Raw genomic sequence first — 72089 nt, forward strand, 5'->3', positions numbered from 1 at the left:
ATTGTCTCCTGCTTAAAATCGATATGAAGCATTTTCTACACGCTATATATAGATGTCTGTAAGGCTCTACTTTAATTACGTGAATTACTGGTGTTCTAAAAATATAATTACATATTTGACTGCACAGAGGAACCTTTATCGGGGAAGTTGGCTGGAAAAATAATTATAGATAATGCAACTGCTGTAATTAGGTGCTCTTTTAATGAATGGTGTTTTAAAGCAGATCAGATTGTGGGAATCAGTCAGATATACAGTCGAGCACAATCACAGAGCTGACAGGGTTCATGCATTAATGTGTGTCCACCAGAAGGACCAGGAGGGACGTTTCCTCATGGGTGCATTTTCCAGTTTGATGAGATAAAGTGTTGCAATGTGCTATGTCAAATTAAAGTACTATTTTATTAACAAAAATATCAGTCATTGTAATAATTATAACAATTTAAGATCATTTGGACATATATGATTAAATCATAAATGGATTGACAGTATTTGAGTATAATCTAACATTACAAGCTTTATGCTCAATGTTATTAAATTACAAGGGCCTTCATAACATGATTATGCTGTTTTTTTTTTCTATTTTCTATTTTTGTTTCTGATTTATTTATTTTAATTGAATTTTATTGAAATTCAGATTGTTGTTTTTTTTTCAAATTATCAATGATTTTCAAATATGAACTTTTCAATTATCAGTTGTTTACTTTAGAATTACTGAAAGAATGTTGACAAAACTCAATTTTAAAAAATGGAAAAAGGATGGGGGGGGGGAAAAGGTTGAAGCGTTAACTGGAGACAAAATAAATATTTTCTTTAATATTCATTATGTCTTTTTAATAATGCATGATCATATACAGAGAGAATAAACACACATATTTATGTATTTTGTTATTCAAAGTCTCCAAAAAGGTATTTTTATAAAGAAATAAAATAAATATCATCATAAAAACATAAACATACATGCTGATTTGCATTTACATGCCGTAATTACCAAGAAAGGATATTACAGTTAAATGGGAAGAAATTCAATATAATGCTAATTGTATTGATATAAATGAATGAAATGCTCCAAGGGTTTTGTCCCGATGCCCTCATCGTTTACTCCAGCTACATGTATTAACAATGTTCCTGTAATTGTCTGCTACAGTACTGACCACCACCTCAGACCGCGAGCAAACAGGCATTCAGCAAAACCTGTCCGATAAGTGCTGTGCGTCTCGATTGTGATTCATATTCTCTCTGGCGACCTGATCCATCAGGACTGTCTGCCTGCTCTTTGCTCAATATCTGATTGACTGTGATGCATGTGACATTCCCCTCACCGGCCCCATCAAACAGCGCTTTCTGCATCGAGCGAGACCCCTCAGCATCTACCAGAACATTCACTATGACCTAGATTACAGAACTGAGAATCCTCAAGAAAAAAAGGAGAAGGCAAAATGTGATGATCAAAGTGAAAAAGATCTGATTTATTCCACCTAAAATTTACCAGCACACTGTTAGTTTAGCATTAGTTTCTATTGGGGTCAATTAGGTTGAGTTCCCTGTGTGCTTCTCTTAAAGAGTGATATGTGCATGATGCGATTTGATCAAATAAGATTGAAGTTCAACGTGAGAGGGCATACAGCAAAGATTAGAAAGTTATTTACTCTCGAATGGAATAATAACTTTACAGCTCTGCTAGGACAATCAAACTCATTTAGCTCAAATATGATGCATAATAATTCTGTCAGCGCGTACTGGTCAAATATGGATAGCTTCAGTGTGGCACAAAATGTCTGTCAAGCAAGGGAAAAGACTGCATAGACTGCAAGTTAGCACTTAAAAGCAGCAACTGAACCTTAGGAGGCACTTCTGAAGAATACAAAGCACTTGCTTCTGTTTGGATTAAAAATGCAATGGTGCCCCCTGTCTGTGACGTTTAGCACTACATGGTGCCACTGCCCAGTTCCAGTCGAGCAATGTTACACAAAAGGTTATTAAATGTATCTTTAACTGTATTTAGGATGACCACACTTACTGGAAGTGTAAAAATAAAAGTAGAAAAACAATGCAAGTGCTTTGTGGTCTCTAAGGTACATTTTCTTTTCTGCTTCAGGATAATGTTGCTTTTTGCATGAAGTCAAAATGAACCTTTTATACTTTAATATGCATTACTGTGCATGATTCATAAGTGCATGCTGTTCTAAAGAAAATATATATCGCTCATGAAAATGCTGTCCAAGGCAGCCTACATTTCAAAGAAACTCACATTTTTCAAGCCAATTATCAACTGATAAAATCAAGAAGCGCCCTACTTTTTCCTCACTGAATATTCTTTTACTCAGAAATATCTCATATCTCAAAACTAAAATTAGCTGCTAATATTGACTTTAAGCAAATTGATCAACTAATGAGGCCGTTTTTATCATAAATATTATGAAATACTGATAAAGTCTGATACAGTTGAACTATGAGGTCAAAAAGACTTTTACGTTGCCACCTCCTCAAACAGAATGTCAGCAAATGTAGTCATTATTAAGGGGTCATGGCATGCTTTTCTATTTTTATTTAATTGTGTATGTCTATTGAAGTTAATTTATGATTTTTGTAAGTTTTATGCACATGAACAGAATCACTATATTTGTAAAGCATTATTATTTTCTACTTCATTCTGAGCATCTGTCAGAAGGTTTTGGCAGCTGTTTTTGCAGCAAGGAGGTCTGAAACTTTTTATACTTCAACGACCAATGTATGTCAAAAGAAAATTTGAGTTTGCATGTTCTGACAATAAGCAATTGGATGAATATATAGATATTTTTCACTTTCCTGTCACTAGTCTTTTCTACCTGAATTACCATACTTTAGCTAAGAAACATTCATTTTGCAAGTATGCAGACTTGAAATGCTTGGCCAACACACTGCAACCACACTTACACTTTTAAAAAATAAAGGTCCAAAAAAGGGGTTTAAGCAACAATACCATAGAAGAGCTGTTTTCATTTTGCATACACCTGTCAGTTTTGAGATTTTGGGCTTTTTCGCTTTTCATAAAGGATGTTTTCAGACTAGCAGAAAGAAAACATCCAAAATACAATTTTAAGTGTTTCTTTTAAAGCACTTTATCTATTTGCATCTGTATATTTCAATTGCGATACATGTCTTTAAAGGGTTATTTATTTATTTATTTTTTCTCAAAATGAGATTCTTCCCCTGTAACACTTACATACAACAAATTTTAGTTTTATTCCTAACTATATTCTGAAGTTTTTTACTGAAGATTTGGTTCATATAATTTGCTTAATTTTATACATTAAAAAAAAAAAAAAAAAAAGTGGGGGAAAAAACTTTTTTTTTCTGGCTGTTGGCTGTATGGAGTGATAAGAAGAGAAATCTAAAAACCTTTGAAAAATGAAACAAGAATTTTTAACCTGACTTCACCCAGTGATAAGATTTTTGTTCTATAAATGCATGAAAAGTGCATAATTAATTAGATAATGCCTGTATATTTAAACATACTATGTCAGAAAACTTGCAATACATAAAAATGTTTGCATTTCTTAATGTAATCAATCAACTGGGGAAATATGGTGATATCTATTATTTTTTCATACTGTGTCTCACCTTGAAAAAACTATTTTAAGTTGTAAATTAAACAAAGATTATTAGAGTATATTTTACAAGGAAATAGTATATACATTTTTTTTTTAATCTCAAACACACCTCTCATTTATTCTATGTATTACTTGCCATTTCTTTGTAATTATTTGTGAACTATTCTAAGTTAAAATAATTCAAAGTAAATCCTGCACCAAAATTCTCTTCAAACTATTGCCTTGTAACTGATTTCCAAGACAAAACTGATGATGGAAGAAGGTACTTTAGCACTCCAAAATATTTGCAATGCATTTTGAATTATGATCGGACATGCAATATAAATTAATTTCAGCTTGTGTAGCTGGAATACACTTACTATTTATACTCTTTTCTCCATGAGAGTCTGTGACAAGAGTCTCAAAACTGAAATGCATTTCAGAGCCATGGAAATGGTGCATTGCTGCAGCTGGAGGAAGGAGGAGGGATGGGACACTGTTGCTAGGAAACACTTGTAGCATCTTTGCACACTCGCTTTGCCAATTCAAACAAACCAAGGAGCTTGAGTGAAATGCCATGTGACCCCATTCATGGGCTTCATCCAACATCTTCATGCTGCCATTTGCACAAATGTTTATCAAGGAGAGCCCTCAAATCGAGTTACTGTCTCTCTCGGACGGGTTAATCTGGGTTAACTAAAGTACCGTCTCTCTTCAGCACCCCCCGGTTGACTCTGTAGTCATTTTAGAACTATTAATTTAATTTTAGTTTCTGGAAATCGAGTCATGGAGTATCGATTTCATATTCGTATGATTAATGGATATTAATCAAAACGTCAAACTTATACCTTATTAACGATACCTCATTAACGACTTGTCCAGCAAGCACTTTACTATCTTTACTCTTAAAGATGAATGCAACCAGTTTCCAGCAGATTTATGAAGAATTATTTGATTACTTGCTCTGAGTTGAGTTTGACTGCTGGGTGTTTCCACTGATTGGCTGTTGATGTGTCGTCGTCTGACACGTTTCAAGGAATGCCCTTCGGTGGTTGGTTGGCTTCTCTGTGATGTGATGATGGTCAAAGTTTTTCCTTGAGTTCCTTTCGCGTAGCTTCAGACTTTCAAGGGTTTCTTCAGAAGTTTGACTAAGTATTGATAGTTGTTCAATGCTTGGCCAGATGTTAATGGCTGGGAGCACTTAACAGCGCGATCAGATGAGGAGCCGAAGTTTCAAACAGCGTGCGAGCAAGCAGCAAGCACTAAGCAAAGCTGGGCTTCTGTCTTTAACGGGCTGATTTCAGTCCTCCCCTTTTGCTGTTTGATCCAATCGCAAGTGTTTCTGTAGGGCGGACCCTCGCCCCGCACGGCTCAGTTTTCCGAAGAATATGTCCTAGCAGATCCCTATAAGTGTTTTAATCATGCATTATGATGAGAAAAGTCAACTTTCATCCACACCGAATTATTGCTGACGCAACTAGCTTTCATTCAAAATCAAACAACAGGTATTTAGCATACACAAAGTACATACCTTAATTCTATATACTACATGGGATAATGCATCGATTAACATGCTACCTTCTAAATAATCACACCACGTATATGAAAGACATAAGATACAACGTTAGTATGTATTGTCTATTGAGTATATTGTTTTAATAGAAATAGGAATAAAGGAATATCTGTGGGCAGAGAGTCAATAAAAGTTTGGTGTTCTTTGCACAAGAAAAAAAACGCATTCCTTTGGAATGCAGGGAGGACAAAAGCGGGAGCTGTCCGGGGGTCATGAGTGTCCCGTTGGGCATGTATCTGTGAGACTTCAACGCCCAGTCTCATCATAAAAACGTCTCTCCTGGTTGATACAATCATTGAATTACATGTTAACCAGTCAGGAGGTCGTGTCCAGATCCAGAGGTCTTTGTCCTGTTTCTGGTTGAATTATGTTTAAGTGATAAGAAAGCCACAGTAAAGTCCTGTTCTGGAATACGTCCAGATGCTCCCTCAAATTTATCCTGGTTTTAGAGGTCTCCTGAGATAAGGAGATTTAGGGCAGGAAATCGGCCAGCCAGTCAAATGCAGATGCTGGGAGTGGAAGTCTTAACTCATGCTAAGGAATGTGCTGTCTTGAAATTATTGTGTGTGTGTGTCCTGGTCTACTAGGCACTACAACTCCATAACCCCCTTCCAATTTCCTCGCTGGATGCCATATTGATTTTAGAGCACAACTTTCTGCAATAAACACCTGTGCTATCAAAGCCCACGCACCATAAAGACATTAAACTGTGCGGCAGAGGTATCTCTGTATTAAAATTCAGTTTGTGCAGCAGCAAAAGCCCCTAGAGTCCAACAGAAAGAAAATATCTTCCTCTTTGAATTAATATACCTAAAGCAAACCATTCCCAGAACCCCCTGCAGCAATAATTCTCCTCTTAAACACACACACGCACACAGACACACATATATTCTCTGAAGAAAAAAATATACTGACAAAGGGCAAAAAGTGGTAGAAAGGTTATTTGAAAGTTGATGCTAATGATGATGAGACGTATATATTGTGTAACAGGGTGCAATAGGCCTACTTTGAACGACAACTTACAGAAGCAAAATTATGACAGGAAGCTCATTACCTTGACTAAACGGATCAGATATGACACCAGAGATATATTTAAGGAAATAACCAATACATTTGAGTTTGGTTAAACCATGGACATAGAATTAGACATGTCCCTGCCAATAGCCAGCGACTAAATTGTCCCTAGCGATAATTTTGATCAAACAATTAAATATATGTAGCCTATATGAGTTTTTTTGTAATTTCGGACACATTTGAAGTATGTCATTTCATTGATATTACCTAAGAAATTAAAGGGATCATCGGATGGCCATTTTCCACAAGTTGATATGATTCTTTAGGGTCTTAAAGAAAAGTCTATAACATGCTTTAGTTAAAATTTCTCAATGGTAGTGTAAAAAACACCCTTTTTACCCTGTCAAAATCAGCTCTGTTTTCAGCAAGCCGTTCTGTTGCATGTCGCTTTAAATGCTAATGAGCTCTGCTGACCCCGCCCCTCTCTTCTGTGGGGTGACGAGCAGACTGTAAACTTCAGCCATATTTAGCTGCAAAACTAACTAGCACATTATTAGGAAAGGCGATTTGCAAAGATTCATTAAAAACCCCTTATACTCGCTTCTTCTGGAGGTGAAGCTGGCTCACGAATGATTCGTGCGAACATAGACGCATTTAGGCAGATCGGTGATTGAATTCCCATCAAAAGTGAAAGTAATTCACTGCTTCTTCAGTGGCTCAGATGTCAGGAGTAAATTGCTATGTACTCCAAAAAATGAAGGAGTAAATCAGGAGTAAACTGCTATGTTCATTATTACATCCAACAACAGAACACATCAATCGCTATGGAGCCATTCTTGTCTTCATCTGCTCCGGCGTCGAAACAATGGCGGACTGTTCACAGCACACTCAGGGCGGGTCTAAGGTAAGACGGCCATGTCAATCAACTATCGTGGGAGGGGCCTGGGTCTGTGTGACATCACACAGACAAGAAGCTGAGAATGGCCTGATTTGAAAAAGGGGATATTATTTTTAGGGATTAACTAAAAACCTCTGGGTGGATTTTTATCATTATAAGGTGGATGTGTACACACACTTCCAACACACATTTATGTTCAAACAACATGTAAAAGTGAATTTTGCATCCGAGATCCCCTTTAAAGTAAATACTTTGGAAAACTGTGCACTTTCAAGAACGCACAATTAAGGCATGGGCAGAGTAAGAATGTAAGGCATTCGCACACCAGATGAGAAGCACAGCGCCGTGTTTAGAACAACCCATTGCACCCAGTTCAAGACAGCAGTCCAAAACAGTTCCAAAAATAAAAAAATCACTTGTGTGTCGATGAGTTTGAAATACTGTGTTTGACAAAACATAGCAAACAGAAAAAGAAAGTGTGATCTATGGCTATTATTAGCTCTCTATAAAGCATACGGACAGAAAGACAAACACTGTCAATCAATACACAGTCTTCCAGCCTAGGATGAAGTCATTATGTACATAATGTGATTTTATGGAAAACTATGTGAGTGGCGCTCTGTGGTGCGGCAGGATTTGAAACAGCCTTATGAGTCGCCACAGACAAGTCTCTGACTTTAAATTTATTGATAAACTGAATGTACAAAGCAAACTGTTAGCTGAAATATCATCAAATAAAAACCAACTCCGAAATAAGAGCGTGCATATCTGTCAGTCAGGTGCACATCAAAGTTTCGTTACTACAGCAACAATAGTTTTCTTTCAGAATCGTCCTGGGTCCAATTAGTTAGGTGTGACTAAAACAAACAGCACTCTGATGCTGATGTAATTTTGTTGGTTCACAAAATCAAAATTGTGTAATTATCTTTAAAACATATCCTACAAAGTTGCAAAGAAAAAAAACTCTGCTTATGTATTCCGAAATGATGAATATGTAGGCTACCATAAGCTATAAATGAAGAGTTTAGATGACTGCTTTTATGTCCCCACCAAAAGCAAACCTACGCCCTTGGGTTAAACTAAAAACATGAATAGGTTCACTCCCTCAGTCAGCAAAAACATCCCTTGCTAACTTAAACGGGAAATATGTAAAAAAAAATGTACACGTTCTTATTGCCAGTGCTTGAACAGCTTGTAATGAAACTTAAAAAAGCAGACCTTACCCGATCTTCTAGGTTGTCTATGAAAGCCTGTAGCCTGATTTGAAGGACTCGGGATGTTTTTGCCGGGAAATCGAAAGGATGTGACGTTTAAGCATGCTCCCGATAGCCTCTCTTCCATTTTGTCACTTGAAATGAATGTTTAAACAATGAACAGGTATATGCTAAAAGAGCTATGCTGTACTGTAAATGTGTCATGCAAAAAAGGGATTCTTTCATGTTGTGTGTTTATTTTGATAATGAGAGGAAATCGTGCGGCACATATTCATCTAAACTTAGATCCCAGCAGCTTCTGGATGTTAGCTAACAGTATGTCACTGCAACGATGTTGCCAACTTCTTTTTACTTCTAAGCAAAGGACAAAAAAGAACATCCCTGTGAGTATATTGGGGCACTGAATCACATTCAGGATTAATCGCGATTAATTTCAGAAAAATGTGCGATTAATTTGTTTTTGTTTTTTTTTATTGATTGACAGCACTAATATCTGTGTATATATATATATATGTATATACAAATGTTGGTCCGTCTATGGGGAATTAACTGATTCTAGAGACGTTTGACTGAACAGTGAATGCAGAAGGTAGCTGCAACTTTAATATCAGTAACAGATCAGTTCTAATGAAGTACATCTCTGTATTAGTAATGACATCAGAAGCAAAGTTAATATGTCTCCCTCATATTTCAATTACTTTTCTAAAAGTGGTTCTCTCATATGAAGCAAAAGGAAATGTCTTTACAGGCCAGTATCAACATTGGCAGAGAGAGGCTCATCTTGTGACATAAGCTGATGTTTGCCTCTGACACACGGCTCATTCTCTTCTGCTCTGGGTTCTACACCAGAGGGTGAGCACTACTTTAATTGTAAACTGTGTGCTTATTTGTAAATATTTAGTTGAAATCAAATAAAGTTGAAATACTGATTCCATATTTTGTGATGTCATATTCGCTATAGCTATTCCTGTTTTTTTAGACGTTTGACCTCAAAAGATGCTGCTGAAATTCTCCTCGACTTTCCTTTTCCTGGCATGTTGTAAGTACACGGATTCTCAAGGCATCTGGATTTTTTTCCTTTTTTTTTCTTTTTACCTTTTAAATGCCTTTTATGTATTGATTTTATGTCCAGGAAAAAGAGTATGTATACAGGTGCTGGTCATAAAACTAGAATATCATGAAAAAGTTGATTTATTTCAGTAATACCATTCAAAAAGTGAAACTTGTATATTAGATTCATTGATTACACACAGACTGATATATTTCAAATGTTTATTTCCTTTAATTTTGATGATTATAACTGACAACTAATGAAAGTCCCAAATTCAGTATCTCAGAAAATTAGGATATTGTGAAAATGTTCAATATTGAAGACACCTGGTGCCACACTCTAATCAGCTAATTAACTCAGGACACCTGCAAAAGCCTTTAAATGCTCTCAGTTCTGTAGGCTACACAATCATGGGGAAGACTGCTGACTTGACAGTTGTCCAAAAGATGACCATTGACACCTTGTAAGGAGGGCAAGACACAAAATATTATTGCTAAAGAGGCTGGCTGTTCACAGAGCTCTGTGTCCAAGCACATTAATAGAGAGGCGAAGGGAAGGACACCACCATTGTCATTCAAATGGTCAGGGTGGAAAATTGGCATGCATGCATACTAAATAATGCTATATACTGCAATAATAAAATAAAACACATTTCTGACAGCATGCTATCCATACATGCATCATTTAAAATTTTGAGCTAATATGGAAAGTGATATGAAAAAAACAGATCATCATGATTTTTCAAAAAGCTTACAGAATTCATATGACATGCATGCACTGTATGTCCATTGTTGCATTTAGCATTAAAATAAATGATAAACTAGAGGAGTTCATAAAAATAGGGCCCGATATACTGTTTGATTTTCTGTACTGATTTTCACACGTGCTTTAGCTGAATTGCATTGTGTTGTGTTTTAGTGTTAATGCACAAAGTTTAGGCAGAAGTACCTTTTCCATTTTTCTACAGAAATTTGTCTTGAAATGTAGTGAAAAGTGTGTAAAATAGATCCCACTTTGAAGAAAGTGCCCGTAATTGAAGAAACACCCTTATATTAAATTGAAGCCAACTTCAGAGTCCTAAATGACCAAAAAGGGGACAATAATGACCCAACAGCATATTCAGCAAAGCACTCTGTGATGTATATGTGTACGCACTGATTTATTCTCGTGAGTGGACACATTTTATTGGAATCAAATGAATCTAAACGTTGACTGAGGAAGTAATGCAGCAATAACGCTGTGATTAATGAGTCTTTCCACTTACTGACTTCATAATTACACACATGCTGTTGAACAAGACCAAGAATAGATGTGTGTTATGGATCATTAAACAAAAGATTATTACAATTTGTCATGAACATTTTTCAAATCCTAACCTCTTGTAAAGAACACACAAATATTTATGATTTATTGCAGGAATAAATTCTAAGCAAGCTGATCATTGGTTAGTCAGTCATATGTTATTCCAAAACTTGAGATTTTATTTTATTTTTCACACAAGGCTACACAATGCTTATAAAACCTCTTTTTTATTATTATTATTTGGGCCAAAAAAGAAAGTGTCAGACAGCATGACTATTATGCAGATTTCCTTTAAAATGTTAGAAAATTGCTCTCTCAGCGGCACTAATACAAAAGTAAAGCTCATTTCAGTCTGAAAAACTGCCAGAACAAAGTGTGGCTTTGAATGCCAATTCATTATTTTCATGCCTGGGGAAAAGAAATGAACAACTAATCTGCCAGAAGACAATCAAACTTCGACCCCCTTTATAGCTGTATATTTTTATGTTATGTCATGTTTACAGATTATATTGAATCTTAACAGAAATGTGGTTTAAGATTTATAACTATGCATTTATTGTACTTTATAAAACAGACAGTTCCAGTTCTGAATGCTGACTGGTCAATAGAAGCTTCCAGCTGTGCTACAATATACAGTCAATCAGTTGCAGTTGGGTTCTACAGTAAAATTGCATAATTTTTTTTTCCGTAAAGACACAGATTTTTAATTATAATGTATAAAACCTTTCAAGACAGATCTACCATGAGCTCTGAGGTTGTTAAGTGATAGTATATGCTTCTCATTTATACAACACCCACAATCCTGAAGGCAGCATCACCAGTCACAGAAGGCACTGTTACCACGGAAACAAAAACTACAGCGAAAGAGTTCAGCAGTGATCGCCCACTTCCACAAAGCATTGCTAATAATGGTTCCCTACAGCAGGGGCTTCAAACCATTCCTGAAACCTCCACAGAACTGCATATTAACCTCCAAAACTGCTGATATTTGCACTGATTATTCACATAAATGTATATATTTTATAGTAAACTTCAAACTAAATTTCAAGTTTTTTTAAGCCATTCAATAGCTTTACATAATTTTTTTTTTATTTTATTTAAAAGGCAAACTACATGAAAAGAAAGAAACAAACAAAAATAACACATGAATACAAAAACAACAATGGACTGCATGATCGTACGAGGAGAAAAGAGCAAACAACTGAAGCAGAAACAACTGAATTATCAGTTAGGATCAGGGAGAATTACTTTTCATAAAGGGATGTACAGGCAGTTCTATCAGCATTATCACCATCACTGGTGCATTACTTTGGTCTCGCCGTGTTTCATGACGATCTTCAGAGTAGCTGGATACTGAAGAAAGGTCTGCAGACCTGCCTCTTTCAATTCGTTCTGTATTGCACTGAAGGAGCTCCGCTTCTTTGCCGTCGCGGGAGAGTAGTCGGGGAAGTAGCTCAACATCACACCGTCATTCGCTTCTACAGAACCGTGGCATCTTGCTTCATTAAGAATCAAATTCCTGTCGTTGTAGCGTAACAGATTGTAAAGAAACACTCGCGGTTTGGAGAGATCCATTGAAGCTCTGGAGTAAACTCGATGCGCGCGTTCGATCTCTATCTTTGCCCGCAAGTGATGGGATCCAGATCGGCAGTGACCGTTTCAGAAAGCCAATCGGGTCATCTTTCTCAGCCCCTTCAGGTAGTCCCAGCAGCTGGAGATTACTGTGTCTGCTGCGGTCCTGTAAATCAGTCACCTGCTGCTCGAGGGCATCCAGACGGCCAGTGTGTTCGCCGATCACTTTTTACTGCTCACTCTGTTCCCCGATTAAAAAAGTAAACTTTAGAGCATATATTCTGGATTGTAGTCATGTGAGAGGTGAATTCTAGCATTGCTGCTAATTCAGATTTCAAAATGTCCTCAAATCGCTTTATAGTGATCGCCATATTGTCTTCAATGTCGGCTCGGCCCCCTCGGCTATTGGTTTTGTTTTCTACTTAATTGGCGAGGATGATGGTGAGAGATAAGCGAGTTTGTGACTGTGTGACATCTCCAGACCAACGACAAACGAAAAAACTACCCCAAATGTAAAAAATGAAGACGAACAACAAGACGGTAATATATACAGAGCTCAGCTAATGTGCGACTTGGCTCATGAAAGTGTCACATGATCCCCCCAGCTTTACATAAATTATGATATCAGTGATGCCAAAAATAATTGGCTCCCATGAGTCATGTGACCAGACGATTTCGACATCATTGGCACCACTTTTGATTTAGAAGCTACAGCTGAGTTTTTTGCGAATATTGTATTAAATCTGTATTAAGTCTGTACCTTGTACAATATTGTATTTTCTTAATAGTTATATTAAGTGATAATCATTTTATAAAAGCAATAAGACACTGGTCAGACCGCACTTAAATGTATCATTTTGGTAGTAACTATATTTACAGTATAACACAGTTTTATTTTAAATACTCATAAAAAAAAATATCCGTATTGCTGCTTGCAGTGTTTCTCATGGGTATTTGCTTTGAAAATGACAAGAAAACAACAAAAAGAAAAGTTCAGGGGGAGGAAATGAAAACCGCCCAGTCTGATAAGAGACTGACCATGATTTGAAAAGGCAGAGAGATCATAAACTGGTCAAGAGGAGCCATGGGCTGCACCAGCATTGGAGGAATCTGTCAGAGTAATATCTGCATCTGTCAGGGCAGATACCTGAAGGATAAATGTCGGGGAGAGAAATCACGCCAGTGTTGTGTGCCAGGTCTGATTTTGCACTTTCTGACTAGATGCACTGTTCATTGGTTTCTTTGAACTAAATGAGACAGACTAACTCCTGTGGTCTTTTTCAGCTGCAGCGTGGAGTGCTCTGTGTGCTGGAAGTCATCATAACCGACTGAGAGCTTGTGACAGCTATGGCTGTGGTGGCTTTAACTCCAGGAGGTATTTTAGAAACAGCTTATCCTGAGACATCTTCCATTTATATCTTAAAAATAAATAAATAAAAACCTGAAATGCCACAAGTTACAAAGCATATCTTGGGATAACTGGTGACTTTGAACTTATTTTATTGCATAGCAATCATTTATGTAATGAGGTATGAGAAACTGTGCTATATTGTAAAAATTAACCACAACTAAAGGGCGTTAGGTAGTGCATGCCGTGGATATTCATAAACAACACAACCTTAAGTGCATTATTGCTTTTATAAAACAATCACTACCTATTTAAAAATATATAATTAAAGAGTTTCTCAAGCTACGGGCACTTTTGGTCCTGTAGACACTTCGGAAACACTTTATTTTAAGGTGCCCTTTTTACATGTTACATGTATTTACTATTATAATAACAATTAATTATACATAATTACATGTAAGTAACCCTAAACCAAATCCTAACCATATAGTTAATTCATGTAATTAATTCATATGAGTCAGTACTTAAACACTGTAACAAGGACACCTTAAAATAAAGTGTAACTGACATTTCTAGATGAATTCTCTTAAAATGGAATCGTAACCTTGATAAACAACGGTCATATATATATATAAATATATATAGGGGCAACATTTTTCAGTGTGGTGGCAATGAAGTCACAACAGAGGGACATGATAAACTGATTTTTGCTTCATATACCTGTTTTATTTTGTGAATTTTAGTGCAGCTGAAATGCTCTGATAACCAATCAGAAGTCAGGAACAGAACAATTTTATATTTGTTTTATGAAAGCAATAAGGCACTCAAGATAAACTGTCAATATAGTCACAAATGCAGAATTCTGGCATGAAATTCTAGATGGCGCAGTCTGATAGAGCTAACTCAGTATGACATAATGACATCATTATCACATGGCACAGCTGATTGGTTCTCTCCTGTATCAGTAGCCAAAGAGCTCGCTGCTCAACATTCAAGTACTTGGCTAATGCTTACTGTAGCAGTGCGCTCCAGAAACCCTTCCCCAGCTCCACCTGTATAGATCTGCTGCATGGTGATCATGTATGCTATGGGGGTTATTCATATGTGTTATATGTGCAGCAGCAGTATTTCTCACATGCTCACAGCAGCAGCGTTGCAGATCTATTCCACCAAGACCAAATATATTAACATTGCCATGTACACTACCATGCAAATCACTCCGAGAGTTGTCATGACAGAACTTCTTTTGTCACAACTATTGTCAAAGATTGTCAAAAATCGTGACTTCTGTGGAACACAAAAGATCTTTTTGTCCATACAATAGAAGTCATTGGTCACCACAAAATAAAAATTAAAATAAAACCATTCTACAAAATATCTTTTGTGTTCCAAAGAATAAAGAAGATCATACATAAATGATGGAATTTGTCATTTTTGAGTTAACAGCACTCTTTAGTGGTAACTATATTCACAGTATAACACAGTTTCTTCATTTAATTGCTCAAAAGTGATTTTGTTTTTACGATCATTTTGTATAAAGTTAAAATATATGCTTATATTGCTGTCAAAGTGCAGAGACAACTATAAGTAAGCCATTCATAGTTTTATTTCCATGAAAAGTGTAAACACTGTGCTCCTGTGGAGCTATCGAAACATTTCTCTGTTTAAGTGTTTTCCAGAACAGTAACTTATTCTTGCTTCGCCTTTGCTTTTTGAGCCAAATTATTTATCTTGTGTCCTCAGTGATGGGAGGATATTGTGTGTTCTGATTATGGCATTGTCAATGCTCCTTTATCGGGAAACATGGGGGTCCTGTTGGGAGAGCAGTGGGAGACTCCATTCAATATGATGGTGTCAAACTCTATAACAAAGGTATATAAGTATCTAGGCACATTACATGTTTAATGACTTGACACATGCATTTTACACTAGTATTAAACTAGAGATACTTATTTGTCTTTGACCCATAGTTATTAATTTATCTTTCCTCAGTGCATTGTGTGAAGATCTTCAACCTCCATCCGTATGTTTACTTTGGCTCTGTAGTTCAGGGAGAGACCTGTTACCCCTACAGGAGCGTTTCTCTGGCATCACCTCACACCTGGAGCTTCAGATGTGTGATTGCTCTGATCCCTCGCCCTTCATATGACACACGTTTATGCATTTAATCAGGGTTTAAATCAATGCATTCAATCAGTTAAACCAATTCTTAATGCTTTCATTAGGACTTATAGTGCATGGCATTAAAAAGCATGACAAATTGACTGTTTTTAAAGGCAATAAAATAATATATACTGTATGTAATCCTTTCATGAAGTAAATATTTCATGAAAATGAAGTACCACAAGATGGCAGCATGAATCTACAGGACAATAGGAAAATAACAATAAAATATTTTATTATTGTTGTTTTTGTTATTATTATCTTCAGAATTACAACACACCTTCTCATTCACGTCATTATTTTTTTTCATATCTGAATGATGTGAAAGTAGGCATCTCAGACTATGAACTACAAATAGATTTGAATTTAAATAGTTTATAGTAGTTTCAAATTAAGACATTTGTGTTTTGACATCCATGTTTGCAATTACATCTCAATTTTTTATTTTCCAAATGGTAACTACCACACAGAGAGACTGACAACATGACAGCATCCCACCATATGGCATTTACTAACGCTTCTAGCATCAGTTGTCTTCTCATGAACCGTTTTTATTTTTATTGGCTGACTATAGTTTTACTTGTAAGAGATATGTGCTCTCTCAATCTCAAAAATGTACAGTTTGTGTCACATTGCTTGTTAATTTGTTGTACAGATAAATATTTATAGGGCTTACCTTTGAAGTCAGCCCCCAAAAAATGTGTGCAATTGATTGTGAGTAAAGAATTTGAAATACAAAAAAAAATCATATTATGGTGTTTGGTATTCCTACTGTTACACAGCTAATATTTAATGCAAAAAAAATAAATAAATGTTTTTTTTGGCCACGAGCTCCATTACGGTGCCCAGGAGGGGTCGTCTTCGTTTTATTTAGTTTTGTCGTGGCCACGAGATATTAATATGTGGGAATGTAATATTAACTCATGGGAGCGTGATATTATGTCGTGGCCACAAGATCGTTTTGTTGAGGCAACGACATATTTTTCTCGTGGCCATGAGTTTAATGCATAAAAAACATACCTAAGTGACCATAGCAACCCGAAATTATCAGAGATGGATAAAACTTTTTTATTAACATTAAACATTTCATTTAATATTTGTATATTATTATTATTATGTTATATTAACTTGTTAGGGCTATATTTTTATATTTATTTCATATAAATATAACATTTTATTATTTCCCCTTTCAATTCGTGTATAGCTTTACCTAATTAATGTTCTGCATAATTATGTTATTTGCTACCATATATTTTACAAATACTGTAAACGCCTGACAATTATGCCAATACTTTATGATTGTAGGCTATTTATGCCTGCATGATGATAAATGAGCGTGTTGTGTTTTCATTTACAAATGAAACTATGTGCAACATTCATTCCTCTACGAAACACTAGGCAGTAGCTATAATATCAATAATTATTAATTAGCAGAAAAAAAAGAAATATATGTTAAATTCTGCATTTCCAATAGGCTATCAATTCTAGTCAGCTTAATCAAAGCTTTATGTCGCGCATTTACAGTAGTCTTATTTACAGAACGTTATGTAAAGAGATCGAATTGAAATAAAAATATATATTAATAGGCTAATAATAATGATGATAATGATAATAATAAAAACAGCTAATAATAATATACAGATATTAGAGAAAAAGACAGTCAGTTAATGGACACACACAGCTAGTAAGATTGTGGGATGGATAAAAATGTTTTCTTATAGGTCTATTTTATTTTATGTACTTTATGTAACATTTAGCCTATTCATGATACACTTCATTCGAATGCTGTGTACATCGCGTGCCATGCCTACAGTCCGGTAGCCTATGGTCAATATAATAATATTTTATAATAATTTAATATATTTTAATATTTCTATAATAATGTCTTAATTCAAAATAAAATATTAATGAATCCATCTCTGATAATTCCGGGTTGCTATGGTCACATAGGTTTGTTAATGCATTAAACTCGTGGCCACAAGAACAATATGTTGTTCCCATAACATAAGGATGTCATTACCTCGACAAAATGATCTCGTGGCCAAGACAAAACTAAGTGAACCGAAGACGTCCCCTCCCGGGCACCGTACTCTAAACTGCAATAATTGTGCGCTTCCCCTTTAAATCGTCCCGCTGGGTTGGTCTCAGAATCGTACTATGGCGAGGGGTTAACTCATGAATATTAATATAGTCTTCTGGCATTCCCAGTAATCGTCAAGTCACGTAGCCTAATTAATATTCATAAGATAATCACTCACCATATTTGGAATAATTAATTCGGCAGCTAGAAAACGCTAATTTACCAAAGTCCACCTTTGAGCCAATCAGTTAAGGTTATTCGCCGAACGTCGTATTTAATATTCATGAGCCACGCGTTCCCATAGTAAGATGCGCGACCGCGTTGGGCTTTAATTAAATAAGAGTCGGTGAGCTGGGATAGGCTGGGAGTTCTCTCGGTCCAGACTGCAGGAAACCCGACGTGGACTATAAACCCGCAGAAACAAGCGAATGACCAGAAGTCAATGCGGAGAACTTGATCAGATTGTCTGCCGTGGGTCTGAACGCTACATTGTATCAAAAACTCTGAGATTATTGCAACATGCCACGGCGGACTGTACTAGAAGTAACTGTTCAAGACGTGCAAAAGAGAAGAAACCCCAACAAACACTATGTAAGTTGACATCTGTAAAGATCTTTAATGAACTTTTCCTCCTAATGAAAGTGTTTAGTGCTGTATGTTTGAGGTTGTTTCGCTGGTTTGTCTGAACAAAGGCTGGAGATGCGATCAGGAGGATCAAGTTACACATGAACTCGCCAAAAGAGTATTTGTGTTCAACTATGATCGAGTATCAAACACCTGAAGTGTCCGACAGCTGTGGCTTATAAATCATCTATACTGCAGTATCAGGCTCAATCCAGATGTTTTCACATCTGCACCAGTGTAACAAAGACAGTCCATTAGTAGCTCAGCTTAGACACACACACAAGCATATGTGCTTATATCTGTGTATATATCATAAGTGAGATTTGTGTTAGTTTTGAGAGTGGTAGAGTGTTTACTAACTGCTGTACAAACTTATCTTGCGTACTTTGCTGAGCTGCTGTGTTTCTCAAGGCCTTTTGTCCTGTTCACCACACCCTTAAAGTTAAAACACCCTTCAACACCCGTAACCCCGCTCTGCAGCTCTCTACTGGCCTGGGATCTGTTATTAAACGCTGTTTTGGCCGCCGTAGCTTTAGTTTTTCCAGTCTTCAAAAAGCCAAAGTTTTGTGTTTTTGATTTAATCTTTATTTTTTTTTAAGTTTTTGAAACTTTAGAAGGTTTTCTAGACGTGCTTTTTTGTTTCTAGTTATCTTTTTGGACGTGCTTATGCTTTATAGAAACTGGTTCATTCATATGAGCATTACACAGGAATGTGAAGAGAATTATTATTTGAGATGCAGCGATGCCGATATTGATAGTTGATGAACTGCTTGTTTCAGCTGATGTGGTTATCAGTAATTCTACTTTTTGTGTTTTTTTACACTTTTAACTGGAGCAGCTTATTACCACAGAAAATGTAAATATAAATATAAACCACTGGCTTGACACAAAACAGACATCAGCTTATAAACTCTACAGCTCAAGGTTGTCCGTTTGATTTGTGCTCAATATTTAGACCTTTTTATTTCCTGTACTTGCTGATTTTCACTAAACCTGTCGAATATATGCCCCAGTCATATTTCACTCCCAAATCAAATGATTTATGAAAATAAATAAGTAAACAAAATGGTTTTATTCGTTGCATTTCATTTAATTGATGCTAAAAACATTCAAATATGTCATTTAAAATAATTAGTTTTCTATATTACAGTAGTACTCTGTGACTTTTACAGTAATGAGCGTCTAACTAAAATCTTATTGTGAATATTAAAAATAAAACCAATGACAAAGGATAGTTTAGATATGATTTTAAGAATTTTTTTATAGGGAAATCTGCTTAATTGGCATTCAAATAACATTTAAGTGTATTTATGTATATATTATTTATTTAATTAATTTTAAATGGCATTTATTTATTTATTAAATCTCCTGGTTTTAAGCAGAAATAACAGTGTTTAAAACACAATGGTGCAATTATGGGTTCCTTTTTGATGAACAGTGCTTGATCGCAGAAACTATTTGGATGTGATTCATGAAAAAACACAAAAAACAGGGATATTTGAATAAGAATGCCAGCACTGAACTTTTAATGTACATATTTAGAAATACAAAGTAAAAATACAGAAAATAACTAAATGAACTGAAATACTTTTTTAACTTTTTGACTGACTATAAATGTATTTATATAAATGACAGGCCCCATGAGGTTTGAAGTATTTTGAACCCATTTCAAACATTTTGAACGCCTTCTTTCCCGATCAGTTTGTAATATCTTATTCATAGTGCTTGTAAGGCTGAAAATAAAACCTATAACAAAGGCTAAAAAGTAAATGTGTTTCGGCGTCATGAAAGAGTGATGGCAGTGACAGTATTGCTCCAACTATAGATGATGTCATCTCATGCTGAGGATATATACATAGCTAGCAACTGTTGACCTGCACCTTTATGAACATTAGAGCTAAAATTATAACATAATATTATTCCACTCGGAAGAATCTGTAATGCATGCTTTAGTATGTCGGTTGGAAAATGTACATCAGCATCTACTGTCAGAAATGGGAAATGCATGCCATCAGAGCAGAAGTGAGGCTGGAAAATCCCCCTGAAATCACACCAGCATGAATGCATCTGACTGTCATTTTTATCCACAGTGCATATGAGTTATGCATTTTGCCAGTATGTGTGTTCCTGGGAATCAGATAATGACCTTGATTTGGTCGTGGCATGTTGAGCTCCAGGAACACAAGCTGGTATGACGTCCACATCATGAGCTTATTTTAGTCTTAATTCTGCTTCTGTATTTTCATACTGCATTTTCCAGTCAGTATGCATCAGTCAGTTTTGAATAATAAAGCCACCAGTTTACGTCATTCACAACAAAACAGCACATGAACACAAAAGCTGCCCGTGTGCATTGTTGTCCCTCCTGTGATCCAGGTTTCAGAGAGTCATTGTGAACATCATTAGCAACACTAGTGTTGCTCTGGCAGAATGCATTGCAATAAGGCAAGTCGATTACTATAAACATCACTAATAGCCTCTATAAAACACTGGATCGAGTCACACTGATCAATACAGGACCCTTGATTAGAGATGTGTGGGAAATCAACATTATATTCTTTGAGAAAATCAAGTATTGCTGTATTGCTTAAACAGACAGGCCCTTTCTCCTTCGAACAAAATTCTCCCTTCCCCCTCTACTACAGACGGAGGAGGGAAAAGCAGACTTAACGTCAGAATGGTTTTCATTTTAACTGTTTAAGGACAGATAAACAAGAACTGTCCGCTAGAGCTGTTGAATGTGAAGCTGATCTAAGACAAGCATCACTATTATCATGTTTGCTCATATTTAGGGTGAACTAAAAATCGAATAATCGAAATAAAACCAAAATTGCAATATGTCTTCATGCAAAAGCTGCAATTTTGATCAATAAAACATAAGTGCAGCGTGTTTCAGAGTGTTTTTACACGAGCGGCTCTGCATCTGCTCTCAGTTTGGGTCACTTTAACATGACTCTGGGAAGGAATGCAACATGCACCAGTTATCTTCCCATACTTGGAATAGGTTTTTATCGGCAAGAGAAGCTTTTTTTTTTTGTCAAAATAACCATTTGATGGTTCAAAGTTTGAAAATAAAACATAAAATACAATTATAAATATTTTTTTCTCAATTTTATGGTGAACTATTACAATCTAATTTAGTTTTTTAGTTTAATTTTTTATATTTTAAAAATAATACTAATTTCTTATTATTAATAGTCATATTTATATTAATATTATATATAATATTGATACATAATGACAATGTTTGTTCACAAAATGTCCACTTTGTTATTTCTCTCATGAACACATCAAAGACATATTCAGTGTGTAACAACGTAAATTATAGTCAAAGCTTCAATATGGATTCAGATGAGATGCACAGAGACACATTTAGGACACATTTCTGGTGCTTCTGCATTCTTTTTGAAGCTTGAAAGCTCCAGTCTTCATTGAAGTTGCATGGAAAAGAGCACAAAGTACTGGTTTGGAATGATGAGGGCCAATAACTGATGTAGTTATCTGAATTAAATGAATAGAGTTGTGTGTGATAATTGTAAATCTGGGTTAACGCTCACTTTTTCTTTACTCTAGGTTTACATTATCAAAGTGGCTTGGTCTGATGGCAGCACTGAGATCATTTTCAGGCGCTACAGCAAATTTTTCGACCTTCAGGTGAGTTTTGTACTAATTCCAGTATAATCCTGTGATGATAAACATGCCAATCCTTTAAGCTTTAAGCCACAACCCAACATTATATAATAATTGTACATATGCTTTTAAAAGCCAAGCAAATTCATTTTGCAAAAAATTGTCGCCAAACACACAAGTACCATCCCACATAACATACACATAAAGAATATGACAAATACTGATGAATAATCAGTATAAGGTAGGGCTATTAAATAGCATTCACAAACTAGTTTTTGTTAATACAGTGAAGTTAGTAAGTTGGTATGAGCCACCACTTTTTTTTTTTTTTTATTGGTACTTTTTGGTAATTTCAAGACTTGCTATACTAATTGCCCCTTCGCCGGGAGTTTGATTGATCTGACCAATCATAATGCAAAATCTTCCATTTTTGTCTGACAAACCAATCAGACAGGAGAGTAGATTAATGTCAGTGGACTTGAACTTGAAAATGTGTATCAGTACCTCCAGGATTCTGCGATTGCTGAATTTATCGCAAAATCAAGCAAACTCCGCAATTTTCGCAAGAGCTCGCACATTTTCGTAATTGCCGCAGATTTTGGGCTTAGGCGCGTCTCGAGACGTCATCACAACGCACATTCAGTCAAAGAAAGGTTGTTTCTCAGTTTGAAAAATATAAGGAACAGCCTTGCGTTCTCATCATGCCCGATTTACAAGAGCTACAGGACAAACGAACCGAAAGAGGAACGAATCCACGCTACGCGGCGCAGACGTTTATCTGCTCTCGATCACGCGACAGCGTTACACACAGCGCTGGGAGATACAGAGAAGAAAGTAGTCTCAATAACATCTCTGTCAAATCTTGTGAGAAGCATTCAAATTCAGCGCAGAATTCTGTTAAAGCTACGGATATCAGAACAAACGCCACTGATGTGGAAACCAGGAAAAACATGGTTCAATGAAGACAAATCTCCACCATTCCCCACGGATTTAACATAACTACAGGAACAACCTCTAATGAGTGTTTTTAAACTTTTCCCAGCACTTCAAAGCTTTAAGTATTACTGAATTTGAAAGTTATTTTTTAATGTGATGACATTTATTTGTTCATCCTTCATGGGTTGCCTCCATTTATAAAACTAAAAGTTTCTCTCTCTCTCTATCTCTCTATCTCTCTCTCTATCTCTCTCTCTATATATCATTTTTTTTTAATCAAATTATATTTAGACATTACGAATGAGAGTACTAAAAGTTAATTTTATCTGCATCTCAACTACCCAGACAGCGCAAGTAAATCTGCTAAAGATCTGGGAAACATCTGCTTTATAATCTGATAAACGTCTCGGAAGCAGTTTTCCATGCATTCTAATAAATGTCTATTTGACATCTGACAGGAAATGTCTTAGAGAGACGTATATTGCAGATGAGCAAACACCCTAAAAAATAGGTCTTGCATATGTAAATGCAGACATGAACTAGACATCTCCGAGATGTACATGTGCGATTAGAGCGTTTACTGTCAGGTGCTGGTGTCACCTTCTGTACAACTTAATGCCACTGGTGCTGGTGTCCTCAGATGTTAGTCTGGAGCCCTTCGATGCTTCTCAAAGTCAGAAAAGTTATAACAATGTTAGAAGAATGTTGTCCATGGTATATTTTCACTGCAAAACAATAAGAAATGCAGCAAATATCACTGCATATTTTGAGAAAAGCCGCAGCAAAATCAGTCATTTTAGGCCGCAAAAATCAGAAAAAAGTACCGCGAAATCCTGGAGGGACTGGTGTATTGACGTCTTTCCGCAGTTCAAACTAGATACCTTCTGATGTTCATTCATGTTTATTCATGTTTAAGAGGAAGAGATGATCGGTTCATGTGCCACTTGAACTGAGGCGCTACAGAGATTTGTCACGACACATTAAAGAGACACAAAATGCTATTTATTGTATGAATTTCTGCTCCGTTTCTTTTGCACTTTTTTATGATGAAGTGATAAACAGTGTTGTGCTGCTGCATTTGAGCGTAGAATAGAAGAGTGTGTGCTGTGAGCACAAGAAAACGGCTGACGGGACAGGAAAGTTAGTTTTACTGAGGTGAGAGAGGCTTTTTATATCATAAGACGCAAAGATAACATTATAATGATGACACTGACAAATAGCCTGACTCCTAACATCTCATCTGATACTGAATTGGAAGATATTGAAAATGTGTTTCAAACTGCATTTGACAGAAGTCTCATCTTCTGACGTGATGCCTTTCAAAATAAAAGCCTCCCATCAGAACAACATAGAAAGACATGTGTTGTTGTTTCTTTGACCGCACGCTCCGCCACCAACTCATAACTGTCTTGAGAAACACTGGTGATGAAGCAATGCCTTGGATTGGCAATATTTAATTGTCTGGTCTGTTTGCTTTGTCATATGAAGAAAAATGTATAAAACACAATGATATTGAAAAAACTAAAAGTCTGCACTGTATGGTTGTAACCTCCAGATTGCTTAGTCTGATGTTTGGACGCTTTATCATCATAGTCACTGATGATTGGGATCTGCTGTCTAATCTAATCTAATTGTGCCCTAATTAACCCATATCATGGGATTTATTTCATTTGTCAATTAATTGTCTTTTGAAATGACACTGAATTGACAAATATTGATTTATAAATTGTCATTAATCCATAAATGAGTTTGCATATTTAATCTATTGACAGTGATAATTCATATTAATAATATAAAAGTAAGATCAGAAGGCTCTTGAGTTCAAGACTTGAAATAAATGACTCAAAGTTCAAAGCACTAAACTTCAAGGCTTGTCCAAACTTCTCTGAACTTCTTGTGAGATGACGGTGTTCAGTTGTGCTGAATCGTCCTCTCTATAGCAGCCAAACCTTGCAAACAGTTTATAACGGAAACCCACTATTATTAGAAGCACTACGCACAACTGAAGCTATTCACCAAACTTGCACGAATGGTCAGAAATCCCCACGGTGAGCTATGCCACAGCTTCCTGAAATGTTACCGGATCTTTTCTCTGCAGGGCAATTCCACAGGAATATGAACCATATGGGAAAATACAACCTCTTCAAATAGTGAACTCATAGGTCTATAAATGTTTCCTATAATGTTTTTTTAATAAATATATTTTTATATAATTTAAGATTTTTTTAATTTACGATATTTTGTTATAATATCATAATATATTTAGCACAAGAGGTGTGCATCAGTATTAATTCTTACCTTGATTGTCAGTTTTTTTTAATATATTTTTAAATATATATATTTTTACATAAAAAAAACACAGAGACACAAAGCCAAGTAAAGAAATTACATTTCTTCATATTATTCCACCTAAAAAAAAAAGAAGAAAAAAAGCCATTTACTAGTGAATGGGGCCAATCCATAAACATTAAAATACTTTTTTAAACTCTTAGCCGCAAGACAATATACATGTTAACATACAGATATATATATATAATTTTAAGATTTGAGGTACACTACAAGCGCGCATATACTACAGTTAAGTGCACTTCTTTTTTTTTTTATAGGATCTCTACAAATAAAAATGTGGATGCCTACTCATTCATAATTATTTTTTATTACACATTTGACACTATAGCACTATACAATGCCACAAATAAGGGAATTATGTAGTGAAAAAAGTTGCATAACATCAAAACTCTAGTATATTTAAGCTGCTGCTTTTCTAGATTCCCGCTCACAGTCTAGACATCCTTTCAATCCTTCACCCAGCCAACCAGTTTTGTAAAGATATTCATATAGACACAAATTATATCTAGCCACAAAACATGTTTAATGTTAAAGCATGTCTGTTTTTTAGATGGTAATAAACATGAATTGAGCTGCATGTCAGCCGCTTAGTTTTGCAAACAGCTGAAGTTTAGCTGAACACGAGCTCAGGAGTGGCTCTCAGACATATGGATGTGATTAACATGCGTGGATTCCAGAGAGATCCGTGTCTGCTCGTCACATCAGACAGATGCTGTCATGCAGGGAGGCTTTTCTCTTTGTTCAGCACAAGAAGAGCTGACTGTATGGATTCATCATAAAGAAGACATTTACTGGAGTCGTGTTCTTGACTTGTTCTCTTCTCAATTCCTCACATCCACGGCTGTTGTTCTGATTAAGGGCTGATTTACACCGGGTCTAAAGAAGCACTCCAGTTCGAGAGCGGTTTGTGAATGAGACTCTGTTTTAGTTGTAGTTAGTTGACCCAAAATCATAATTTTCCCATTTTCATGTCACTCCAAACCTGTAGGATGTTTTTACTTCTGTGGACCACAACATGAGGTGTTTAGCAGAATGATGACGCTGCTTTTTTCCACAAAAAAAACAGCAACTTTTTTTTTTTCCCACTATTTTTCAAAATATCTTTTTACACACAAAAAATGAACAGCGCATTTGAAAAATAGGCCTGCAACAAACAATTATTTTGATGATTGATTAATCTAGCAATTATTCTATAATTATTATTCTTTGTATGCTGTCTTTTTTATTTTTTTTATGCATTTAGCAGATGCTTTTATCCAAAGCGACTTACATTGCATTCAAGTTAGTTTTTACATTTGATCAGCTTTTGCATAAAGAGTTATATAAATAAACATGACTTTACTGAAGTGCCGATTGCAGATCTTGTGCAAACATCCACATCACTAAGATCAGATGCTTTCTTAACTGCTGTTTTCTCACCACTGTTATATTTGTTGTGTGTGTCTTTATTTCAGTTCAAGCGGCACGTGAACCGATCATCTCTTTCTCTTTACTAGTTAAAGCACAAAATAAACATGAATGAACATCAGAAGAGATCTTGCTTCAACTGCAGAAAGACATCAATACATACCATTTTTCAACGTCAATGATTGGTCAAATCACCTGTCTGTCAAACTCCCTGTGAAGGTTCAATTACATGACAGTCTTGTGCTACAGCGCCACAGTGGCCAAACAGTGTTATTGCAGGCCCTTACATTAGCTCATATGAGATCAAACGACTATTCGACAACAAAAATAATATATATATATATAATTTTTTTTTGTCGACCATGTTGATAATGTCGACTAATCATTTCAGACCTATTTGAAAAATTTCATTAAAAAGTAGTGATCGACCGATATTGATTTTTTATAACCGATACCGATACCAATTATTTGCATGTCTATGTGCCCGATAACCGATATGCAGAACCGATATTTATTTACTGTTATAAAGTAAATAAATGACTGCGTGAAGTAAGTCCATACTTCACTTTGGTTTTTCCTCCTTTCAGTCATCTTAACAAACATTTTTTTGAGAATTAGCAGTCTTTCATGCAGGGCTCTAGACTCATTCTTCCCACTGATTTCACTTTTGCGCACGAGCACATAATTTGGTTGCAATTTGTTTTTTTCATTTGATTAATCAATGCATGCTGATGAACTTTTATCATAGTTTATAGTTATATGGTAACGAAAGTTTTCAACATTCAACTCGTTCTTTTTCATCGGTATTATTTGTGATTTATATTTTGTGAACAGGAATTCCTTTTTTTCGTGCGCTTTTTACTTTCAAATTTGCGATCTTGGTGTCACATTTTACAAGAAAAGATCATTGTCTGTTTTGCTTATATCTATACACCTTTAACTTTTTAAGACTAAAACAAAAGATGGATTCATTGTTATTCTTAATTAAAAAGCGCAACAACAATAAAACAGTAAGTTGACAATGACAAACTCTTACATAACATTTATCAACAAAAACGAATAAGACAAGGCATGGCATAGGACACATCACATGATGTACTATATACCTAGTATATTACAGAATGTTTAGCAAACTCTGAGGAAGCAAATAAATATTAATATATATTTTTTTTTAATTAAGGAAAGCCTCCATAGCATAACCTGATGTAAACAGCAAAGATAACAAGCTTCTCAAAACGAAAACAAAAAGAAAAGTAAAACTAAACTGGCTATAGCTGACAGGACTTGCATGTTTTTTCTACAAGAATACCACCACGTTCACCTTCTCTGGTTTAAGAAGCGGTCTTTTACTTTAGTTTGAAAACAAATCCATCCGTTGCGCTCCATCCGCGACGCGCACCTTCGCGCTCGTGCTGACGCGGCGAGTATAAACCAGGCTCTACCCACTAAGCGCTCGTGCTGAAAGACCTCTCTTCACGTGATCAGTGAAATCTGACTCCTGCTATAATGTGCTGCGGTTGGCAGCGCGCGCTGTATGAAGCAGACGCTTTGGAGCAGCGCAGACCTGGCACTCGTACAAATGCGACCACGTCAAATTTTAACTCGCAAACAATTACCATTTTGGTCGCAGTCTAGAGCCCTGTCATGTTCAATTTAATCTTCGTATTACAATAATAAAAAACATTTTATTTATAAAAAGCTTTAGCAGCAACACTAATATTAGCAGTAAGCAAAATGAACATAGAAAGTCTAATGTTTTCAAATGGAGAAAATAAAGGAAAGGAGTCATATCAACTTCATTTTTAACTTCATTTTTAAAAACAGTTTTTTAAGCTGTTTAATAGGATAAAGAGTGAAGAATAATTCACTGGATAATGTTAATTCACGGAATAATATTCTCTGGAATATTGGAATATAACAAGCATTGTATTTTATTGCATTTCTCAACTGGCATGCTCTAAATTATGCTGCTGACAGCGCGGTTTATCTATGCCTTTACACAGAACTATAGGCTACTCAAACTGCGATCGATCGCGGAGATAATAAATAATGAATTTCCATAGAGTTGTATTAATTTAGATGTTTATAAACGAAATAATGGTTATATAGTAAGTGTTAATACAATTTAGGGTGCTTCAAAAAAGTGAATCTTGTTAAAAGTTGCATGCGGTGTCCGAGCTGAGCATTTCTTGAGCATCAACCGCTGAGTGAACTGCAATATGAAAGCGGCTTCACGAGACTAATGATGAGCATATAGACAACAGAGAGAGAATTACATTCAATGCTTTTCTTTCCAACATGCAATCATTCATGGCTGTATTATTTAATTCATGCAAAGTTACGTCTTTATTGGGAGAGGACTTGACGGATTATCTATGTGACTCCGACTTCACGAGACTAATAGACCACAGAGAGAATTAAATTCAGCGCTTTTATTTCCACCATGTGCTAATTCATGGCTGTGTTATTTCAGGCAAAGTTATAGCCTATCTTTATAGGGACAGGGCTTGACAGAGTATCTTATTTATCATATTTCTTAGAGCCAAGTTGCATTTAAACTATATATCAGGCATTTATGTAATACATCTAATTTGTGCATTAATGCCTGTAATATTAAATAGTTTACTAACTACAGCAAATCAAGTACCTGCACGCCGTTGCTGTCTCGTCTCCCCTCAGATGCGCTGCAATTGCGATCCTGCGCGCAATTCTGAAAATGTCCACAAGATGGCGGTGTTTATCGGGGAATCCGATATTACAAAACCGATATTCGATTATGGAAAAATGCTTAAATATCGGGAAAAATATCGGTAAATCGATATATCGGTCGATCTCTATTAAAAAGGTGTACACTCGCATGAGATGAAGAATCCAGACAAATCAGTCTCTAGAAGAAGCTGCTTTATTCTCCTTGAGGGGCCACCATGTAGATGATGCATTAACGGAGTTACTACTCACTTCTCAAGCATACACATTAATGTACGTCTAAACAGAACAAGCAAACTAAATAACAACGGACACAATACTAAAGGCAACAGATCAACCACATAGTCCAGAGTGACAGTATTGCTCAGTATTTACTTTAAATAGAGAAGCCAGGACATTGTGCTACTTCTCCTTTTGTGCTTTATGGCAGGAAAAGTAAGTAAATTATGACACAATTTCTGGGTAAATGATTCATTTAAAGGGATAGTTCACGCAAAAATGAAAGTTGTGTCATCATTTACTCACCCTCATGTCATTCCAAACCTGTATTACTTCATTTCTTCTGTGGAACATAAAACAAGATATTATGAGAAATGTCTTATATTTTCCATACAGATGAAGTCAGCAGTAACCAAAACTGTTAGCAGCATTTTTCGTAATACACATTTTCATGTTTGGGTGAACACTTTAAAAGGACTGCTTTGTGTTTTCTGGGCAGTGTGTGACCCTGTCAGTGTTGTCAGTGAATGATATGATGATAAGCAGCAGCAGTAATGGTGGTAGAGCAGGAAATTACCATTGTTCCCATCAGGATACCTGTCACAGGATGCGTAAATCTCAGCGAGGATTTGACCATAAAAATCAATTCTTCCTTCCTTTTCCAACCTAATGCTATTTCACCTAGAGTTTGAAGAGCAAAAACAGACAAGAAAATCACACTGTCATGACAAGTAATTTCAGGCAATCTTGAGGATATTTTCACTTCTTATCAAAATGTTCAATGAGTAATCAGAAAACCTCTTAAATATTACTAAAGTTTTCACAGTTTTTCAACATTTAACGGTAATGTTCTTGAAAAACAAACCAAACCTGATTTAACACACTGTTACACAGCAGCTTTGTTTAGAACTAGTTTAGTTTAAATAGACAAAGTAACTGGCTATATTATATTATTATATATATTTAAATCTGTGGACCATTACACCATTCTGTACTTCCGTTTGTTTTGATGGCCTTGCAGTTATTCTAAAATGTGGAAAACTGTAAAGTATGAGTAGGTGTGTCCAAGTTTTGACTGGTAGTGTGCATACTGTTTGTGTAATTCTAATATGTAAAATAGTGCCATTACAATGAAGGCTATTTATGTAACTCACTGGTCCACTGCAGTCTATCTAATGCCCACATGCATTGTACTGGAGAACACTGGACTGTGAAGTCCTGCATTATGAAGCTGTCAAGTTTTATTTGATAAATGTGGATACAGTTATGTGGAGCAAAAAAATGAAATTTCAGAAAAGTCTTTATGCAGCTCATTTATTGTGTTTTATCTGTGTGCCGTCATTCTGATGGTGCTGAGTCACAGTAGAAGACTTAAGCTTAATAAATGAGCCGACGACAGTAAAAGCTTTGTCTGGCAGAATGACGTATCCCCTTGCTTCATCGTTAGTCTCGAAACAGACATGAGCGAGAACTAAGGCACCATTAAGGTTCAGCGCATGTGTGCATTCCGTTGGTGTTTACAGCAAAAATTTTTGTGAGCTTTTTCATTATATCTGTTGCTTTTATTTGTTTTATTAGACAATACATATGTCATTTATTTAAATGCACTTCCAGATCAGACACATGACATCATGCAGTTCCCCTCAGCCTTTTGCAGCTCATTAAGTCGACATTACATTTATGACCAAAATTAATTACACAACATAATTATATGTCCTAAAGTGACCAACCTAGACCTAAAACCTACATTTTTGCAAAACTCCAAAAACATACAATTCACTGCAGTTTCTGGCTGAAATTAATACTAGAGGTCGTAAAATGCTAACAACTTTTGTTCCTTTTTAGAGGAATTTTGATTATGGGGGCAGATTATCAATTAATACACACTTATTTTTGTGTTATTCACAATATGTCCTCAAAACACTTTTACTGTAGTATATGTTTTGTAAACTAATATATTTTGATATTTGCATCATACAGGCTAACCAGCTACATATTTATGGCTTTTCTGATATAGTAAACGTGCTCTGTAGCGCACCCGGTACAGCACTGAACTTGTATAGCAGAGCGATCAAAGACTTGGAAAAACAAGATGAAATGGCATGGTTGCTTTAGCAAATGTGTATTTATCTCACATTTCCTTTTGTTAACAGTATTGTTTAGATTTAGGGTCAAGTTTAGTGTAGGTGGAACATTTTCAAAAGCAATAGAACATTAACCTTTTAACACCACTGATTTCATTGTGTTAAGTATAAGAACCAACTGAATAAAATTTTGCCAGAATCACATTCATCTATATTAATTACAGAATTACTGTTTGAAGAAGTTGCAAAAGTTTTTGAAAATTGTGCAGAAATGTCACCACAGTGAGCTTGGGTTGAAACTGATACCAGTTTTTGTCTCTAGTTAGCCCTGTTAGTATTGCATTATGGGTATACTTGGGCCTTTTATAATGCGATTTATATAGAATACAAATATTAAGAAAAAGAAAAGTAGAAAAAAGATAAAAAAATATAAATGTGCAGGTCAGTATGTTGTTGACATAAATCGTAATATAACAGGAATGTGCAAAAGAATTGTACAGGGTATTTAAATAGCAGCATATGAGGTAGAATATGATTCAGCGCTTTTATTTCCAACATGCACTCATTCATGGCTGTATTATTTAATTCATGTAAAGCCATGTCTTTATTGGTACAGGACATGACGGATTATCTTAGGCTATATGTGACTCTGTGAGTTCGTCTCTATTTCTTAGAGCCAAGCTGCATAAACTAGCCTACATATCAGGCATTTATGTAACACAACTCATTTATGCATTAATGGATGTTATGTAAAAAACTAAAAGTTTACTAATTACAGCAGAGCAAGTAAGTATGCTTTACATGTGCACGCCGTTGTTGTTGTGTCGTCTCCCCTCAGATGTGCTGCTATTCTCAAAGCACCCACAAGATCCGACAATACAAAACCAATATCCGATTATGGTAAAATGCTTAAAGTGCCCCTATTACGGGTAATGAAATGTTCATATTTTGGTTTTGAGTCCCCAATAACAGGTTGACATGCATGCAAGGTCAAAAAACACTTTAATTTTCTTATAATGTGCATTTGTGTTTACCTTATTTGCTCAACGACTCCCAAACGATTTGCTCAACGATTCATTTTTCAATGGTGATTGGTCCGATTGGTTGATTTCATTTAAAGCAGTGTTTGTGAGCGCAGTGCTGCTTTGTGTACAGCCCTTACCGGGGAAACAGCTATTTTTAACGCTCCAAAAGTGGCACCTAGTGGCAAAGAATGAATTTGCATTTTCATTCAGACCAACGTGAAAATCAAGTTGTCCCTGGTCTGCATGCGCAACACGTGGGCGGGCAATATGCTAATATTTAATGTTGATGTCAACATGAAACGGCTTGGGATTCATTTTAAAAACAACTTGTTTCAATGATTCAGAGTCCACTCTTTCTTTTGAGAGACAATAACTTTATACACGGAGCACTTTCAGATTTAAAACTCTGCAGGATGTTTTCGTTCACTTAGAGCTGTGTTACACACTTCATGAAAGGTCATTTTCAAAAATCCTTTAAATATCGGGAAAATTATCGATATATCGGTGAATCTCTACTCAAGACTTTTTGAAGGCAAAGAAATGGAATATTCTTCAATGGCCAAGTCAGTCGCCTGATCTCAATCCATTTTAGCATGCTTTTCAGTTACTGAAGACAAGACTCAAGGTGGCTGCAGTGAAGACCTGGCAAAACATCTCCAGGGACGAAGCTCAGAATTTGGTGATGTCCATGGGCTCCAGACTACAGGCAGTTTCATCCAAGAATTAAAATTCTGCTGATATTTACAATCATGTCACTTTTTCAAAATATTATTGAGCCCCTGAAAATGGAGGTACTTTGTTTAAAATGGCTGTAACTCCTAAATAAATCTTGATTGTTTTATTTCAAATCCATTGTAGTGGTGTATAAAAGCAAAAGCACAAAAACTCAGACAGTGTCCGAATACTTCCGAACCTGACTGTATAGGACTGCTTTGCTGGAAAACGTCGCTCAGCTGATGAATTCAAGCTCTGCTATAGTCATCAGTGCATGAATGTGTAAAATGCACATATGATCTACTTCAACACTAAACTTTGGAAAGGCACAGGTGTGATTTCATTGGTCCACAGCTGCTTTTGGACTGAAATAAGGGCCTGTATCCAAAACACTACAGATGGGAGGAAAATGTTAATTGGTGCCAGGAAATGAAAATAACGTATAGCTGCGAGTGAACGTTACGGGGCATTCAGGACCGGAGTATAAACGGAGGGAAAATGTTCCATTATGTCAGTATGTCTATGTAGAGAAGGCCACGCATTCAGATCAGGAAGGAGGGGGAACGAGCATTTGTTGAATGCATTATAATCAGCAACCTCTGGTGCTTTACTGCAAAATCACATTTAGTTGTGCTTTTTCACTATCCAGTCAATTATTCGAATCCTGCTCTGCATCGAGTTCTACTCACAAATGTTACACTGCAAAACTAAAATGAGTTGCCATTTTTCAATCTTATTGTTCTCCAGATGGAGCTTCTGGATAAATTCCCTGTGGAAGGTGGACAGAAGGATCCCAAACGCAGAATCATTCCCTTTTTACCAGGTAAACATCATTCCCCTTTCTATACATGCATTAAAGTCAATTCATAGTCAACACAAATTCAGTCAATTATTTTGGCACAAACCAATCCAGCAGCAGAATCGAGTGCCTATGAAGCACCATGAGCAAAGATTTCAAGTCACATAGTGAGCGACTGGCATTTAGATGATTGGAAATGCTATCAAATAGCTTTCTCCAGATACTGAAGACCTCCAGCACAATGGTTTGGCTTTATGGCATGTATATACAGAATTAGCTTGGCATCATTTACAGCAAGTCCAGAATGTTACAGTTGATTGGTTTAGACTGAACACCTGGCTGTAATTAAGCAGCCTGGAAGGTTTGTTTGCTTGTGGATCAGACAGTCTACAGGCACCTGAATGTTGTCTTACATACCAGCACTTTACAACCGTTTAACCAGTGTCTCAACTTACTGACACAGCACTTTGTCTACAGTCTACACAGAAACCCCTGTAATTAGCTGAGCCTCATATACACCATTCAGCATCTGAGCTTTGCAAACACACTTGTTAAAGAAGTCTTTGCATTGTATCATTTGTCCATTAAAAACAGATACTGACAGCGGTCTTTAACGAGATATAGAAGGATGATTCTTCAGTTAGGACAACTTGTGTGCCCCATTGATGATTTGGGGTTGGATACAGGGGGAAAACATCATTTTAGTTTAACAAAGATATATTTTAATACTTTAATACCTTTTTCATCTGCTTTAAACATTCATCATGTTCTAGTAAAGAATAAAGATCTGATCTGATCAACCTTTGCATGAATTTTAGTATAATGTGCAATGGTGAGAATTGTTGATATTGTTTATAATGGTAATGACATTTTTCAAATAACTAGACATATTTAATAAATAAATATAAATATTTAAATTAATTACATTTCTAAACTTCACACTGTTAAAAAGTCCCATTTTTCTTCATTAATATAGACAGGAAGTTAAAGAAAAGTCAGATTTTTGTCAAATTTCTCTCTTCGGCACTTCAGCGCTAAAAGTTTATGAATAAAATGTAATTAGTCAAAAGTGCCGGTAATTGAAAATCACTACAGTATTAATTTGTAGCATTAATTTATAATAAATCAAACCCAGAACAAGAAACCAGGATATACAGTAAAGACCGGGAACATGTAAATATATATGTGTGTGTGTGTATGTATGTGTGTATCTCACACACACACACACACAGTGCCTGTAGAAAGTCTTTATACCCCTTAATTTTTTTCACATTTTGTTATGGTGCGTTATGTTAAACTGCTATAAATTTACTTTTTTCTCACATAAATCTACACCCCACTCACCATAATGACAAAGCACAAACCGGATTTATCACAACTTTGCAAATTTATTACAAAGGAAACACTGATAAAATGGCATTGCACAAGTCTTCATACCCTTTGCGTTGACACTTGAAATTTAAGATCAGGAGCATTCCAGTTTTACTGGATCGTCTTTGAGATGTTTCTATACTCCGACTGGAGTTAACCTGTGGTAAATTCAGTTGATTGGACACGATTTGGAAAGGAGCACACACACCTGTCTATATAAAGTTTAACAGCTGAAATGGATGTCAGAGCAAAAACTAAGCCATGAGTTCAAAGGAATGGCCTGCAGAGCTTAGAGACAGGATTGTGTTGAGACAGATCTGGGGAAGACTACAAAAAAATTCTGATGTGTTGAAGGTTCACAGGAGCATTTGGCCTCCATAATCCTTAATGGATGAAGTTTGAAACAATCAGGACTCTTCCTAGATCTAGCCTCCTTGCAAAACCGAGCAATCGAAGGAGAAAGGTCTTGGTTAGAGAGGTGATCAAGACACTGATGGTCACACTGGTTGAGCTCCATGATGGCAAGTGACCAAACTCAAGCTTCTCCTCAGTAAAGATGCATGAAACCATGGTTGGAATTTACAAAAATACACAATAATAACTCTCAGACTATGAAAAAAAAGATTATTTGGTCTGATGAACCTCAATTACTTATTTGTGTCTGAGGGAAACCAAGCACTGCTTATCACCTGCATAACACCATCCCAGCGGTGAAGCATGGTGGAAGTGATCAGAGAAGACGGAAAGCTGAATGCAGTTAAATACAGAGATATCCTTAATGAAAACCTGGTTCAGAGCGCTCAGAACCTCAGACTGAGCTGAAAGTTCACCTTCCAACATGACAATCACCCTCCGCACACAGCCAAGACAGTGCGAGAGTGGCTTAGGGACGACTCTATGAACATCCTCGAGTGGCCCAGCCACAGCTGGGACTTGGAGCCAATCAGACAGCTTTGGAGAAACCTATCAATGACTGTCCACCCATGGTCCCCAGCCAACCTGACAGAGCTCGAGATGATCTAAAGAGAAGGATGGCAAAAAAAAAACAAATGCAGATGTGCAAAGCTTTTTGCATCATACCGAAAAAGACCTGAGGCTTTAATTGTTGCCAAAATGCTTAACTAAGTTTTGAGTTAAGGGTATGAAGAGTTGTGCAATGTCATTGTTTCAGTGTTTCCTTTTTAATACATTTGTAAAGTTGTGATAAATCCGGTTTTTGCTTTTTCATTATGGTGAGTAGTTGTGTAGATTTATGTGCAAAAAAAAGAGTAATTTAAAGCAGTTTAACATCATAACGCAACATAACAAAATGTGAAAAAAATGCTGACTGGGTAACGAGAAACACCTGGGGAGACTATCATGGGTAACCAAACACAAATAAAGCTATGAAATGACTGCAAAACCAGCAGAGGAAACTGGAAACCAAACAGCATGGTCCCAGCACATGAACAGGCACTGCATATCAGCGCTATGCAGCTTTCAGTTGGCTAGCTTCATTCAAAGATTTACATTAAAAGAAATGCAAGTGTCTGTCTGAACAGATGCATTAACAGCTGTTCATTCAAATGAAAATGTTTATTGCATCAGATATTTGTCTTGCTGTGAACAGACCTTCAGTCAGTTTAAATTCCAATTTAACGATAATTGCTTCAGTTGAGAGATTAATTTAGATAAAAAATAATGCATAACACTTTTGCGGTTTCTTGCATTTCTTAGTGGTGTAACCTGTTTACACGGTTAAAAAGTCCCTCACCTGAAGATCTGATCACAGGAAGCACATGTTAATGCCAGGTGTGAACCGTTATCTGTCTTTCCTGATCACTTGATGTGGCAGTTAATACAGTGTGAACAGGGTTTGTTGTAAATACATGGGCATTAACCCAACACATTTACACATCTCACACACACCAAAGTGTTTTTCAACCTCATTTTTCTGAATGTGCCGTTGCTAAAAAAAACATGACCTGGGGCTTTGGGTGGGATAGTCTCGATGTTTTCCCACGTTTCACTTTATATTTGACTTCTTTCAGCTAAAATGGACCACAGTATATGGTTTTAGTTCAACAGGATATGAGTTATTAAACTTAAGAGGCTCATTTGTGTTCATTTCTTGGTATTGTTTTAGGCCCACAGTCTTTGTTTGGGCAAGTGTCATGCTTGTGGTCTTCCAGCATGAAGGGACATTCCCAAAAGTGTCCCTAAATTGCCTTTCAAACCCTGTAAAGAGTGCTGATGAATTTGAGAATGAAGATGCTGGCGAATGCAGGGTGTGTTTGTGATGATCGTCTTTATTTCCTCACAGGCAAGATTCTCTTCAGAAGAAGCCACATCCGAGACGTGGCCATGAAACGACTGAAGCCCATTAATGAGTACTGTAGGGTAAGTTAGAAAACAGACGGCACACACAACAACCATCTCACCTGTCGCTAGCATTCATTTGAACTAGGGGTGTCCCCGACTAAGGATTTTCATAGGCTAATAAGAATTCTTTAATCTTGCCGATAGTCGACTGATAGTCGAATCATATGTTTGGGGGCGGGGCAAAATACATTTCAACGAGTCAAGTCAGACACTGGACAGTCATAATTACTGACGTTAACACTCAAGGGAAATGTGTAACGGACGCCTCGCAGATACAAAAATAATGTTTTATGTTTTGATTAAAAGATAGTTAACATTAAACGTCAGCAAAACCCAAAGAATTCACAACATACAACAGTGCTCTCATTATAACGTCATGTATATGACCGAAGTTATTAATGTTCTGCATTTCTGTTTGAGCTGCGCGCGCCGAAGATCACCAGTGGAATAAAGCATTCGATAGCAGGCTATTAATCAACGCTTCGTTATTTATACAACATAACGTTAATATTACCACTTATAGGCTGTCTGCACAAAATGCCCCGAATGCACACGTCATGACTCTGAATGAACTCCTTTGTGGATGCGTTCTTCACACAACAACGTGCAGAAACACGGCAAATAAACTCTAAAAATTCACAGCCTTTTATTATAATGGTTCTCATTATAATGTTATGAATATGACAGTCCCAGTCATAGTTATTAATATTCTGCATTGTTGTTTGTCTCAACCAAACGCATCTTATACGAGATAAATAATATATACACAATATATATATATAAACCGACTGAAGTGTTTTGAAATCACCTGTACCTTACCCGATTGAATAAATCCAGTCTTTCACTCTGCCTGTGTTAGTTTGAGTCTTGAATATAAGATTTAATTCCCTGCTGCCAAGATGCTCCTCTGTCGGACACGGATTATTGAAAGTGAAACTTAAATCTACAGGGGTGGTTGGATTTATTCACGCACGTTAAAATATTAATTTAAAGCTTTTTTCTTTTCAGATTCGTATTTACAGCAAAATCTCAATAGGCTGTATATTAACTTATTGGGAGAAAACGGGTAGTTCAATGTGAAATCAGATATTTGAGCACCCCCATATAGCCAAAATGGCATAATTATAACACCCCGCGAATATTCAACTGTGAGATTGGGAGTCAAATCAGGCTCCTCCTATCAAAGCATCAAATCTTTGACTATTCACCGCTAAAATGAACACTATTCAATATTTTTATTTATAATATTTCAAAACCCAGCCCAGTCCATGCTGCAAAAGTCACCCTACATAAGCATCCGTTTATCCTTTACTCATGTCACCCCCGAAGCTTATGACCGTTTTTGTCCAGTTAAACACAAAAGGAGAAATTTAGCAGAATGTCCAAGCTGCTCTTTTCCAGTAGAAAAGAACATGAAGCACCATAAATATCGTTCAGTAGTCTGCTGTAGCTCTCAGATCTCATGTAAGTGCAATATATGGAGGTGGTGTGTAAGATTTGACATCAGTGGCCTCAAACAGCAGAAATATTCACATCTCGTGAACTTTGAATATGTGAAAGTGGAGTTTTATATTTGAGAGTTTATCTACAGTGAATGGGGAGATTTCTAGCGAATAATAAGATAAAAGAGGAAAAACCTAAGAGTTCTTTGATAAATGGTCTTTGACATCTACATCTACATCACCGTTCAAAAGTTTGGGGTCAGTACAATTTTATTTTATTTTTTTAAATACTTATGTTCACCAAGGCTGCAAGCAATATTGTGAAATATTATTACAATTTAAAATAAATGTTTTTTTTATTTCAATTCATTTTAAAAGTGAAGTATGTAATAGGGATGCACCAAAATTAAAATTCTTGGCCGAAGCCGAACAAAATAAAACACTGAACACGTTTTTTTGCATTTTTTTCCCCATGTAGGCCTATTTTGCCTTTTTTTTTTTTTTTCACAATTGGATAAATAAATAGCCAAAATGTGCTTTTTACTGTTTTGTCCTGCTTATAAAAAAAAAATAAAAAATCAATTACAAAACTTAAAAATGTAAAAATATTTACTTAACACTGAATATTTTTTAACATTCTATCAGACATTATACCAACAAAGCACAATTTAACTTACAATTAATAAGTTACTAAAATAATATATTTGGCCATTTTTGAGACCCCCTTCTTGAATCATATATATGAATAAATGCAGCCTTGCTGAGCAAAAGAGACTCCTGTTAAAAACAGAACATTAGAATATATTACAGATCCCAATTTAAACGCTAATGTGAATGTTATAATACATGTATAGAGCTGTTGTAGGGTAATTATGATCAATATTATTGTCTTTTTTTATTTTACAAAACAACAGTAAAATTACAATAATAACATTTATGAATATTGATGGCAGTAGCTGCTTTTTGTTAGATTTTATTTTGGCTGAAACCTGCAGGAAGACCCCAGTGCTTCTTTTTGTTGACAACAGCATGCAGGTATTTAAATGATTCTCATTACGAATTTAGGGGATGTTTGTCGCACGCATCACATTGTCACATGTTTTTAAAAAAATATAAAAATATTACTGTGCAAATGACAAGTAGCAGTGTTTTAGAGCAGATTCTCCTCACGCTTTGGACTTTGAGCCCTGGCGCCACAAGCTCGGCCAGCGCTGTTTAAATGCATTTGATTTGTGTGTGTATTAGAGAACATAACATTCTGCAGTTTATTTACTAATTGTTTGAGGCCATTTCGCGATTTCAACCAGCAACAACCACCTCTTCCTCTTCTCATCGGTGACATGAGATGCAGCACTAAGCAGTTCTGGCATGGAACACATTTCAAAGCAGAATAACTGGCTCTAGTGTTGTTTTCCAGAGAAACAAGTATGTGAACTTTGTTTGTATCCTAAATACATGTTGTGTTTTTATACTTTAGTACAGTCAAATTTATTTCTGTGATCAAAGCTGTATTTTCAGCATCATTACTCCAGTCTTCAGTGTCACATGATCTTCAGAAATCATAATAATATACTGATTTGCTGCTTAAGAAACATATATATTATTGCTTTTTATTTTCAATGTAAAAAAATAAATTTAAATCTTAAGCCGCTGGGGTATATTTGTAGCAATAGCTGTAAATTGTTTGGGTCAAAATTATCAATTGTTCTTTTATGCCAAAAATCATGAGGATATTAAGATCATGTTCCATCAAGATATTTAGTGAATTTCCTGCTGTAAATATATCAAAACTTCATTTTTGATTAGTAATATGCATTGCTAAGAACTTCATTTGAACAACTTTAAAGGAGATTTTCTCAATATTTAGATTTTTTTGCACCCTCAGATTCCAGATTTTCTAATAGTTGTATCTCAGACAAATATTGTCCTGTCCTAACAAACCATACATCAATGGAAATATGATTTATTCAGCTTTCATGTGATGTAGAGATCTCAATTTTGAAAAATTGACCCTTGACTGGTTTTGTGGTCCAGGGTCACAAATGTGGAAGCCTCAATACAGTGTCATGTTTCAGGATTCTTTGATGAACAAAAATGTTTGCAAGAACAGCATTTTTCTGAAATAGAAATATTTCGTAGCATTTAAAAAGTCTTTACTGTCGTTTTTTTATATATTGAATGCAACCTTGATGAATAAAAGTATCTTTAAAAAAAAAAAATCCTTTTGAAATGATAATGTACCTTCAGCAAACTCAGCTTTTATAAGAACTTGAGAGTGGGAAGCAGAAGCAGGTTAACTTCAGAGAGATCATGTATAAATTCTACTGCTTCAAGCCAGTTTTTCTATGGTGGTCTGCGCTGTGAATTGAATTTCCTTAACATAAAAGACTGTTCCGTCTTAAGTAACTGTCAGGCTTTTGGTGGAAGGGTTAAGAGGGGAAACAAGCCAGGAATCCGCACTTGGCAGCACAATGTCTGCTTTAGGGCAGGGGTTTGGAGCTGCGCTGAGTTAGCCTTCGTCAGCACATCATGGCTTTTTGTTGACTTTTTAAAGGGCTGTTTCTAAAGGAAACTGCTTTTCAAAATGTTGCTTCAAGTGTTTTTTTTTTTTTTGAGGGTGCCTGTGTGAGCGGTCATGATCTGTGAAGGAGGATTTCAACTCTTTTGACTAAGATTCTCCAAAAACATCTAAAAGTAATAATTCAGTTCCAGTAAATCAAAGCACTCCTCACTTCCCGGACATCTACTGTAAACAAGCTGTGTCATCATCAGCTGATGAATCAGTGCTGGCCTGTGTTGGTTAGAAGACATGATGCTACACTGGATGTAGGCTTGTTTTAAATAACATCATTTCATTGTTTCACAGTATTTCCTCTTTAGTGCTACGAAATATACAGAATGACAGCAAAAACATAAATGTATATGTAAACTATATAAACCTATAGTTCAACCACTGCAGTGTGATTTATGAATGATTCTAATGAATTCTTTTGGACCGTTTTATTTGGACCCCAAATAACTGATTCCAGTGGCTTGTTTTGATCACTTTCAATATAGCCTTAATTTAACATTAAATGTTTAAATGTAAACTGAAGCAACAAATAGGCAAATTTCTCAAGTTTCCACCTTTGAAAAAAACAGAAAAGTTCATTGTGACTTTTTATCTCCCAGTTCTGGCTTTTGTTCTCATGATAAATGCTTGCAATCACATGTTACAATGTTAGAATAATGTATGATATCTCACAATTCTGGGAAAAGAGGGGAAAAAAAGTCAGATATAAAAAGTTGCAATTACCTTTTTATATTTTTTATCCCATGGCTGGAATTTGCTATATTTGAATACTATGAATTGAGACATAGTCTTTTCAACATTGCACATTCTACTATGTATTTAAGTAGTCATATTTGGATGCAGGGTTTATCCTTTCAGTCCAGTTGCTAATCGATTATTAAGCCAAGTTTCCAAATAATATCAAAATGCTGTATAGTAAAATTGATATTTTTGCTTTTCAAAATAAAAATCACTATAACAGAGAGACACAATATAATATTCAATGTATCATTCACACAAACGCATCCATGAGGTCCAAAGAGGACTAGACTCTGCAGGGTGATCTTTCATGATGCTCAAGCCATTGATTTTCACTGAGCGTTGTTGATTTATGATGTCATGCAGACAGTGGAGGTCACGTGATCCACCGCCTGATACAGTTACATACGGCAGTCATGTGCATTACAGCAGTGAGTTAATAAGCGTCAGCTGATGTTTAAATGCTGGAGCAGATCTATATTAATTGAGGTGAAAGGTCAGAAGTGCTGTTAAGAGATTTGTTTTGTTGGGTAAATGGAAACCAATAGTACTCCAGAGGTTATTTTGGCTTGAAAATCAGGCATATTAGCAATTACTTAAAAAAAAAAAAAAAATCTCTATTTTATGTATTTATTTATTTTAAAGAGTGAACATGTTAGGAAAACAAAAACATGGATGTTTCCCACAAATGCAATGTGCACATCTCTCATGTTGGTCACAAAATATTTATTTATTTTAAAGAATTTCTTTGGTCTTGCATGAAAATAACCATTAAGCCTGACATATGAAAGAAGTCATAAAAATCTAATGAAATGGACCGGTTTATTGAACAAACAAACATGCAGACAGACATACACATAAATAGTTTGACACATGTTTTTTTATTTTTTGAGTATAAATTGATTTGTTGAGATAAATTCGGCTTTATGGCTCATATAGTATGATAAAGGAAAATATGGAGGTTATACTGAGCAAAATTGAGCAAAGATATATGCAATTTGGTGCAGATTCTAATATTCATGGCCAAACATAAGATGCTTGTAATGTAATTCAATGAGATCTTTTTAACAGTATAGCAGATACTTACGTAAAATATATGAATAAAAGTTGTGACTCGATATCTCCCAATAATATGTATACTACACTATACTTACAGTAATATGGTGAAATTATATTTAAATGCTTAGTTTTATGATCAAATCTGTTATTGTGGGGGCAAAATATATAATGCAATGCAATGATGGTTGAAAGATGAACAAATAAACGTTCCTCAAAAGAAAAATGATTTATGAATAATCAAGTAAAAAAGTTATTCTTATCTTTACTGGTAACACATTAGATTAGGGAGCACATATTCATGGTTAAACTCTTAATTTGCTGTTTATTGATAGTAAGATAATTGTATAATAGTTGTGTTTAGATATTGGGTTGGATTGAGGGATCTAGAATATAATCATGCATTAATATCTGTTACTAATACACAGTCTAATAAACAGTCAATATGCTAGTAATATGCATGCTAATGTAGTGAACAGTGTTGCCTAATCTAAAATGTTACCCATTTACTTTCAGACGTGTACTATCAATCAGACAAGTTTTGATCATGTTGATCACTTATAGACTTATATCAAATATAATATAGTAGGCTTCATAGGATTAAACTTAAAAGACACAACTGGATGCCACTTGCAGAATTTGGTGTTATTTAAATAGTATGTACTGTATAGTGAACAATAACATGTTCTTTTATGAACATAGTGCATGCCCTTCTGTGGCGATATAGACAAACATTCATCTCTGTCTCTCTCCCGCATACACACACACAAAACAATCAAGGTAATGCACCCACCCAACAGAGTGCATTTACTATAATTGGCCTCCATACACCAGTGTCTTCAGGGAATGCTAATGAGCAGGAGGTCAGGTACTGAACCCTGGGGGGGCATCAGTCTGTGCACATCCGTGATCTCCATGGAAACCGACATGAATAAGATCCATATCCATCCAATCTCCATGCAAACTAAAGCTGAGAGTTAGACCGGTCATCAGCCTCGTCCTGTATCTTAATAAAACAAGCATGTTTTTGCCATTCAAAACCCTTTTCATTTAGAAAATTGAGCATTGGGCAAATGTGTGATTGCAAGAGTAATTGTGAAAAATTGGCCCAGGCTCTGTTTAAAAGCCAGGTTAGAAAAGGGCACCTTAAGCAGATGCGTCCGAGCGTGTGAATTTTAATATTCCAGTCAGGTCAGCCGTCATAACTCAGAGGGACGTCCGTCTGAAGGACACTGAAGCAGCACTCAGCTTTATTAAATTAAAGCTCCTCTGCCAAAATATATAATGACAAAAAGCATCTTCTGTCAGGCAGGAGGCACATGTAGCATTTCTAGATGTGGGACTGGATCTGAAGTGCAGCTGATAAAGCAGAAACAGCTTGCCATCAGTGCAGAGTAACACACAGCCCATCTGCCCTCATGTCATGCCCTGATATGAAAGCACAGCGTTGAGATTCCTGATTATACATTTAAGAGTGTTCTGCGTTAAAACAAATCATGAGAATAAAAACTAAAGAAATGCATGACTTCCAGTTGCTGTTTAGTGTAAATGTGTCTCTGTTTTTATGTGACTTTTGCATGCTATGCTATAAAGAAAGCATTTAGGCGGTAAAATGTTTTTTAGATTTGTGTAGAAGAAACAGATTATAATTTAAACTTCATATTTTTTTCTGAAATTGAATGACTAATTTATCAACAACTTCCGCTTCTGAATGTGTCACATTAGCCAGTAATTATGTATATTTTCCCCTCAGGCCCTGATCCAGCTGCCAGTGTATATTTCCCAATGCGAGGAGGTTCGTGTGTTCTTTGAGACGCGTCCTGAAGATCTGAACCCACCAAAAGAGTACGTTTACACTCCATGACACACACACACACACACACACACACACACACACACACATACATTCAAAATCAGTCAAAGTGACACCGATAACTTAATGAGGCTTAATTTTTATTGAGGGGTTGATTAATAAATCAATAGATAAAAAAATCTAAATAAATAGCCACTAGCCTTTACAGCTCACCAAATCAACAATTAGGATTTTTTTTGAAAAAATAAAAAATGTAAACAGTTTATAATATTGTCATGTATAAACACCAATTTATATTGTATGGTTAAAATCATAATAAGTAAATGCAATATTATAATATAACAGCACGTTCGCTTGAAATAAAATAAAATAAACATTAACTGAAATGAAAAAAATAAATACAAATAAAATACAAAAAAAATATATATATATTACTAATTATACTAATACACAGTCTACTATTACAGTCTGAATATATATATATATATATATATATATATACACACACTCACCAGACACTTTATTTGGTACATCTGTTCAATTGCTTGGTAACACAAATTGCTAATCAGCCAATCACATAGCAGCAACTCTAGATGTGGTGAAGACGACTTGCTGAAGTTCAAACCGAGCATCAGAACGGGGAAGAAAGGGGATTTAAGTGACTTTGAACGTGGAATGGTTGTTGATGTCAGAGGTCAGAGGAGAATGGGCAGACTGGTTAGAGATGATAGAAAGGCAACAGTAACTCAAATAACCACTCGTTACAACCAAGGTATGCAGAATACCATCTCTGAACACACAAGACGTCGAACCCTGAAGCAGATGGGCTACAGCAGCAGAAGACCACACCGGGTGCCGCTCCTGTCAGCTAAGAACAGGAAACAGAGGCTACAATTCACACAGACTCACCAAAACTGGACAATAGAAGATTGAAAAAACGTTGCCTGGTCTGATGAGTCTCGATTTCTGCTGCGACATTCAGACGGTAAGGTCAGAATTAGGGCTGTCACGATTCGTCGCGACTAGCCGATTTTTTTAAATTGTTAGTGGCAGCCCTACTCAGAATTTGGTGTAAAGAACATGAAAGCATGGATCCATCCTGTCTTGTCTCAATGGTTCAGGCTGGTGGTGGTGGTGTAATGGTGTGGGGAATATTTTCTTGGCACACTTTGGGCCCCTTAATACCAATTGAGCATTGTTTAAACGCCACAGCTACCTGAGTATTGTTGCTGACCATGTCCATCCCTTTATGACTACAGTGTACCCATCTTCTGATGACTACTTCCAGCAGGATAATGCACCATGACACAAAGCTCAAATCATCTCAGACTGGTTTCTTGAACATGACAATGAGTTCACTTTACTCAAATGGCCTCCAGTCAGCAGATCTCAATCCAATAGAGCACCTTTGGGATGTGGTGGAACGGGAGATTCTCATCATGGATGTGCAGCCGACAAATCTGCAGCAACTGCGTGATGCTATCATCTCAATATGGACCAAAATCTCTGAGGAATGTTTCCAACACCTTGTTGAATCTGTGCCACGAAGAATTAAGGCATTTCTGAAGGCATAAGGGGGTCCAACCCGGTACTAGCAAGGTGTACCTAATAAAGTGGCCTGTGTGTGTGTGTGTGTGTGTGTGTGTGTGTGTGTTTTTTTTTTATTTTTTTATTAATAATAAATAATATATTTTTAAAACTATATAGACATACAAGAAAAAAGTAAATAAAAAACAAATATAAAACAAACTAATTACTAAAACTTTGACTAAATTTAAAATGCAAAAAATAATAATAACAAAAATTATAAGTTTATAGATGATACTGAAATAAAACAATAGTAGCGTGTCATGGTTCTAAAACTGTCTTTACATTTAGAAAAAAATTAAATGTTACCAAGAGCATGAATGTCTAACTTGCCTATCTTCATTTACAGGGAACCCAGTGGAAAAAAGAAATCAGGTAAGGAAAGGATGTTTGTGAGAAAGTGCCGTGCCTCAGTTGGATTTGAGAGTTGTAATTGACTGTGGTTAGTGTGCCCTCTGCTGACTGTGCACTTCATAAATATTTCATTCCGCACCCTTTACTGTGGATGCTTTCATTCCTTTGTTACCTGAACTTTTCCACCTTCGCCCTCACTCCTGCTCTCATTCATGTTCCCTCATCAGGCATTGTGGAGCGAGTGACTTCTTTCCGAAAGAGAGGTAGTAACAGATACTTGCTTAGCCATGCTCTGTGTGTGTGCCCTCGAAGTGCGGCCCTTCCGCTGCAGGGCGTTTCTTAGGTGGGCAAGGGCTAAGCTTTGTGCTCCGTTCCTGTGTGATGTGCATGGCGGTGTGGTGGTGGTTTACCGGAGGACCTTTTAGCAGATAGTTTAGCAACTAGTATGTATGGTAATAGTGTTCCTGTATAGCAGGAGTGCTTTAGCAATAAAGCAGCAGTTAATGCTTACTTTTTCTTCACAAGGTATAAGAGTGCAGCACCTACAACAAATACATTCAAAAACTAATTTGGAGTTAAAATGTGCATAATTCGACATGCTTTGTGAGATGCAAAGTAGTGCTTCTATGTAGTACTGAAATGTTTTAGTACTGAAAATATAGGAACACATTTGATTGAAGTGCATGACTGGTGTTTTCTGTGCTCTTATGAATTAATTATGCTCTCTTCAACCTTGTGACTGAAATGTGATTACAATCACGATTTTTATAATAATTTCTGTGATTTATTTAGTCATTAGAAATTGTAAATGCTTTAGACGATGTGCAGCTTTTGTGTTGAATTCAGTAGAAATGACACTTCATCTGTGAATGATTTCAAAATAATTAGAATTGGTTAATTTTGTCTGCAGTAAACAGGATGCTTTAGATTAGATTTACATTTACTCACCTTTATGTTGTTTCTTCTTCCATTCTACAAAAAAAAATAAAAATATATATTTTTTTATGAAACCTGAGAGATTTCTGACCTTTCATTCAAGTTTACACAACTAAAACTTCATTGATTCAAAAAGTTAATAAAAATGTCTTCCAAAGAGACACAATCACTTTACTCGATGAACAGATTTAATAAAAAAGTATTGTCGTATAAACATTGGCCTATGCATATACACAGTGCTTGTAAAATATGGTCAACAGAAGCTCAAACGTGCAAGTGCACACATTTGAGCTCTTCTGAATATTAATTTAATGATGTTTTTATGAACTTTTTGAATAGTCAAAGTGTTGTTCGCATGGACTGTCAATGGAGGGATGGAAGTTTCTCAGGTGTCATTAAAAATCTTAATTTGTGACCCTGAAATCATGAGTAGCACAGGTATATTTGTAGCAATAGCCAACAATATATTGTATGGATCAAAATTATCCATTTTTCTTTTATGCCAAAAATCTTTAGGATATTTAGTTAAGATCATGTTCCATGAAGATATTTTGTAAATTTCCTACCGTAAATATATCAAAACTTAATTTGAACAACTTTAAAGGTGATTTTCTTAATATTTAGATTTTTTTTGCACCCTCAGATTCCAGATTTTCAAATAGTTGTATCTCAGCCAAATATTGTGCTATCATAACAAACCATACATCAATGGCAATATTATGACCCTGATGACTGGTTTTGTGGTCCAGGGTCACATTTGTGTTTTGAGGATGAACAAAAGTCTTTTGGGTTTGGTACGACATGAGTGTGAGTAAATAAGGGAAACACCCTTTTTGGGTGTAATATCACTTTAATGTGTAAACAAACACATAAGATGTGCATATTAGATGTTTTTGAGAGAACTTCATGAAATCATTCACAGAAATGGGCAAATCAGTTCAGCAGAAGCACAGGTAGTATCTGCTTCAATGATTTTGTACGAATCACCAAACTAATCTTCATGCACTGCACTGGTGTTCTCCGTACCGTCAATTATATTGTTTTGGCCTCTAGTAAATGTGCTTTGCAGTATAATCAAGACATTTTTTGTCTAGAAAGCCGTTAAAATGAGCCATTTAATAATTATTCCATGTTAGCAGTGTTGCTGATTTGGTGTGGGTTTGTTTCCTTGCAAGACTCTCAGCTCTAAAAACTCTGGCTTTCCAGCTTTGATCTTTCCCGATCACGTTTGCTTCTTTCTTCTCCTGTGGTGGTGCTGGGACACCAGGAGAGTTGTCCATAGCTGTCCCCTCTGTCCCTCCAGGAGGAGACTCGTCCTCAGCGGACCCGCTGCCGCTGGACCAGTACGTGGCCGTCACCGACTACGAGAAGCAGGAGAGCTCTGAGATCAGTCTGTACGTGGGGCAGGTGGTGGAGGTCATCGAGAAGAACGAGTCCGGTAGGAGCCTTCGCTGTTACTGTCTGTCAGCCAATTAATTTATCCAGCCCATATAATTCATCCAAATCTGTTAAATCAGCGGCATATATAAAGTCAGAATTGCTGTATAGAAACGTGCAATTCTGACTGTTTTCTTGCAAACGTGAGTTTGTATCTCGTAACTTAGCATTTTTTTTCTTGCAATTGCCAGTTTATATCTCGCAATTCTGACTTGACTCGCATGTTATAAATCAGAACTGTGATATAAACTCGCAGTTCTGAGGAAAAACAGAATTGTGAGTGAAAAAGCTGCAATTAACCTTTTCACATTTATTATTATAATTTTTTTTAATTGCTCACTCATAAAGACAGTCGCCACCTGCTGGCTAAATGATGCAAGTTGCACTGAAGTCCCTGAAACATGCAAACACAGACAAGCGGAGTCATATAAACAGTGAAAAGCCCCAGTGCTTTTTATTTTCATCTGTCAGTCAACTTATATTTTATGTATATGTTTTATGAATCATTTTGTGATTGAATTGAAGGCTACCAGGAAAACTAAATAATTATTAGTTTATTAATTTCATTCATAGTATGTGCAAAAACAGCTCTGTTAATGTTTCTTGTCTCATCATATTGACAATTACCAATTAAGCAAATCACATAAATCATAACCTATAGGCAAAAAAGGCTAAATTAGACAAAGGTTAGTTTACATCCCTGATTATACAGTATCTGTCAGTTGTTTAATATATACATGTCATCTATAAAATATTAAATGTTAATTTCAGTTACTTCATATCTCACACTTTATGGCCTCTGAACAGTAAGGCCCGTCTACTTTGATTTGATTGTTCATCTCAAACATGTTGACACTGACGAGCACAGCTCATGAAACGTTGGCTCTCGTGGTTTGTGCAGTATCTTTGAAGAACCAAAGTAGAGATAATATTAAGCAATTTTCACAACTTGTATTATATAGTGATTAAATTGGAAAAAAATCTGTCTGATTTCTCAGGTTGGTGGTTTGTCAGCACTGAGGACGCTCAGGGTTGGGTGCCAGCCACATGTCTGGAAGCTCAGGATGACCCTGATGATTTCTCACTCCCAGCAGAAGAAGGTAAAGAGTCCTGCTTGTCATCAAATGTTCCTCATCATCAGTCTTACTGGAATCAAATGTCTGCAACAACAAAAAACCTCCTGTTTATTCAGATTTGGGATCTCTACAGGTGAAGTTTGTAATTGTTTTTGAATGCTCATTCCTAGTTTAATATCCAGAAACTATAAGAATGACAACTAGAAGTCAGTCATTCTTGGGTTGTCAAGAGTTTAAACTCTTTTTGTGGCACTTTCACAACATTTCTCTGTTTGAAATTCAAATGCTTCAAAGTCTGGAAATACAACTTCCAACATATTTCCATTACTTTTCATTCATTTTACGAAAAAAAAAAAAAAAAACAGCTCAGGGTTTGAATAGTGCTTTTTCCAAACAAAAGAAAACTGACATAACTCTACCTTCTGATCACACTGCAAAGGGTGATGTTCTTTCTCAGTATTTGTCTTGTTTTTCAATGCAAATGTCTAAAGATTATTAAATCAAGATACATTGACTTGAGAAGTCTTGTTTTCTGAGAAACTGGTCAAAATGAAAGTGGAACAAATATCTGCTAATAAGCTCCGAAAATCAGTTTAATTACTTGAAATTAAAATTAATTCCCATGTCCTGTACACTTACATTATATGAAGATGATGAGAAATCTGACATTTTTGTGTGAAAAATACAGTATACGGTGAACCTTGCTGAGCCATAAAGACTCAGCGTTAATTGGGTTAATAAGCAAACACCCTAACAAGAACACACCAGGCAGAAAACATGCAGAACATTTTAACTCCCTAGCATCACATAAGTACAAATAAGCCTGTTTTTGCAGTTTTGTTTAGTAGCACAAAAATTGCACACTTCACCGGAGGTTTTAGAAAGACAGTATTGCTCAGATGTTACTCAGAAAGAGAGATGGGAAGGTTAGAGTCAGTTCTTCAAATGCGAGTTCAGTTCTGCACTATATGGCAAAGAGTAGATATTTGGTAGACCATCATATCCAGTATAAAGAGATGTGACCTGAAGGTTTTCACATGTGTCTGCTTGCTCTCTGCTGGAGTGTGCCGGAGATTCTGGTCTCTGCCGAGGCACGTTGGTCGCCGGCGTACTTTAGGGGATCTGTTCAGCACAGGCTTTGGCCAAGGTGGAGAGCACAGCACTTTATCCCTCTATTGTGACGCATGCATGTGTGACCCCTGCATGTGGTGCATGCGCTGCAACCTGTAAGTCTTGTAGAACTGACCACAGCATGAATCAGGGAATTGTAACAATGGTGCCATTTGTTTTTTTTAAACAACTTTCATTTTACTTTTAATTTCTGGTTTGCAAAAGGAATTGCCGAGGCACATGAAATAACTCATGCCTCTGTGAATTACATGGTGTTGATTGATGCATGACTTGTCATGAAAACTCTGTAAATATAAATGTCAAACACAATCACAATTTAAACAAACTAAAGGGATAGTTAACCCAAAAATGAACATTTGCTGTTAATTTACTCACCCTCAGGCCATCCTGGATGTAGGTGACTTTCTTTAGTAGAACAGTAAAGAACATGTTTAGCTGAATCAGTGGTGCTTGGTGATTCATAAAATCCAAGTCAGTGGCGGTCCATCTTTGAGAATAAAAAAAACATATAGAGGCAACACAAAATGAATACCCGACGATATATAATTAATACTGTACCTGGCGATATATTGAGGTCTTATGAAGCGAAACGATCGGTCTGTGCAAGAACATTATTTATAACATCATTACCTGTAATCCAGAGCCTCAGGCGAGCAGGGAAATCCTATTCTTTTCTGTGAACTGATTCTTTTGCACAGTTTGTTTTAATTAACTGGTTTAAATCACCAGTATGTTTACATAATCATGCAAGGACATTCACAGAACGCTTCATAAATAACTTTCATTAATAATATTCATGAAATAATATTACCATATTACTCAATGCATAATATTACTTTTGCTCATGCATGTTAGATGTTCATATCCTTAAGTCCAAATATTAAACTTTGACATGTAGCTCAAATTAATACCTTATAACATATAGCTTGTTGACTCTGTTAAAGTATGGGTCATTCCGATTTATTTCTGATATAATTAACATACCACAGTTTCACTCTGCGTTTATTTTGTTCAGTTTTGTACAGAACGACCAAAATATATGAGATCATAGATAGGAAGTATGAAAAGCTGTGAAGAAATAAAAACAAAAAATAGTATCTATGATTAGAGAGAAACTATCAAACTTGGTGTGGTCATGCCATGTTTAGATTGTGATTTTGTTGGTAGCATGTGAAAATAATCAGTCTTCCCAGCAGATGTGCTTATGCTGTCAATACTTTGAGTCTCTGATCAGATCCTCCCCACCCTCCTTCATCTGCTATTCATCAGAAAACTCAAAACAGAGAGGAAATGCAGATTACAAGCAGCCATTTACTGTAAAATAAGTGAAAAATGTGAAACTACCAATTTACCACTGCATATTTTCAACTATTTTGGCAAAACAATGAAAGCATTATAAGCTCAATGAATCTTCTAAAATTTATGTAATTTTGTTTTTTTGTTTTTTCAAGCAATTGGACATTTTCTGGTTGTCAAGCTATAGTGGAACATTATTGTATTTGTATACATTTTTGTGCGTTTTCTAAAGAAAACATAAGTGGTAAATGGGCTGTAGTGGTTGGACGTTATTCATGAACGGCACTTAACTTTTCAAATATCCCTTTCGTATCCTCAGAGGAAAAGTACACTGTGATCTATCCATATTCTGCACGTGATCAAGATGAAATAGATTTGGAGAGAGGCATGACTGTTGAGGTCATTCAGAAAAACTTGGAAGGCTGGTGGAAGATCAGGTAAAATCAAAGGCAAATGTCCTCAGAAAAATACTTAACAGGCATTTTCTTAGAGCATTGTCACCTTTACCCCCATAGATACCAAGGAAAAGAGGGCTGGGCCCCGGCGTCCTATCTGAAGAAGGCTGATATCCTCAGTCAGAAGATGGCTGCAGGCGGTCCAGGTCATGCCAGCACTAATGACCTAGATGTGGCTTGCAAACAGCAGAATGCCAACAAGGAAAACCAGCGTGACCGATTTTCACCATTTCCAGAAAGCAAGCGCAGTAAGCAAAAATTAGTGTCATTTATGAATAGGTCTGAATTTAGCTTTGTGAAAAAATGCTGCATGAGAACGCAAATTCCCTCTCTGACACTAGGTGGCGCTCATGAAACAGCAGTGATACAGTGTTTCCTCGGTTATGCTGTAAACATTGCACTGGAATTCATAAGAATGTTACTGGCCAACTGGTGATTGGCACAGTTTAACACACTCGCCAACAACTATTTTTACTCACATTTGGTGCTTGGTGAGTGTTAATTTTAGGCTCTGGTTACTGAACTAAAGATTTCTCAAATAGGCAGTCATTATTGCTAAATAATCCCCAAAAAAGTTATCAGGGCACCAAAGTGAAGCTGAGGTAAAAATATTACTTATGCATCCCTAGTTGTGTCATTCAAAAAATATAATGGCCTGATTAGCCCCATTTACATGCTTGATTGTAGTGCACTCTCAGTCCTGGGTTGCATCAGGAAAGGTATCCAGCATTAAATAAATATGCAGATGATCTACATTGGCAAGCCCTAACAGTAACAGCCAAAAGATTGTGGTCCTCTAAATTCTGCCCTTTTCTCTTCTGCAGAAGCAGGAGCGCGACAGAGACCTCCACCACGCCGGGATCTTACAATAGTAAGGGTGTGATCATTTACAATTGCATCTCAAATATTTATAATTCTTTCTTTCTTCAAGGTTCTACAGGGAGGTGCTTCTCATTTTTTATTTCGTCAAGTACTTTCCTGTGGAGTTTGGCTCCAAACTTGATCAAACTCGGCTGCCAGTGACTTTCTAGTAATCCTGAAGCTTGTTCAGGTGTGTTCGATTAGGGTTGGAGCTAAGCTCTGCAGGAAAGTGGACCTTGAAGCCAGAGTTTAGAGCCCCTGATTTAGAGAATTGAGATGCCCTTCAAGATGGCTGAGTTTGATTGATTGGAGGATAGAGAAACGAGGAAGAAACAATTAGAGGATTGAGAAGCACCCAAGATTTTGACATCCTAACTCTTGGCCTCTCTTATTCTAGCCACGAGGAGTGAATCTGCCCAAACCTCCAGTGCCCCCACAAGTAGAGGAGGAGTATTACACCATAGCTGACTTTCAGACGACCATCCCAGATGGCATTAGCTTCCAGGCAGGATTGAAAGTTGAAGTGAGTATAACAGCAGACAAAACTTCGGCTTTCATTTTTGACTATTTTGAACACATCTGGATATTCCACATGCATCTCGACATTTACCTCGCATCTTGTACTCCCAGGTCATTGAGAAGAACTCTAGTGGCTGGTGGTACATTCAGATCGATGATAAAGAAGGTTGGGCTCCAATCACATTCATTGATAAATACAAGAAAACCAGCAATGCCTCTAGGCCTAACTTTTTGGCCCCACTTCTTGGTGAGATGGGTCAACTGAAGCTTGATGATACCTCAAGCAATAATACCAACTCTGAGAATAGTTGGTCCAAACCTCTACCAGACGAACCTTCATCCAACTCTGATTTCTCCACCCGTTCCAAGCTGAGAGAATGGAAGCCCAATGCAGTTAAAGGCAGCTCTCATTTTTCAGGGCCCTTAGCTCCTCCTCCATCCTCCCCCACAGCTGAAGAGAAGCCAGCTTTACCGCCAAGGAGAGAATCCATCAACAAGAGCCTGGAACTGGAGGACAAACCCAAAGCAGACCTTTCTAAACCTCTCCCACCCAAACCACCAGCCCCAGGGGTCATCATCCCATTGGTGACTCCAAAAGCAGCTCCTGTCAAACCAGACAAACCCCCAGAGATAAAGAAGGAGGAGAAGAACAAGCAACTCCACCTGCGCAATGAGATGGGCTTGGAGTGTGGCCACAACATCTTGGCCAAGGAGGTGAAAAAGATAAACCTAAAGCATGTGGCGAAGCAGCCTCCCAAACCCAAAGCAGATTTGCCAGAAGAGAAGCCGGATTTGGCCAGCCCAGCTCCGTTCCTCAAGCCGAAACCAGTGGTCAGACCAAAGCCCGCCCCTGCAGCCAAACCAGAGCCAGTGGCCAAGAATGAGCTGGACATCACAAACCTTCGGAGTAAGCTTCGTCCATCTAAACCTCCAGAGCTCAGCGGCAACTCGAGTGATCCCAACCAGCAGAGCGATACTCCCCCGAATAATGGCAGAACAAACGAAGAGTCAAAATCCCCCAATAAACAACAAAACGGCCATGACCCATCAGAAACAACTAAACCACCACCACCAACAACAGCACCAAAAGAGCTTCCCCAGAGGCCTTCTGTGGCTCCTAGAAGACCTCCTCCACCAAAGAAGAGTTCTGAGCCAGACACCAAAGCTCCCAAAAAAGACTTGCCAGAAGCCAAGCCGGCCGTCCCCCCTCAGAGCAGACCCCCACCACCCAAAACGAAGCCAAAGGAGAAGGAGGAGCCCAAGGCCAAAATACCCGTGCCACCAAAGCCCCCCGTTAAGACAGAAAAGCCAGGGCCTCCGAAAGACAAACTCCCACCTCTTATCAAGGAGCCTGCCAAGGAGGAGCTGTTCTTAGCTGTGGCGGACTTTGAAGGAGACGAGCAGACGCCTGGCTTTAAAGAGGGCGCTGTTTTCGAAGTTCTGGAGCGAAGTGGCAGCGGCTGGTGGTTTTGTAAATATGTGAGCGATGGGCCAGTGATGGAGGGCTGGATCCCTTCCAATTACCTTACCAAGAAACCTTAGGTACTCTTGACACGGCTGCCTAAAGTAAACTTATTTAATTAACCTTTATGCTTTATTTATGGGTACCTTTTTATTTTTAAATGACATTCCATCCTTTGCAAGTTCAAATAGGCCATAATAATTTGTTTGCTTGCTTTTTTGTATCTCTTTTCCCTTTTGGGGAAAATCATGTGTGCTTTCATATGTTAGCACTGAACATCAAGGCTCTTGCCTATTCTTATATTAATCCAACCTTATATGTATCGCTGAAGGTTTAAGTGACTAGCAATATATTAATGACTTTTTGCAGCCTCCATGATATTGTGCCTCAATATAATATGCACAGCGCTCTGTGCTTTTGCCGTAGATTATGCAAAATGTGATGTCTGAGCAGTGTCTATCAGCAGATTCAATATTACGCACACTATGAATCTGTACAAGTAGAAGGCTTGAGCTTACATGGCAAAGCCTGGAGGACTTGTTAAACTAGCTTCCTAATGCTAGATTTCCATTTCGAAGCTTTTAGTTTACAGAAATTGGTCTGCTTTCTTGTTCTAACACTACAAGACTCTACAAATCATGTTGTTTATTTATCTACATAATTTTTTAATAGACTTTGCGTAGAAGTCTACACTGCAGAACTGATGAGTAAAGGGAAGGTGTGGAACGACGAGAAACGGGAAACAAACACATGGCCTTAAGGTTTACAGAACAGTGGCACCCATTTCTAGTTTAATTTTCACAGATGATTTCCGTCACAGGAAAGTTCTAGCAAACATTGATTTAAAAAAGCAGCCCCTTTTGCAGTACCAATCATACATTAGCGAATAACAGAATACCTCAGATCAGCCATGATATTATGTCAGTATTGCCCAAACAAAGTATTTTCATATCACTTACAAAGGTGCTTAGATATTTTACAATCATTGTCAAATGTTTTAACATTCATGCTTGACTGGTTTCAAGCATACATTTGATAAACATGTTTATTTTTAACACTACATTTGAAAATGTGGTTTATTATGTTACTGAAATATTTCTTGTCTTTTTTGACCGTTTTGTTTTCCATTCATTTATCAGAAAACAGTGTTAAGTATGTGCCCAGTCTGATCTGACAATACCAGGAGCACTGAAAATATGCTCATTTTGCTCTATGGTCATCTGCTCCTAGTTGCTATGAAATGCATTCATAAAAGCACTCCATCTATTAAAAAATGTGCAACAAATGCAAGTGCCTGAGTTTGGAAAGGATAATGGAAGGTGTTTTTGAAGTTGAGAAGTTTTGCAAAAAAAAAAAAAAAGATTGAGAAAAAAATAATATGAAGGATAATAGAGAGAAGAGGGTAAATGCTACAAGTATGAAAAAAAAAGTTGAAACTCAAATCAGATAAAAAGGAACAAAGGCAAGATGACATGGGTAACCTGTTGGTTTGTAATTTTTAAGCATTTCTGTGATGTTTTGTTCGTAGTATTTCAGGTTTTGACTTAACTTTTTCTTAATGTAAATCAAATAAACATTTCAAATAGTCAAAATGTTATTGTTATTATTATTTTGAGCAATTTCATTTATACTGGTATTAAACTGAAAGTGAGAGTTAAACAGTACACTTTTTTTGTCCTCCATTTATACAATTGTCTTTCTTGAGGTTTCTGGTTAATTTATTTCCTTATAGAATTTATGGAAACATAATTTTTAATGCAATGTATTTTTGGCTATGGCTCCAAACCTTGCTACTTATGACTGCTTTTGTGCTCCAGACAATTTCCAATAGGATCAAAGAAAAGAAGACTGAAATGACCTGAACATTGAGCCCAACTCATCCATTAGTTACTGGTGGCCGCTCACTTTTGCCCAGGCCTGACCAAAAATAAAATTCTGCCTACTTCACTGATGCATCTGAAAACACAACTTTCTAAATAATGATATTTGGTTAAATAGCAGGATCAAAATATGAAATTATGAATACATCTGGTTTGAATTCCTGCTTAAAGGTTAAAGAGTCATATTTTCCAGCGGTTGTTTTTGTTGAGCAGTGATGAATGGCCAGCAGAGAGCAGCAGAGCTCAGAAAGGGGAGCAGACTTTGAGTTTATTTATTAATTTATTTTTTCATTGAGTAATATGACACCAGGAAGAGTTTTCTTTGTGGTTTCAGATGAATCACAGCTGTGTGAGAGGGTCATATTGATTTTTAGAAAAAGCTTCTGTAAATAATATTGAGTAACTCTTGACTGACACCGCAGCCACAATATGACCAGATTTCATAAATGTAAAGCGGGAATATTTAAATGATGATTATGATGATATATGTGGGTCAAATTGACCCTAAATGGTTTTAATACAACTGATCAAAAATCACACTAACTAGCTTTTTCAAATATTATTCATTTCTATGTTTGTGCTTTTGGAAGTTGATCTTTACTTTCTCTAAATTAGGCTTTTTATTTTGCATTTCAGGCTCATTTTGAGCACAAATGAAGTGTTTCCTGTGCTACAGGACACCAGCAACTAAAAGTAACAAAAACAGTAATACAGACAGTGCTTTCATTCATAATTAACTTTCAATTAAATCAAATTTGTGGATCAGAACTATGTTGAATAAAGTGAGATTAAAAAAAGCATAAAATCAAACTCACTTACTTTGAACTGTAGGTGGCGCTACGTTTTCTTCAAATATACCACAGGTGGAATTGAGACTTTATTAAATCTGGCAAAAAAATTAATAAATTAAAGTCAATTGCCATAATTGATTCACCCTCTTGTTGATACAAACCTGTATGATGTTTGTTCTTCTGTTGAACACAAGATATTTTAATGAATGTTGACGGTAGCCATCGACTTCCATAGTATTTTTTCACTGCAAAGTCAACGGCTACCGTCAACATTCATTAAAATATCTTGTGTTCAACAGAAGAACAAACATCAAGTCAACTGCTTCTTCAAAATATATTTTATTGTTCAGCAGAAGATAGAAACTCGTTCAGCTTTGGATCAACATGAGGGTGAGCAATCGAGGACACAATTTTCCTGTTTTGAACTAAAACAGCAATTCCATAAGTCCTCAAAGAAAATGATCAAAACCAAAAGAACGGATGAATAATAAACATCTCATTTATTATAGATACTCTTGTAGGACAACAATCATCCACACTGAACCTTTGGTTACACAGTTACAGACTCAGAAAGCGACGATCGACATCGAGCGGCACAGACATAAAAAAACAAAAAGATGTAAAATCCTCGTACCTTCAGGCTTCAGGCATTGGTTTGTAAATCGAAATCCTTCAAATGGCTAAAGAATGGAAGTCGTTGTAAAACAATACATGTATAAAATCGGAACACAACAACATATTGCACTTTGGTTAGGTGACAGTGCTTTAGACAGCAACATATAACAAATGATAAACTCAAGAAAACACATTTCTGAAGCCGTGAACTCTCATCGCTCTCGTCTGGTCCAGTGTGGTGCTTTTACAGTAAATGTGCCAGAGACGGTCAATAACTCACATTCTGCTGAACATTGCTGAATAATAAAAGTGGCAAATCAGTTGCTGTCTAAAACATAAAACAACGAACATTCGGTAAAATAACTTAATGTACCAATTAAAACGTATACTTGTTCACTTTAGTAAAGAAAAACTTGTGCGGCAGTTCAAAAATTTAAAACAAATTAATTTTTTCAGCATTTAAACATTTGCACAAGGAAACTGGTTATAAAAGAAAAGTGATAAGTTGCAAATTTATATATATATTAAATGATCATAGAAAAAATACAAATATATAAGGATATGCAAGGTTTGTACAATATATTTGGCAATGCAATTTTTGCAAACTTGAAGATAAAATTTCAACAGTAGCTTTTAAATAAACGAAGGCGAGCGAGTCTGTTGGTCTAGTGACGCAGTTCAACCTTTCTTACTCACCAGAATAAAATCCCTGCGTTTAAATGAATGCATCATCTCTGTTGGTCACTATTAAATGAATGAAGGTGAAAGTGGTTTCTGGTGAGTGTACTGTAAAGAGATCTGTGTTCTCGGTATTAGTTGAATGTTTCTTTGGCTTCAGCGTGATGTAATTTAAACTGCACTCACTGACTCTTGTGCATTTAGAGAGGAATCTGTCTGTGCCTCATGTGGAGGACGAATCGATGTACGGGACGAACTTTGTGAGTTTGGTTGGTGAGCCGATGTTCTGGCATTGGGAATCTTCACTCATCTTGAAGAAAAGCTCCTGCTCTTTCTTCCTCAGGTTCAGTTCTTCCTCCAGAACCTGAGAGAGGAAACACATCAGACTTTAACCTCAAAAGCCAGGAGAGTTGTTCACATCAGCCAGTAACATGTTCCCTCTCATTACTGTAAAAGCAATATTATTTAAACAGCAATGTTTTTATATCATTGTACAAGGTGATGTATTGCTTTAATATATGCCTTTATATTAGAATAATAAATGCAGCAATTTAATATTGTGAGGAAAATTACTATAAATTAAAATGAGAAAATCTAATGAGAATAAATGGGGGAAAAATATATATACAGAAACATAACAGTAATGAGAATTTGAGAAGTGTGCTTAATTGTGTGATCAAATGTGAATATATATACTTGTGTTCAAAAGTCTGAGATCAGAAAGATTTATTTGTATTTTTTTTTAATTAACTTTTTTTAGCAATGGAATTTATCAAAAGCGACAGTAAAGACATTTATAATGTTACATTTTTATTTATTTTTTTCAAATAAATGCTGTTCTTTTCAACTTTCTGTACATCTTTGAATCCTGAAAAATAACATGAATCACGGATTCCACAAAAATACTGGGTGGCACAACGGTTTTCAACATTGATAATAATCAGAAATGTTTCTTGAGCAGTAAATCAGTATATTAGAATGATTTCTGAAGATCATGTGACACTGACGCTGAGATTCAGCTTTGATCACAGAAATAAATTGGTTTAACAGATATTAAATAGGCCTGTCAGGATCATGAATTTTGTGCTGACGATTCATTTTCAAACAAATAATTGTGATAGAACATTTATTTTGTGTTTTATACAATTACATTGTCAGTCCAATACATCAGTTTTTAGATTAAATTTAATTAATTTGATTATATAAAATTCTGAATATATATATATATATATCTGGAGACATGCTTGACCAGTCCATCACCTTTACCCTCAGCTTCTTTAGCAAGGCAGTGGACATCTTGGAGGTGTGTTTGGGGTCGTTATCATGTTGGAATACTACCCTGCGGCCCAGTCTCTGCTTCAGTACGTCACAGTACATGTTGGCATTCATGGTTCACTCAATGAACTGTAGCCCCTCAGTGCCGGCAGCACTCATGCAGCCCCAGACCATGACACTCCCACCACCATGCTTGACTGTAGGCAAGACACACTCGTCTTTGTACTCCTCACCTGGTTGCCATCACACACGCTTGACACCATATGAACCAAATAAGTTTATCTTGGTCTCATCAGACCACAGGACATGGTTCCAGTAATCCATGTCCTTAGTCTGCTTGTCTTCAGCAAACTGTTTGCGGGCTTTCTTGTGCATCATCTTTAGAAGAGGCTTCCTTCTGGGACGACAGCCATGCAGACCAATTTGTAGCAGTGTGCTGCGTATGGTCTGAGCACTGACAGGCTGACCCCCCACCCCTTCAACCTCTGCAGCAATGCTGGCAGCACTCATACATCTATTTCCCAAACACAACCTCTGGATATGACGCTGAGCACGTGCACTCAACTTCTTTGGTCGACCATGGCGAGGCCTGTTCTGAGTGGAACCTGTCCTGTTAAACCGCTGTATGGTCTTGGCCACCGTGCTGCAGCTCAGTTTCAGGGTCTTGGCAATCTTCTTATAGCCTACGCCATCTTTATGTAGAGCAACAATTCTTTCTTTCAGATCCTCAGAGAGTTCTTTGCCATGAGGTGCCATTCAAGATTTTTTTATTTGTCACATACACAATTATACAGGGTATAACCAGCAGTGAAATGTAGGCCATGTTGAACTTCCAGTGACCAGTATGAGAGAGTGAGAGTGATAACACCAAATTGAACACACCTGCTCCCCATTCACACCTGAGACCTTGTATCACTAACAAGTCACATGACACCGGGGAGAGAAAATGGCTAATTGGGCCCAATTTGGACATTTTCACTAAGGGGTGTACTCACTTTTGTGGCCAGCGATTTAGATATCAATGGCTGTGTGTTGAGTTATTTTGAGGGGACAGCAAATTTACACTGTTATACAAGCTGTACACTCGCTACTTTACATTGTAGCAGAGTGTCATTTCTTCAGTGTTGTCACATGAAAAGATATAAAATATTTACAAAAATGTGAGGGGTGTACTCACTTTTGTGGCCAGCGGTTTAGACATTAATGGCTGTGTGTTGAGTTATTTTTAAAATAAAATTTGTATAATCTTACAGCAATTAATTTACAGCAATAACTGACAAAAACAGCAATAACTGACTGGTGTGATGCTGAAATCTGACTCTCCTCCAGGAAAATGAGACCGCAGCAACATTTACACAACACACTTTTAAACTGTTATTGTTTGAATGGCAAAATGTGATTGAAATGTAAACTGTACAATTATTGTGGATCTCTCAAATAACCGCAAAAACCTGACAGGCCTAATATTAAAATAAAAAACAGTGTTTGAAATTGTAATATTTAACAACAGAACTTTTTCTCTGTGTTTTGATCAAATGCAGTCTTGGTGAGTCTTACCACCCCAAACGTTTGAACCGCAGTGTGTAATTAATGTGGGTATATGGTGCAGCACAGACCTGCTTCCTGGGCTTGAGGTGTTCCCTCCACTCCTTCAGCTGCTGGTTGTGCTGCTCGTCCAGAGACTTCAGACGCTGCGTCTCGTTTTCTATCAGCAGGTGACATTTCTCATTCTGCAGGAGACATCACACAGATCAGGCTGCGGCCACACTAACACAGACACAGCTTTCTCTCTATGCTTTGGCTTTCCTTTTACACTGAGACGACATGTTTGACAGGTTTCCGAATTTGAAAGTGAATTTGAAAATAATGAGGCATGTTTAGTGGTGTGATGTATACTGTATTGATAGATATTTATGTTTATACTGGTATGTGCTGTTCCCTTTCTAAAGATATACTGTATGATCATTTGTAAACATTGGAAACAAAAAGCAAACAAATTCCACCTAGTGGAAACGTTCGGTACTGCGGCCAAACAAAATCTTACTAAAAGCAAATTTTTTGTGATATCAACCTCAAATTTGGAACACGACTTCTTTAGGTTTATGGCTTTGATTTTCTAGCAGATTTAGAGTAAAACAAGTTTTGGAAAATAAGTATTTCATATACAGTGTGTACGGAAAGTATTCAGACCCCCTTAAATTTTTCACTCTGTTATATTGCAGCCATTTGCTAAAATCATTTAAGTTCATTTTTTTTCTCATTAATGTACACACAGCACCCCATATTGACAGAAAAACACAGAATTGTTGACATTTTCGGAGATTTATTAAAAAAGAAAAACTGAAATATCACATAACACTAAACACCAATAACACTAAATAAGAAGTTAATACTAAGTGACTTAAATCGTAGAGATAATAGTCTTTTTTAGCTCTATTTCACTAAAGAAAATGGTTTGTTACTGAATTAATTTGCGTGTTTGAACATATCTGCCGATATGATTCACTCACCCAGGATTCAGGGACTACTGATGAAAATTAGCCAGTGTTGGCTAAATCTGGTGCACTTTACATACTGTATGTACTATTAATGTGCATTGTCCCTGATTAAATAAATGAAATTTCTTGCTTCGTTCCTGAATGAATCAGTCGTTTTGACTCGCTCATTAGGACAGTGGTTTGCCGCCACCTGCTGGCAATCTGAGATTCATATTTAAAAGTATCATATCTCTAAGTGCAGTGTAAATGCATGTACAAGTGCTCCTAAAAAAATACAAGAATATCCACTCTCCCCAGAGCTGCATGGTCCAAACAAAACCGGATGAGCAAAAAAAAAAATCATCTTGTGTTCTACACAAGTGTGAACGTCTATTAAAAAGACAGCATGAAGAGTTTTGCTCACCTGCAGCTGCTGCAGTTCTCTGGTGTTTCCCTCGCACTCGCTGATCTTCGCTCTCATCTGGTTCTCGTGTTTCTGCTGCTGGTGTAATCGCTCGGCCTTCTGCCTCCTCTCCTCCTGCCTGGAGAACTGACCGCCAGAGAGAGACAGAGAGAGATGAGGGTCTCTGAGAGGAGGACAGGACACACACAGGCCATCAGAGAGCCACGCTTTACCTGCTTGGTCTTCTCGCGGTCTTCTGCAGAGCTTCCGTTGGAGTTGATCCGCAGGCTCTTCTTGAACATGGCCATGCGTGTTTTGGCCTCGCTGCGCTGGATCTTGGGCAGCCTGTTCTTCTCCTGCTGCTGTCGGGCCTTGAGGAGCTCGATCATACGCTGGTTATAGCACTGCATCTGCTCCCACTCCTGTGACAGCACACACAGACACGGGTCAGTACAGCAATAATAAATAAACTGACTCGATAAATCTTTCAGACTAGTTTAAATGAGTCATTGAAATTAATATATTTACAAATCAAATATGACTATATAATGCAAACAAATTCAGTCATTTTTAACTTAAATAATTCTGAGCAGAGAATCTAAAAAAAAGTGTTTCTAAATTAATATACATTAATAATTTATATTACTTTACACAAGCTATTCATGCTTGGACAACACAATTTTTTTATGTCATTTTTCACAGATCTCTCAGATTGGCACCAGCAGCATCTGAGCGGAGAAGGAAGGATTCTTCCAGACCTTCTCGTGTTTCTTGAGGAGCTGGTGTCTCTGCAGGAAGTACTGGTCCTTCAGCTGCTGTTTGAGGAGCTGGTTTCTCTCGTGCAAGCTCTTCTCCTCCAGGTCCCAGACAGTGGCCTCTCGATCTGACAGACGACAGCAGCGTTCGGCTTGTAAGCATGCATGCAGTAAAACCTGTTTTGGTAAGGATGCTCTGGTCTGAGTGCATTTATACCTCTAAGTAGAGCTTGTTTTTTGATGAGACACTGACGCTCCGTCTCAGAGATTTCCCGCTTGTTTTGAGCGATGATGCTCTTCAGAGTCGAGTCCAGATAATCTCTCTGATCTGCCAGGAACTTCTCTTCCTGCACAGAGACGAGTCAGGAACAAAAACACACAAACCTTTGAACAGTTCAGTTTTTGTGCAGCGCTTTCCACGATACACACGGTTGTACACGCAGCTTTAAAGGCACAATATGTAAGATTTTCGTAATAAATTATCCAAAAACTACTTGACTGCATGAAATAGATCAAACTGTGCATTTACGTTATCCCAAAAGTTCCCAAGGATTTTTTATAAAACAGATAGACCTATCTCTGGTGGCAGAAAATGACAGTTTCAAGTGGCGGTCTATGAAAACCAGGGAATTAAAGAATAAATAAGGTAAATTTGAGTTTATATTTCAAAATTCTGACTTTATTCTCACAATTCCGAGATTATATCTCACAATTCTGATTAGAAAAATCAACTCGTCATTCTCTTTCTTGAGTTTACATCTCACACGTCTTGCTTTTTTTCCCCCTCGGAATGGACAAACTCGCTTTTGTTGAGTTAAATCGAGTTATAACGTCTGAAATACGAGATATAACGTTGCATTTGAGAGAAAAAAAGTCTCAAAAAAGAATTGTGAGAATGTTATAGGTTTAAATAGTATTTCATGCTGTAACTGTAGGGCTAATATAATATATTCCCTGTGAACTGCACATGTGAATATTACGTAAACCAACTGTTTAAATCAAATTTATGCTTTAAAAGTAGATTAATCATAGCAGGTTTCATTCATTAGTCTGTCTAAACATCTGCGTTTAGCTTCGAATGGCGTTTTTGACCACAGTATTCTAGAAAAATGATTTGCATTCCGATTCTGACATCCAAAGTCACAACAGTACATTTGATCTCTTATTCCATGGATTTTTCCCGTTTCCCTCCACTTGTTAGCAGTGTTTTTCTCGCAGTTGTGAGTGACGGAACTGTGACGTCTACACAAAATTGGTCTATAGTTCCGGTCCTTGATTCTGATTGGCTGAGCTGCGTTCGAAGTTGTTGTAAATTACAAAGTAACATACACCTTTGTTTACATTTGTGTGTTGCTCGGCAACCACTTTGTTGCAACCTCAACAGTTTCTGAGGAACTACATTGTTTGGTGGAAGAATAATGTTTTTATTAATATTACACTTTAGTTAACGTTTTATTTTGTGAAACCTTACTAAGTATATGGAATAAGCATTTTATAAAAGCAATAAGCTCTGTGAAGCCATGGTTTACAGTGAATTTATAACTGCGTCGTGCCTAACAACGCCCCTCAGCTGTTATAAATTCACTGTAAACCACGGCTTCTTGTTTTATTAATATAGAGAAATTCCAATTTGAAATAATGACTCGTCCCTGGTCATTGTCGCCCATCAATGATGTAATATCCACTCTATTCTCAGTTTCCGCTTGTAGAAACTATGGAAACTAAAATGGTTAATGTGGTTGTAATAATTTTTTTAAATCATTTAATTGTTTAAATGGAATATATAAAGACGTACATTATATTGTACAAAAGTAATACAAGAGTAATATATTTCTGTGTATACAGCATGATATGATGCTAGTAAAATTGTCATGAATGACTCTCGCAGCCTGTAAGTTTGTGTTCATGTAGTGAGATGAGTTCACGTGTTCACAAAACCGTGTCTCCGCCATTCATACATACCGAGGATAGCGGAACATGCGGGATTCATATTTTTGCATTTTAATATTCTCATACACTAGTTCATATCACGATTCAAATTAAGTGACAGACCTTCTTTTATTAATCCGAAAATTGCCGAATTCCGTGGCATTCCGCGCTACAGAGTAAATTCCATTTTTATGAATGGACTCATGTTTTCGAACCATATATGACCCCAGAAATGTAAGTACAAAGTGCAGATGTAGGTATGATGTAAGATTTATTCATCAAACCGTGTATGGACAGCTTTAAGTGGAGTTTTTTGAGAGTGCTTACACTAGCGCTAGACTGAAGTCAGTCATGATGTTCTTTGATATAGGTAATAAAAATATTAATTACATCCTCCTTCATAGCGTCATCAAGCTTCGCCTGTGTTATTGTTTTGAAATATGACTTGCATATTGTGCCTTTAAGTCTTTAACTGACCTCGTCTGATTTCATCTGCTGGAAGTTGTTCAATTTGATCTTCATACTCTCTTTCCTCTGACTCCTGGGCATTTTCTCCACTTCTTGTTTGACCTGAGACAAAATAAAGATAGAAAGGGTTTCATTTCAAATTGAACACAAATCTGTTAACTGCAATGGCCCCAAGTATTGAAAATGTCACAAATGTTATTGCGTTAGATAATCAGAAGTTACTCAACAGACTTTTCAATCTTTGAGGCATATTATAATGTTGACTTGCATTCTGTGCAAGAAAATATTATGAGATATCAGCAGCTCTTCAGTATAAATCCTCTAAACATTTGTTTTCTTAGTTTATAGTTTTATTTGGTCAAAGTTTGTCTTTTAATTAGTGCTGTCATACGATTAATCGCATCCAAAATAAAAGTTTTTGTTTAATGTGTGCACTGTGTATATTTATTATGTGTATATATATTTATGAATATAATTATGTACATGGAAATGTTTTCAAAATATATACTGTGTGTGTATTTATATAGATGTAATAAATATACACAGTACACGCATGTAAATAAAAACTTTTATTTTGGATGCGATTAATCACAACTAATCATTTGACAGCAGTACTTTTAATAAACTACATCCTATGAACTTCCTATAAATTTAATCAATATATACTCATTAATATTAGTCAATTATTCTCAAAATAAACCGTATTGCTTCTATATGTTTAGTCCTCTTTAAAAAACAGTCAGTGCATTGATTATATTTTACCGTAATTTGTTTTTCCTGTTATATTTTCATTAACACTGCTTAAAAATGTAAATTTTTGTCTTTGTTTTAATAAAATAAAATTCATAAACACTGATACCAGGTTTTAACACTTACATAAAAACACTACATTATATTGTTCGTCTTTGTCGATATTGTTATAGCTGTGGACTTTCTTAGATTATTAATACTTTATAGTTACAGTTATCATGCTTGATGGCCTTTAGTATTTCTTTATCGTCACTTTTTAATTTTAGATAAAGTTCTAGAATATTATTTACACACCTAAATATATTCATTACATTTAGCAGACGATTTTATCCAAAGTGACAGAAGCAATCTAAACCAAGAAAAGAGCAATGATATGCAAGAGCTGTGATAGGTCTCAGTTATCCTAACGCAGCAAGGTTTTTATATTAAATAAGAAAACAAGTAGACAGAATATTAAAGAAGAGAATGGTAGTTTTTAAATAAAAAGATGCTTCATCAATTTATTTCATTATTATAATGGAAACCGATTTTATTACCAGTTCATTATTGGCAGTTTGGGAAACTAAAGTATATTGAGATCTCACTGAAATGACATGTGGCTGTATAACTGATGGTCTGACCTCTTTCTTGTGGTGTTTCATCTGGTCCAGGAACTTCTTGTAGGCTTTCTCTTGCTCGGCGCGGATGCGTTTGCCCTCGTCCCGCAGTCGAACGGTGTGATCCGTCTCCATTTTCTCGATGGTCTGTTTCTGCTGTTTCTCCAGCGTCTCCAGCTCCGTGTCGTAATATTTCTTCTTGGCCTGTGAGCAAAGCCACACACCGATATATCAGCACTATTCATTGAGATTGTACATAAGTGTGTAATATTAGGAATATTTTAATATGGTCTCTTCTCCCAGAAAACACACTCTTTAATTAACCCATCCAAACTTCTTATATTAAGGCAAGACACTGCAGACAAGACCAGTGCTTTTAGTTTTTTCCTGAACTGGGAATTTTGTGTGCTACCATAACATGACTAGTGGAAAGAAAACATCCAAAATACACATCTGTTGTTTAGATTTCAATTATAATACACATTTTAAAGGCGGTTTTCTTATAAGTTTTTTCTCTCTCTCTTATGCACTGAGCCAAAAGCACTTTCACACACAAACTGTCCAGTTCTGTTCCTGCTATATTAATAAAACGTTCACCCGATTTATATAACATTGAATATTTATAGTGTATAATACAATTTATAGTGAATGGGTGCCGTCAGAATGATAGGCAAACAGCTGATAAAAACTTCACAATAATCAGTTAATGTCTTGAGAAGACAAAAGCTGAAACATTAAGACGTTTTTAAATTTAAAACCATTGCTTCCGGCTAAATTACATAACATTTGTTTAGAGCTGTTTTGTCTTGTAAACGCTGCTTGATTTGTGCAGATTTCTCTCCTGATTCAGACCTGACCTCTTTTTAACAGGAGGAAACGTTATTATGGACTCATGTTTTAGTTAAAAAAGTCTTAATGCTGGATTAGTTTCAGCTTTAGTCTTCTCCAGATGTTAACTGATGGACTGGAGTGGTGTGGATTACTTGTGGATTATGTTATCAGATGTTTGGACTCTCATTCTGACGGCACCCATTCACATCCATTGCTGAGACAGGGATGCAATGCCGCATTTCTCCAAACCTGATGAAGAAACAAACTCATCCTAATCTCGGATGGCCTGAGGGTGGTGTCTATCCTTGATAGGAAAGCGATTTGATTTTATCTGTGACTCACATTCATCTCCTGGTCGACCCTGCGCTGCATCTGCTCCCGCTGCTCTTTCAGCTTCAGACTGAGCAAAGCCTGAGCGCGATGCTGCTCTTTCTGCAGCAGACGCAGATCTCGAAGCTCCTGGCGCCTGTGTGTGTCAATGAACATACATATGAGGAATCATTCATGACCTGTAAGAGTTACTTGTGTTACACAATACCCTGTAATCCCAAAATTGCATGACATCCTTTCTTATGACAAACATACTGTATATTTTGAAACGTCTCAGTGTTTTTTGTCCATACAATGGAAGTCAATGTGGTTTAGTTACTTCTTTTGTGTTCTGCTGACAGTTTTGGAACGACAGGACGGTGAGTAAATGATGACAGAATTCATATTTTTGGGTGACTGTCCCTTTAAGATGAACATTTGAAACACCACATGTGACCCTGCAGCACAAAAGCAGTCTTAAGTCTCTGGGGTATATTTGTAGCAATAGCCAACAATACATTGTATGGGTCAAAATTATACATTTCTCTTTTATGACAAAAATCATTAGGATATTAAGTAGAGATCATGTTCCATGAAGATATTTTGTAAATTTCCTACCGTAAATATCAAAACTTAGTAATATGCATTGCTAAGAACTTAATTTGGACAATTTTAAAGATGATTTTCTCAATATTATACCCTCAGATTCCAGATTTTCAAATACTTGTATCTTGGCAAAATATTGTGCTATCCTAACAAACCATACGTCTTATTTATTCAGCTTTCAGATGATGTGTAAATCTCAATTTGAAAAAATGTATCCTCATGACTGCTTTTGTGGTTCAGGGTCACAAATGTCTCCCGCCAACCAAAGAATGCTCAGAATGCAGCGCTAGTCTGGTCTTCCACTGTCACGACCCACAGACGGCAGAGGAATCATGGGAAAACGCCCCCACCTCATTCATTACATGACTTCACTGACAGCCAAACACCAGAGGAATGTGCCACAGAGATATCTGATGTGGGGCTAAACTTCAAGCCCGTCAAGAACAAGTCCAGGTCACACTTCACCACAAAACCAAAAGAAAGAAGGACATTATATAAGTCTATATAGACGAATGTTAGGAGTTCTTTTTCTTTATGCAAATATATTCTAATACAATCTATTTAAAAATAAATAAATAAATTCCATATGTATGCTATTCAGAAGTTTAGGATCAGTAAGATTTTGTAAAGGTTTTTTTTTTTTTTTTTTTTTTTTATCCAAAAAAAATTAAGTGAAATATTTTTACAATTTAAAATTACATTTTGTATTGCAATTTACTTTAATTTCTGTAATGTTTTTTGTAAAAAAAAAAAAAGATTTTTGCCTGAAAGAAATGAATAGTTTTATTCAGCAACGATGTGTTAAATTGATAAAAGTGATACTTATATTCTTAGACTTATAGATTTATATTTTGAATAAATGTGTTTTGTTTTTTTTGTGTTTGTTGTTGTTGTTTTTTTTTACTTTTTATCCATCAAAGAATCCTGAAAAAGTATCACAGGTTCCAAAAAAATAAAACGCACCCCAACTGTTTCTAAAAAT

At 36.4% G+C, this 72089-nt stretch overlaps 2 protein-coding genes across 4 annotated transcripts in view; one reads left to right on the plus strand and one right to left on the minus strand.

Moving 5' to 3' along the window:
- Positions 1 to 18114: 18114 nt before the first annotated feature.
- Positions 18115 to 57538, plus strand: LOC306856203 (SH3 and PX domain-containing protein 2B-like). 3 transcript variants are annotated; one of them, XM_079395308.1, is made up of 15 exons: positions 18115 to 18375; positions 21982 to 22062; positions 34226 to 34301; positions 37951 to 38027; positions 45571 to 45662; positions 47567 to 47592; positions 47799 to 47834; positions 49811 to 49945; positions 50943 to 51044; positions 53767 to 53884; positions 53963 to 54150; positions 54727 to 54773; positions 55161 to 55286; positions 55394 to 56824; positions 57417 to 57538. In XM_079395308.1, the coding sequence occupies exons 1-14, from the start codon at positions 18304 to 18306 to the stop codon at positions 56822 to 56824; spliced, it is 2607 nt and encodes an 868-aa protein (XP_079251434.1). In that variant the 5' UTR covers positions 18115 to 18303; the 3' UTR covers positions 57417 to 57538. The 3 variants fall into 3 exon arrangements, with proteins under 3 accessions (XP_079251434.1, XP_079251433.1, XP_079251435.1); XM_079395307.1 differs by lacking the exon at positions 57417 to 57538 and having other exon boundaries at positions 55394 to 56896; XM_079395309.1 differs by lacking the exons at positions 47799 to 47834; positions 57417 to 57538 and having other exon boundaries at positions 55394 to 56896.
- A 2352-nt stretch (positions 57539 to 59890) lies between these two features.
- LOC306856204 (serine/threonine-protein kinase 10-like) overlaps positions 59891 to 72089 on the minus strand; it is a 46337-nt gene continuing 34138 nt past the window's right edge. The window contains exons 11-19 of the mRNA XM_079395310.1: positions 70535 to 70658; positions 69386 to 69565; positions 68025 to 68117; positions 65836 to 65965; positions 65622 to 65746; positions 65097 to 65285; positions 64885 to 65010; positions 63600 to 63713; positions 59891 to 61072 (exon numbers count right to left, since the gene is read on the minus strand). Of these exons, the coding sequence (XP_079251436.1) occupies positions 60932 to 61072; positions 63600 to 63713; positions 64885 to 65010; positions 65097 to 65285; positions 65622 to 65746; positions 65836 to 65965; positions 68025 to 68117; positions 69386 to 69565; positions 70535 to 70658 (1222 nt within the window). The 3' untranslated portion in view covers positions 59891 to 60931. The remainder of the gene's footprint in view (positions 61073 to 63599; positions 63714 to 64884; positions 65011 to 65096; positions 65286 to 65621; positions 65747 to 65835; positions 65966 to 68024; positions 68118 to 69385; positions 69566 to 70534; positions 70659 to 72089) is intronic.

This window comes from Barbus barbus, assembly GCF_936440315.1.
Source record: "Barbus barbus genome assembly, chromosome: 36".
Lineage (NCBI taxonomy): Eukaryota > Metazoa > Chordata > Actinopteri > Cypriniformes > Cyprinidae > Barbus > Barbus barbus.

What these genes read in the sequence shown, in the direction of transcription:
- LOC306856203 (XM_079395308.1), top strand. Translation starts at nt 18,304, where the DNA reads ATGCCACGGCGGACTGTACTAGAAGTAACTGTTCAAGACGTGCAAAAG. An exon ending in GAAACCCCAACAAACACTAT is followed by an intron (nt 18,376 to 21,981) that starts GTAAGTTGACAT and finishes TCTTTACTCTAG; the next exon opens with GTTTACATTATCAAAGTGGC. An exon ending in GCAAATTTTTCGACCTTCAG is followed by an intron (nt 22,063 to 34,225) that starts GTGAGTTTTGTA and finishes ATTGTTCTCCAG; the next exon opens with ATGGAGCTTCTGGATAAATT.